This window comes from Arachis ipaensis, chromosome B3 (genome assembly GCF_059453495.1).
Source record: "Arachis ipaensis isolate K30076 ecotype BB chromosome B3, ASM5945349v1, whole genome shotgun sequence".
NCBI lineage: Eukaryota > Viridiplantae > Streptophyta > Magnoliopsida > Fabales > Fabaceae > Arachis > Arachis ipaensis.
This window is the reverse complement of record NC_142438.1, coordinates 100,724,697-100,796,785: the sequence shown is the minus strand read 5'-3', so window position 1 is coordinate 100,796,785 and position 72,089 is coordinate 100,724,697. Positions and strand designations below refer to the sequence as shown.

The window sequence follows — 72,089 nt, the reverse complement described above, 5'->3', positions numbered from 1 at the left end:
CCACATGTAGCCATGGGAGTTCTTTGAGTGCTCAGATATTGGGAAGCTATTATATTTACGAACTCGCCTAAGGCGGTCACGAAATTTAGCACACTCTTATTCATTCTTTCTTGCCTTTGAAGAATAACACAAAGTCTGTCATCCATTGGAGGTCGGGGTGGATATGAGGATTCATTGGTTGGGAGAGAGGGTTCATAATAGGAAGGTGGTTCATCTTGATAATGATATAGAAATGGTGAATATTGAGGTGGTGGTTCTGTGTATGGTTCATTTGGCTCATAAGGTGGTTGGTATGGTGGATACGGGTTAGGATCATATGAAGGTGAATGGTGAAAAGGGGCTTGTGAGTATGGTGGTCTAAAGTCATGTTGAAGAGAGGGTTTATAGGCATATGGTGGTGGTTGTTGATAGTTCATTGGAGGTGGTTGTTGCCATGAGGGTTGATCAGATCCTTGTGGCTCCTCCCATCTTTGATTGTTCCAACCTTGATGCCTGTTCTCATTGTAATTTTCTCTTCCTGCAATATAATTGTAATCAGACTCATAGCCAAAGGGGTGAGAGTTCATAGTAGCAAATAAAAATTGAAAACAAAAATAAAAACAAATTTAAATTAAAAGGTTATTGAAATTTAAATTTTGAATTTGAAAATTAAATTTTTGAAATTTGAAATTTGAAATTTTGAATTTTAAATTTTTGAAAATTGAATTTTGAAATTTGATTTTTTAAAATAAGATAAGATAAGATAAAAATTTTAAAATCAAAATCTGAATTTTTTTTATGGAAAATTTGAAAATTCAATAAAAATAAAGAGAAAAGATATTTTTGAATTAAATGAGGAAAGAGAAAAACAATAAAATGACACCAAACTTAAAATTTTTAGATCAAAACGAAGAAAACAACTAAGAACAACTTGAAGGTCAAGATGAACACGAAGAACAAATTTTTGAAAAAATTTTTTAATAACTAAATAAAAACTAATAATCTCTTAATTTATGAAAAAGCAAAAATAAAAACAAAAATAAAAACAAATAAACAAGCAAAAGAAAATATTTACAATAACCAATAATAAGGCACACGTTTGCAATTCCCCGGCAACGGCGCCATTTTGATAAGAGAACTTTTGCGTGGTCTAGAAATTTGCGGATAAATCCTCGTTGCAAGTATAGTTTCTAAACCTTCAAAAGTCCTTTCATACAAACGTTTTGGTTGTCACAAGTAACAAACCCCTTTTAAAATTGATAACCGAGTATTTAAACCTCGGGTCGTCTTCTCAAGGAATTGCAGGGAGGTATGTTCTTATTATTGGTTATGAGTTTGTAAATTGGGGGTTTTGAAAGTAAGGAAGCAGTATGTTGAACAAAAAGAATAAAATAAAATAGTAATAATAAAATAAACTCTTGGCAAGGTATTAGAAATTAGAGGTCCTATCCTAGCTATCCATATCAATGATGATGAAAATTGAATCTTAATTCCACTTTGTTAAACTTTACTAAGGCAAAGGAAGGTCAAGGGATTAATTGGTTTGATCTTCGGATCCTATTTATTTCCTAAGAAAAGATTGGGATTATTGAAGTTCAATTTAATTAACAAAGGTAACAATTATCAATCATGTTTGAGTTTGATAACTCCTGAGTTACTGATTTCTTAACCAAGACCAAAAAGGAGAAAAGTAAATCTACTGGAATAAAAATGTCTTCAGATGGGAATAACAATAATGTAAATAAAAGAAAGCAATAATAAAGTGAAATACCTCAATTAGCATTAATTCAAAGAGTAATCTGTAACATAGAAGAATTCATAAATAAAATTTGGAAAATAATAAAAAGAACATTGAACCTGGAATTGAGAGTCACTCCTAAAACGAAGAGAAATCCTAAATCCTAATCGTAAGAGAGAGTAGAGAACCTCTCTCTCTAAAAACTACATCTAAAACTATGAAAATTGAATATGAAAGCCTGTTCATGAATGGATGCATTCTCCCACTTTATAGCCTCTAATCTGTGTTTTCTGGGCTGCAAACTGGGTCAGAAATAGCCCAGAATTCGCTGGTTGTGAATTCAAACACGCTGCTTTTTCGTCACTGTGATGCGACCGCATGGAGCACGCGGTCGCATCGCCTAGCATCAGGGAAACTATGATATATTATATATCAAATCGAAGCCCCGGACGTTAGCTTTCCAACGCAACTGGAACCGCATCATTTGGACTTCTGTAGCTAAAGTTATAGCAGTTTGAGTGCGAAGAGGTCAGGCTGGACAGCTTAGCAATTTCTCCAACTTCTTATATTCCTTGCACTTTTGCATGCTTCCTTTCCATCCTCTGAGCCATTCCTGCCCTGTAATCTCTGAAATCACTTAACACACATATCAAGGCATCTAATGGTAATAAGGGAAAATTAATTTTTGGTAATTAAAAGGCTCGGGAAGCAAGTTTCCAATTATAGAATAAAGTTAGGAAGGAAATATAAAACCATGCAAATATTATGAATAAGTGGGTAAAGAGTTGATAAAATCCACTCAATTGAGCACAAGATAAACCATGAAATAGTGGTTTATCAGTGCATGATATGTAGAAGAGGAGAAACTTCAACCTTATTTGATAGTGAACCTGAGAGGACCTTCCTTAGATTAAGGAGGGAATCAAGAGGGAAAAAAGCTATTGGTGTAGAGGATGAAGAAGAGGACTTAGCTATAAATATGGAGGATGATATGGAGAACCATCATGAGGAAGAAGTGCATAATCGAGGCAGAGAGGGTGCAGCCAACCATGCTGGGCATGAGAGAAGGGTGCTAGGCTCCTATATTAACCCCAATCCTGAGAATTGTGGGAGCAGCATTCTCAAACCAAACATTCATGCCAATAACTTCGAGTTGATGCCACAGCTTATTACTCTCGTCCAAAACACTGCTCATTTGGAGGAAGTGCACAAGAGGATCCTAATCAACGTTTGACCACCTTTCTGAGAATTTGTGATACTGTAAAGTCAAATGATGTTCATCCAGACACTTAAAGATTACTTTTGTTCCCTTTCTCTCTAAAGGACAAGGCATCTAAGTGGTTAGAATCCTTTCCTATGGAAAGCTTGACAACATGGGAAGATATGGTAAACAAATTCTTGGCAAGATTCTATCCTCCACAAAGAGTTAACCGTTTGAGAGCTGAAGTGCAGAAATTTAAGCAATAAGATGGTGAAACTCTATATGAAGCATGGGAGAGATATAAAGAACTAACAAGGAAATGCCCTCCTGAAATGTTCAATGAGTGGGTGCAGCTACATATTTTCTATGAGGGTCTGTCACATGAGTCAAAGAAAGCATTAGATCACTCTTTTGGAGGCTCACTCAACAAGAAAAAGACAATTGAAGAGGCTATAGATGTCATTAAAATAGTGGTCAATAACGAATATTTCTATGCCTCTGACAGAAGCAACAACAGAGGAGTGATGGAGCTAAATCACATGGATGCAATACTAGCTCAAAACAAGATGATCACTAAGCAACTGGCAGACCTTACTAAACAAATGGAGAGGAATCAAGCTGTAGCAATCCATATTCAGCCACCAGCACAAGAAGAGTTGAATACAGAGGAAGGGAGTGATTGGGAACAAGCCAATTACATTGGAAATGCCTCAAGACAAGCACATGATCCATACTCCAATACCTATAACCCTGGCTGGAAGAACCACCCAAATTTTGGGTGGGGAAACCAAGAAAACCAGAGCCAAGATCATAGACCTCACAACTCCAACCATTACAACAACTTCACTTACCAACAACCCCATCAAAGATCATACCAAAACCTATACAAAACTTCTCACAAACCTTCATATCAACCACAAAACAACCATTCTCAACCCCCCAATTCCACCCAACCATCACCATCTGAGGACAGGTTATCTAGGATTGAAGCCATGCTTGAAAATCTTTGTAAGGAGTCTGAAGACATGAAAAATTTCAAGGAGGAGGTGAGATCTAACCTACAAAACCAAGATGCTGCCATTTAGAAACTTGAAGCACAAATTGGATACCTGTCCAAGCAAGCCCCTAGCCATAACCCCCGTAGTGCCACCAAGACAAACTCAAGGGAGGAATGTAAGGCCATCACACTTAGGAGTGGAAAGGAACTGAAAGAAGCCTCAAGGGAAACTCAAGAGAGGGAAGCAAATGGAAGCCTAAGCGACAAGGAAGAAGAACAAACACATGCTCCCAATCCACCAAAAGAAGTCCTAAGGCCATATGTCCCAAAAGCTCCTTACCCTCAACGATTAAGGAAGAATGAAAAAGACAGTTGATGGGAAAATTTGTGAAAAAATGAATTTCCAAAACACCTAAAACTCACCGGCAAGTATACCGGGTCACATCAAGTAGTAAAACTCACGTGAGTGAGGTCGATCCCACGAGGATTGATGGATCAAGCAACTTTAGTGGGTGATTAGTTTAGTCAAGCTAACATTGAAGTGAATTGTGTGAAATTGTAACCAACAGAAAGTAAAGGACAATGAATTTAAAGTTGCAGAATGTAAATTGGCAAGTAACTTAAAGAGCAAGAAATATAAATTGCAAGAATCTTAAATTGCAAGAAATGTAAATTGCATGAAATTAAAGGGGAGTGGGTGCTGGAAATTAAAAGAAAGCAGTAGATCAAGTAACTGGAAAGTTAAATTGCAAGAAGAATAAAGGAAATTGGGTACTGGGATTCATGAAATCAAACACGGAAGTGTAAATAACAATGAAACAGAGAAGTAAAAGATGCAGCAGGTTCACCAGATTTGGAAAATCACTTTAAAATCAAGAGCAGCTTGGCTCAATTTCAAAATCTCAATAAGAAATTGAAGATCTCAGGGGCTCAATGAGACTAGAAAACAAGTCTAGATCTCAAGTCCTTCCTTGATCCAATAAAGAACAATTTGCAAAAGAAATGAAGATGAAAGCAGTAAACAGAGTGTTGATTCAAATTCTTAATTCACTGAAATTTTGTAGAAGAAGAAATAGAGATGATTCTCAAGGTGAGAATGAAACAGAATTCCTTCAATTCTCAACCCAAGATTCAAAACAAAGAGAAAAACTAAAGAGAGAGAGTTCTCTATTCCTAATGCTCCCTCGTGGTTCCAGCCTTTAATGCTCTCTATTAGAGCCCACCTTTTTGAAATGAAATTAATGCCTTTATATAGGCTTTTACAAAATGAAAATGAAAAAAATGAAAATAATATTTACAAAATGAAATTCCTAATCTAGCTTATCTGTGTGCCTTTGAGTCATGTGGGCTTTGCTTGCTTTGGAGTAGAATTGGGTTGAAGATGGATCCGGATGGCATTGGTCTTGAGAAGAAATCCGCTTGCAATTTGGACTTTGGAACATTCACGTTTGAGTCAACGTTTGAGGCAAACGTTGACTCAAACGTCTTCATGAAGGCATTATGCAGAATGGCCATTTTGCTGTCACTCACGTTTGGGTTCATGTTTGAGGTCAAAAGTGAGCTCAAACGTGATATCCTCCAAGGCATTCTTTGGCCAACGTTTGACCTCACGTTTGAGGCAAACGTTGGCGCAAACGTGGGCTCCCCTCCAGGGCATCCATCTAGCAACATTTGGTCCTTAAAGATGCCTTTCACTCATGCCTCAATTTCGTGCTAAATATGCATTGCCATATATCGTTGGAAAGCTCTAAATGTCAGCTTTCTAACCCAACTAGAATCATCTTAATTGGACTTCTACAACTCAAGTTATGCTCCTTTGAAGAGGACAAGGTCGCTGGTGTTGCTGTCACTCACGTTTGACCCCACGTTTGAGGTCAAACGTGAACGCAAACGTTGGGAACATTGCCAGTTTTGGAGGCTCGAACGTGCTTTTCACCCCATACTATTATACATTGTTGGAAAGCTCTGAATGTCTACTTTCCAATGCCATTGGAAGTGCATCAATTGGAGTTCCACAGCTCGAGTTATACTCCGTCGAAGGTGCAGAGGTCAGTTGGCCTCACTGCAGGTTGCCACCATGTTCGTTTATGCACATTTTGGGGCAATTTTCTCCCTCAATTTTAGTGTCCACCATCCAGTGCTGTATATGCTTGGAAAGCTCTTGATTCCTACTTTCCATTGCTTTTTGAATCACCTCATTTGAAGCTCTGTAGCTCAAGTTATTCTTGTTGGAAGTATACCCCTTTAGGCTGTGGGGAGCAACATTTCCCAAGGTATTCCTTAGCCAACGTTTGACCTCACGTTTGAGGCAAACGTTGGCGCAAACGTTGAGCTCCTGGGTGGCTGTGCTGATGAAGCTTCCTTGATTTGGTCATGGGCCACACTTTTAAAAGCGTGGCCTAAGGCTCCAAAGTGTGCTCCAACTTCAAAGTGTGACCCAAAGCTCTTTTTTTCTCTTTTTTAGCTTATTTTGTGCTTCTTTGCTTCTTTTTCTTCTTATTTCCTACAAAGTTTATCAAATCAAAAGATCAAAGAAATATACCATTTAAGCACCAAAGAATGCAATATTTAAGCACTAATTATCAATTTCTTACATGAAAAAGCATAGAAAAACATGACATGGTAACATGTCATCACAACACCAAACATAAACCTTGCTTGTCCCCAAGCAAGAAAAGAATCATGCATTAAAGATTGACAATCCAAGGTAAGAAGAGTAGCAACTCAATTTTCATGGTAAGCTAGTTTTCTAAGCATGCTACAATCACAAAAGAGATGTAAATGATTGATGCTTCCATCTAGCTCAATTTATGAAATCTTTTTCTTATATTTCTTCCTTGAAACAAGCTTTTGATTTTCTTATTAGCTTCTCCTTTTGGGTGCTTTGCCCCATGAGTTAATAACAAAGCTACGATTCTAAATGCTTTGTTTTCAAGTATTACCACTTGATACATAAGCACCACAAGCATTTGAATTAAAGGACTTCATTAAGCTCATTTGTTTCTTTTCTTCACTCTCTAATCATTGATGCTCAGAACCTTGAGCTTTGAGGGAGTTCTTTTGCACTTGAGCCTAGCCTTGACTTCTAAGTGTTTTGTTTTCAAGCATTTGGCTTGATACATAAACACCACAAGTACTTAACAAATAAATTGCCATTGGTACTCAGAGCCTTCAGCTTTCTCATTCTTTCCCTTTTTCTTTTCTTGCCCTTTTTTGCTTTTTCTTTCAAGATTTTCATGATTTTTAAAAGATTTCACAAAACGTGCTAGATGAAAACTTCAATTAAATAAAATCTAATGCAATTAAGCAACAATCAAATATACTAGCTTTCCAATACTTTTATGCACATGCTAAGTTCTTCTTTAATGCCTTGTTTGTTTATGATCATGATGCTTTATTGCTTTTGAACTCACAAAAATCAAGTTGGTAGTCATAATGCCACAGCACCATGTTGCAATTTAGAAATCAAACTATGCCTTTTCATACACACATGCATACAGAGAGGGTAAAGACAATCATGCAGTTTATAGTGCTTGAAACAAATGAGAGGAAAAGGAACTTTACAACCTTGTAGTTCATCTTCTCTATTGTTGTCATTTTCCTCCCATTCTCCTCCTTCCCATACCAACTCAGAATGCTTGCTCATCCTCAAGCAACTATTAGAACCGTGGCTATGGGGCTAAGATGGATTATGAATGTCTTACACAATGAAATGTTAGTAACACATGTGTTTCAAGCAAGCAAAATTAAAGATATGAGGGCACAGAGAAACAGAGAAATTATTTTTGCAAATATAAGTTGGTGTGCATGATACATTGCATAAAAGTATAAGTGGCACACCAAACTTAGTGTGACACTTTCTCTTGGAATTGATGCAAGCATCCAGTAAAGATTGGAAGCAAATTTTTGTTGCATAGCAACACCAAACTTAGAATGCAACCATATGTCAATTTATTGAAATTTAAACAAAGCAAAGAAAGAAAACAAAGCAGAGAAAAAAATGTTACCTACGGTTGGGTTACCTCCCAACAAGTGCTCTTTTAGTGTCATTAGCTTGACATGTTATTCTTCACTTTCTTTCTCTTCTTCCAGTTTGTTAAGAGGAATGACTTTAAGGGGGGAGAAGATTCAGCTACTGTCCCATGTCTTGGCCTTTCCTCAGCAAGCTTCCTGTTGCAGATGACTTGATTGATCTTGCTTGCTGGATTAGGGACAGGATTGGTGCTCTTGCTAGTTGCCTTCACTTCTTTGATTTCAAGACATGATTGCTGTGTGATTATTGGAGTTTTATTTTCATCAAGAGTCTTTTGAATTGGTGGTTCCATGAACTCTTCCTTCATGTACTTCTCTGCCTCACTTGAGTGTAACTTTTCTAGAATGACTTCCTCACTTTCATGCTCCTCCACTCCTTTCTTTGCACCCAACATTTGACTTAATAGTTCTTTTATGGAGGAGGTTTGTTGTTCTTCCCAAGATTTCTTCATCTCTTCTTCATATTTTTCAATCACAGATTCAAGGGAAGTTTGTGAGGGTTGTGAATGTTCCTTTGTTACCTCAAGTGCAGTTTCATTTTCAACCACCTCATTCTTTATTGGAAGTTCACTTGATGCAGTAGCCTCCTCATCTTGCTCTTCCACTTTCTCCCTTGCACTTAACATTTGGTTTATCATCACTTTTATATCTTTGAATGAATTCTCTTGCTCGTTCCAGGATATTTGTGCCTCTCTCTCATATTTTTCACACATGGTCTCAAGCTTTGAGAGGCTTTGGTTCATAGAAGTTTGTGTGGGTGGTGAGTTTTGATAGGGGCTTTCTATTGAAGCATGGTCAAGTGATGGCATCTTTGGATGAATATCATATGGAGCATTAGAATTCTCTTCCCAGCCACCATTAGAATCATGACCAGCATCATTTTGTGGTGGAAGAAAATATCCCATATGGTTTTCTTGCTCATCTTGTGTCTCTGAAGCAAATCTCCATGGATTGGAGTGCTTAGAATTTGTATTTTCTTGGTGATATTCCCAGCCACCATTAGAGATTGGTGATGGTGGGTGATATCCCATAAAATTTTGTTTGACCATAAGATGAGTTGAACTCCATTTGTATTTTGTAAACATCAATGAAAATTGAAAATCATGTGACAGAGAAAGAACTTCTTAGTGACGCAATAGCTCAAACACCTTGCTATCAATTTAAAACGGAGAACAAAAACAAAGAAAATGCTTGATCTAGACTTCTCACCCACTTAATCATTGTTGATCTAAATCAATCCCCGGCAACAACGCCAAAAACTTGATGGGAAAATTTGTGGAAAAACGAATTTCCAAAACACCTAAAACTCACCGGCAAGTATACCGGGTCGCATCAAGTAGTAAAACTCACGTGAGTGAGGTCGATCCCACGAGGATTGATGGATCAAGCAACTTTAGTGGGTGATTAGTTTAGTCAAGCTAACATTGAAGTGAATTGTGTGAAATTGTAACCAACAGAAAGTAAAGGACAATGAATTTAAAGTTGCAGAATGTAAATTGGCAAGTAACTTAAAGAGAAAGAAATGTAAATTGCAAGAATCTTAAATTGCAAGAAATGTAAATTGCATGAAATTAAAGGGGAGTGGGTGCTGGAAATTAAAAGAAAGCAGTAGATCAAGTAACTAGAAAGTTAAATTGCAAGAAGAATAAAGGAAATTGGGTACTGGGATTCATGAAATCAAACACGGAAGTGTAAGTAACAATGAAACAGAGAAGTAAAAGATGCAGCAGGTTCACCAGATTTGGAAAATCACTTTAAAATCAAGAGCAGCATGGCTCAATTTCAAAATCTCAATGAGAAATTGAAGATCTCAGGGGCTCAATGAGACTAGAAAACAAGTCTAGATCTCAAGTCCTTCCTTGATCTAATAAAGAACAATTTGCAAAAGAAATGAAGATGAAAGCAGTAAACAGAGTGTTGATTCAAATCCTTAATTCACTGAAATTTTGTAGAAGAAGAAATAGAGATGATTCTCAAGGTGAGAATGAAACAGAATTCCTTCAATTCTCAACCCAAGATTCAAAACAAAGAGAAAAACTAAAGAGAGAGAGTTCTCTATTCCTAATGCTCCCTCGTGGTTCCAGCCTTTAATGCTCTCTATTAGAGCCTACCTTTTTGAAATGAAATTAATGCCTTTATATAGGCTTTTACAAAATGAAAATGAAAAAAATGAAAATAATATTTACAAAATGAAATTTCTAATCTAGCTTCTCTGTGTGCCTTTGAGTCATGTGGGCTTTGCTTGCTTTAGAGTGGAATTGGGTTGAAGATGGATCCGGATGGCATTGGTCTTGAGAAGAAATCCGCTTGCAATTTGGACTTTGGAACATTCACGTTTGAGTCAACGTTTGAGGCAAACGTTGACTCAAACGTCTTCGTGAAGGCATTATGCAAAATGGCCATTTTGCTGTCACTCACGTCTGGGTTCACGTTTGAGGTCAAACGTGAGCTCAAACGTGATCTCCTCCAAGGCATTCTTTGGCCAACATTTGACCTCACGTTTGAGGCAAACGTGGGCTCCCCTCCAGGGCATCCATCTAGCAACATTTGGTCCTTAAAGATGCCTTTCACTCATGCCTCAATTTCGTGCCAAATATGGATTGCAATATATCGTTGGAAAGCTCTAAATGTCAGCTTTCTAACCCAACTGGAATCATCTTAATTGGACATCTACAACTCAAGTTATGCTCCTTTGAAGGAGACAAGGTCGCTGGTGTTGCTGTCACTCACGTTTGACCCCACGTTTGAGGTCAAACGTGAACGCAAACGTTGGGAACATTGCCCGTTTTGGAGGCTCGAACGTGCTTTTCACCCCATACTATTATACATTGTTAGAAAGCTCTAAATGTATACTTTTCAATGCCATTAGAAGCGCATCAATTGGAGCTCCACAGCTCGAGTTATACTCCGTCGAAGGTGCAGAGGTCAGTTGGCCTCACTGCAGGTTGCCACCATGTTCGTTTATGCACATTTTGGGGCAGTTTTCTCCCTCAATTTTAGTGTCCACCATGCAGTGCCATATATGCTTGGAAAGCTCTTGATTCCTACTTTCCATTTTTTTTTGAATCACCTCATTTGAAGCTCTGTAGCTCAAGTTATTCTTGTTGGAAGTATACCCCTTCAGGCTGTGGGGAGCAACATTTCCCAAGGTATTCCTTAGCCAACGTTTGACCTCACGTTTGAGGCAAACGTTGGTGCAAACGTTGAGCTCCTGGGTGGCTGTGCTGATGAAGCTTCCTTGATTTGGTCATGGGCCACGCTTTTAAAAGCGTGGCCTAAGGCTCCAAAGTGTGCTCCAACTTCAAAGTGTGCCCCAAAGCTCTTTTTTTCTCTTTTTTAGCTTATTTTGTGCTTCTTTGCTTCTTTTTCTTCTTATTTTCTACAAAGTTTATCAAATCAAAAGATCAAAGAAATATACCATTTAAGCACCAAATAATGCAATATTTAAGCACTAATTATCAATTTCTTACATGAAAAAGCATAGAAAAACATGACATGGTGACATGTCATCAACAGTCAATTCTCCAGATTTTGTAGCTTTTCAAGAGACTGCAGATCAATATTTCCTTTGCTGAAGCATTAGAGCAAATGCCACTTTATTCTAACTTTCTAAAGGAGTTAATGACCAAGAAGAGAAGTTGGAGGAATGATGAAACTGTGGTATTAACTGAAGAATGTAGTGCCATCATCCAACATAAACTACCTCAGAAATTGAAGGACCCAGGGAGCTTCCAAATTCCTTGAATCATAGGAGAGATCACAATGGAGAAGGCCTTATGTGATTTGGGAGCTAGCATAAATTTGATGTCCCTGGTAATGATGGAAAGAATGAAGATTGAGGAAGCCAGACCAATAAGAATGGCTCTACAATTGGCAGACCGATCATTCAAATTCCCTCATGGAGTAGTAGAAGATTTGTTAGTGAAGGTGGGAGATTTCAGCTTCCCGGCTGACTGATAAACCCCAATTTTGTGGTTTATATTGTGTAGAATTTGTGGGGTTTTGTCAATATTTCTCACACTTATTCACAAGAATTGCATTGTTTTGTGTTCTCTTACTGATTTTGCTTCATGATGAAAAACATGCTTATTTTGCCTTAGAATTGCTATATTTTAATCCTCTTTTATTGCCATTCGATGCCGTGATGTATTTGTTGAGCGATTTCAGGAATTATAGGGCAAGAATGGCCTAGAAGAGAGAAAGAAAGGATGCATAAGAGGAAGGAACATGAAGATTTGGATTTTGGGAACTTCACAAAGGGCGCGCATGCGCACGCGTGCATGAGGATAGCTGGAAGCGGCACGCAAGGATGGACGCATCCGCGCGGATCAGAGAAATCCCATCGACGCGCACGTGTACATGGCCCGCACGCATGGATCACAAAAGCAATCGGACCGCACGCACGCATGGCGCGCACGCGCGGGAAGCTGCACGTGACCTCATTAAAAGAAATCATGCCTGGTGATTTTTGAGGCTCCTCAGGTCCAAATTCAAGTTGTTTCTGCATGGAAAAGACCCAAGGATGCTAGGGAGAAAGGGGAGATCAATCATTTTGCACTTAGACAATATTTTAGTTAGTTTTTAGTTCTTGTTCTTCTAGAGAGAGAAACCCTTGTTCCTCTCTAGATCTAGTTTTAATTTGATCTTCCCTTGTTGAATTCTGAATTGGATCTTGTTAATTACTAGTTTTGATTGTTTAATTTGAATTCCTTTGTATAATTTTGCTTAGATCTTGTGTTAGTTTTATGAATTCTTGTCAATTGTCACTTTATACCCATTGCATGAATGTTGTGAATCTTGGCTTGTTAATGTTACATTGATGATTTTCATGATTAATTGTGTTGTTTGAAGGATTGTATGTTGATAATTGTTAGTAGGTACTTGTTAGTTTCAATTTAATTGCAATTTGAACATGTCTTTTATTAATGCTTACCATGTGTTTGATGAATTGTTTACCTTGATTATGGAGTAGTTCTCTTTACTCTTGGCCTAGGCTAAGGGAATTGGGTAAACTTGAGTCATTGGGTCTAATGGATTTGATTATTTGGGAACCCTTAGTGGTCAATTTGATAACCATTGACACTAACCTACCACTAACTCAATTAGTAGTGAGGTTAGACCTTATGGGTTGATGTTGACCAAACCATTTAACGTACTTCAAGTATAGAAGTAGACTTAATGAATCTGGTTCCTCAAAATTGTCAAGATATGGTTATTAGACAAGGATAGTGACCCCAATTTCCATTTCTAGCCAAGGGTTGCTTTTATTATTCATATTTGAAAACCCAAATTCTAATTGTCTTGTCTTATTCATAGTTATTCTTTAGTTTTAGAGTAGAATTATATTGAATGTTATCTTGTTAGTTTGGAATTGCTTACATCTTGCTTAGTTATTTGAATAGTTTCTTGCATTTCAAGATTACTTGCTTGTTAAGATTCTTATTTTAATTTCTTGCTCATGACTTACAACCCCGGAATTCTAACCAATGTTGAAACACATGTTTGCCCATTCCTTGTGAGACGACCCAAGGTTTCAATACTTCGGTTATTTTTATTGGGGTTGAACTTGTGACAACCAAATCCCTTTCTAAATTTGATCTCGGGGATTATTGTTGGGTAGAGCTATACTACCAATGGGATTTTATTGAAACATTCTATTCCGACGTGATCCTTGAGCGACATCAAATTTTTGGCGCCGTTGCCGGGGAATGGTTGCAACATATGCCTTGATATTAATTATGTGAATATGTGAATATTGTAGATAGTTTACTTTCTTTCAATACTTAGCTTTAGTTTAGATTTCTTTTGTTTGTGTGCTACGACTCCCAAGTTTGATGACTCGGTCTCAACCGAATTCTAGCTTAGCCGAGTTTGACCCTGAGTTTGTTACACACTTGGCAAGCTAGACGGCGGTTGGACTATACGGCTAGTACTTTGGCCTCTCTTGAGGAACATACCGAATCACTAAGCGGTACCGAGAGTGACTTGGAGTCTGCTACTTCCTATTCTTTTGTTGGCACTACTAATGCATCTTTGCATCCTACAGGTGAACCATATATGGCGGAGCCACGACAGATCACTATGCATGAGCAAGGAGCTCTGGATATTATATTCCAACCTTTGCAAGCAAGGTATCCTAACCTTGATCCAAATTTTGAGTTGAAGAGTAGCTTGATACATCTACTTCCTAAATATCATGGGTTGCCGGGTCAAGACCCCATCCGACATCTAAGAGATTTTCAAGTTGCTTGTTCTACGGCTCGAAGGCATGGAGCCGATGAGTTGGCTATTATAGTTTTTGCCTTTCCTTTCTCTCTTGAAGGGCAAGCAAAGACATGGTTTTATTCGCTACTGGATGAAATTGTGACCAATTGGGATTTCTTGAGAAGAGAGTCTCTAGATAAGTTCTTCCCACTAGAGAAGACCGATTATGTCCAGAAGGAGATCTCGGGTATAATGCAAAGAGACCAAGAGAGTTTGTATGAGTATTGGACTCGGTTCAAGAGGCTATTGAAATCTTGTCCACATCATGGATTGAACACTCACTTGCTCATTAGCTACTTCACCGGAGGTCTTTGTGTGGAAGATAGAAGATTGCTCACCGCTTCTAGTGGTGGTTCTCTTTCAAAAAACAAGACGGAGGGAGAAGCTTGGAAGTTGATAAATGATGTTGCCGAGGCTACACAACATGTAAGGGTGAGAAGTAATCCTCTCAAGGGTGTGGTAGAACCATCCCCTTCCGAAAGCAAGCTTAACCAAAGCACTTGGGGATATGACCACCATCCTCACGCAAATACAAAAAGGATCAAAAAGAATACTACTCTATCTAAGCCATCCAATACCCACCTCCAGTTGCTCAACTTGAAGGCCCTCCTAGGATTTGTGGTTTGTGCTCTAGCACCACACATTACACCGATCAATGGCATCAAATTCAAGAGGAGCATGCCCTTGTTGTAGCCAATGTGAATTACAACAACCGTCCACCCTATCCTTCTCAAAGCCAAAACAACTACTCTCATGGTAGTAAGCAAAATCAAGGGTGGAGGGATAATGCACAAGGGAGCAATCAAAACCAAAGATGGAACAACTCTTCTTCTCATTACAATAACAACCAATCTTCATCTCAATACCAACACAACAACAACAACCACCAAGCCAACCAAAATCACCACAACCAAAACTAAAACAACTACACCAAGTACCAAGCACCACACCATAGACAACAATCCAACCAAACCTCTCCATCTTCCAACAATCAAGTTGATGAGCTTAGAGCCGCCATGGAGAAACAGGACAAGAGCAACAAGGCTCAATTTGATGCCTTGGACGCTCAATTGGCTAACCTCACCAACATGCTTTCAAAAATGGCCATGTCAAACCAACCCTCAACCTCTAACAACAACACCAACCAACCCTTAAACTCTTCTAATCTTCCATCCCAACCCCAACCCAATCCCAAGGGCGGTCTCAACTCCATCACTCTACGGTCGGGGACTACATTGGAGGAGATACCTCCAAGGGTCATGGAACACATTCATGAGGAAGAAGTGGTTGTTGAAGCTCCACATGAAGAAGAGGAGGTAGACAAAAGGCATGAGGAAGAAGGAGTAAGCCTCAAGGAACCCAAGAGGAAAGCTATAGTGGATGAGTCTATTCCTATTCCATTCCCATCCATGGTGAAGAAAGCAAAGTAAACGCCGGAATTTGATTTGAACATGCTTCAAGTGTTCAAGAAGGTTGAGGTAACCATACCACTTCTTGATGCTATTCAACAAATTCCAAAGTATACAAAATTTTTGAAAGACCTGTGTACACATGGTATGAAAAATCGTGATCGTTCATTCCTTGGTAACAACGTCAAAAACTTAATACACACGTTCATAATCTTAGTTCTTTGTCACAACTTCGCACAACTAACCAGCAAGTGCACTGGGTCATCCAAGTAATAAACCTTAGGTGAGTAAGGGTCGATCCCACGGAGATTGTTGGCTTGAAGCAAGCTATGGTCACCTTGTAAATCTCAGTCAGGTGGATTCAAATGGTTATGGATATTTGATAATTAAAATATAATTAAAATATAAAACAGGATAGAGACACTTATGTAATTCATTGGTGAGAATTTCAGATAACCATATAGAGATGCTTTTGTTCCTTCTGAATCTCTGCTTTCCTGCTGTCTTCATCCAATCATTCCTACTCCTTTCCATGGCAAGCTATGTGTTGGGCATCACCGTTGTCAATGGCTACATCCCGTCCTCTCAATGAAAATGGTCCAAAATGCACTGTCACCGCACGGCTAATCATCTGTCAGTCCTCGATCATACTGGAATAGGATTCAGTAATCCTTTTGCGCCTGTCACTACGCCTAGCACTCGTGAGTTTGAAGCTCGTCACAGCCATCCCTTCCCAGATCCTACTCGGAATACCACAGACAAGGTTTAGACTTTTTGGATCTCAAGAATGGTGATGCCAAGGCATTTTGGCAAGTTTCACTGACCTTTTCTTTACTATTTTAGGGTAGTTTCATGCATTTTCTTAGGAAATAAGCAAGTTTTGGGTAGAATTACACTTACATCTTGATTCAAGCAAACATTGTGAATTTTATATGATTTCATGAGAATTATGCATGAATTTAATGACAAATTGGATGATGCATGACTCATAACTTGGATTAGAGCTTTGATGCACTTTATTTGCTTGATTTCAGGACAAAGGAAGCAAGGAAAGGCCACGTTAGTAGCCACGTTAGTCTAACTAACATGACCACTAACGTGGAATGGGAGCTAGCTTGCAACGTTAATGAGAAAAGTAATCGCCAATAACGTCTTCGAAGCCATCATAGTCCACATTAATTACCACGTTAACTACATTAACGTGGTAGTTAACGTGGAAGAAAAGGAAGCTCCAAGCGTTAGTGGTAAAAGTTAGTGCCACTAACGCTCCAAAAGGGCAATTGGCCGCGTTAAGAGTCACGTTAACTCAGTTAACGTGAACTCTAACGTGGAAGAGGAAGATAATTCCAACGTTAGTGATACTCACCTTTGTCACTAACGTTGGACTAAGCCTATATTGGCTATGTTAAGAGCCACGTTAACTTAGTTAACGTGAACTCTAACCTGGAAGGAGCAAGGAATCGCCAACGTTAGTGACACTCACTTTTGTCACTAACATTGGACTAAGCCACTATGAGCCACGTTAGTTACCACGTTAAGTGCATTAACGTGGAAGCTAACGTAGAGGAAAGAATTGATGAGCCAACGTTAGTGACACTCACCTTTGTCACTAACATTGGAGATGGCAATCACCACCACGTTAAGACAATTAAAGTGGGGCACTAACATGAGAAGGGGCGTTTGGAGCGTTAGTGACAAAGGTAAGTGTTCATACCCTGGATCGAGCTACTCGACCTGGGATGATTGGCGATAAAGCGACCAATCTCTTCAGGTCAGGCTACCCGACCTCTTCTCAAAGAGGTCAGCCAAATCAACAAAAGAGCCTAGTAAAGGGCCCAGATAGAGGAACGCGACCCAAATCCAAAGGCAATCCAAGCCTATAGAGATAAAGGCGGTTCCCTTGAAGATAAGCTGACTTCACCCAAAATAAAGATAAGATAAGATAAGATAACTAACTTATCTTATCAGAAAGGTCAGCACCATCTACTATAAATACACTGGAGCACCCAGGTATAACTCATACTCTGATTCTACATAAAACCTGTTTAATACCCATGCTAACTTAAGCATCGGAGTCTCTTGCAGGTACCCCTCACCTTCCGGTGGCCAAGGATCAGCAGTGTTGTAAGTCCAACAAGTCGGATACAACAGCTCCGGCCACCATCAGACGGCCGGACAGGCTATCTCCGACCAGTACAGAAGATCTCGTCCGAGATCGACCACCAATTTCAGGTAACCCTCGAAACATTGGCGCCATTGCCGGGGAACCTGGAAGTCATCCCAACACCATGGCGGACGGCCATGACAACGACCACGATTCAGATCTAGAAAACAGAATGCCGCACAAGAACGCAGACACTACATTGAAGGATGCTCCGAAATCCAACAGGGGATAAAAACTCATCAAATCCCGGGGCAATAGAAGTACTTCAAGACCGCTTAAAGCAACTTGAAAAAGAAACCCAACAACAACGAGAGGTCGGAAAGGATCTACAAAGAGAGGTACGGCGGCGTCGAGAATTGGAAGATAAACTACTGCAACTAGAAGCCGATCTCAAATCAAAAGCTCCTCGGACCGCTCCTGAGGAAAATTCACGCAAAGAACAAGATCCATTCACCAGGGAAATCATGAAAACCAAAATTCCAAAAGACTTCAAACTCCCGGATATGATTTTGTATGATGGCACCACAGATCCCAACCATCATCTCAGCAATTTCAGAAGCAGAATGTACCTCACCGACGCCTCAGATGCTGTTCGCTGTAAAGCCTTTCCAACAACTCTCACGAAGACAACAATCAGATGGTTTGACAACCTACCTCCCAAGTCCATCTCAAACTTTGACGACCTGGCCAAAAAGTTCCTGGCTAGATTTTCCATCCAGAAAGACAAGGCCAAGCACGCTCCCAGTTTACTAGGGATCAAGCAAGGAGATCGGGAGAACCTCCGCAACTACATGGAAAGATTCAACAAAACATGCATGGACATACAAAGCTTACCAACAGAGGCCGCCATCATGGGACTCCTCAACGGCCTACGAGAGGGACCTTTTAGCCAATCTATATCAAAGAAGTACCCTACCTCCTTAGACGAAGTCCAAGAGCGAGCAGAAAAATATATCAACATGGAAGAAAATGCTCGGTTGGGAGAAACCTCAAAATCTGGGACCCCTACCGAGATAAAGACAAGGAATCCAAAAGGAAAGAAGATCGATAAGGGGAGAAAATCAAAAAATACCATAATTACACTCCTCTCAGGGCATCCCTGGTCGACGTATATAAAGAAGTCTGCCATATAGAGAAAATCCCCCCAGCGCGGCCACTCAAAGGCAAAAGGGGAGAAGGAAACCGGAAGGAATACTATGAATACCATCGAGTCCGAGGGCACTCCACCAACGAGTGCTTCGACTTAAAAAATATCATAGAAAAATTGGTGAGAGAAGGAAAATTAGATCGATTTCTGGCCACCCGAGATGATGATCAAAGAAAGAGACGAAGGGATGAAGATGCCGAACGAACTGAACGATCACCTCAGACACCAGAAAGACATGTCCACATGATACACGGTAGATTCGCTGGAGGTGGGATCTCTAAATCATCTCGCAAGAGATATCTCAAAGAAGTATATCATGTCGAGGGAAAGGAGGAAGCACCCGACATCCACGCAATAACGTTCACTAAAGAAAACGCATCCGACATCATCTCAGGACATGATGATCCCATGGTCATCACTATCATATTGGCAAACGCCAATCTACACCGCACATTAATAGACCAAGGGAGTTCTGCCGACATCTTATTCAAAATAGCCTTCGACAAACTCAGCTTAGAAGAAAAGGAACTTAAAGCATATCCGAACAGTCTGTTTGGACTAGGAGATACCCCGGTTCAACCACTGGGATACGTATCACTACATACAACTTTCAAAAAAGGAAACCAATCCAGGACCCTCAAAATATACTACATCGTGGTCAATGTAAGTTCAGCCTACAATGCTCTCAAAGGTCGGACAACACTCAATCAACTCGGTGCAATAGTCTCGACCCCACATCTATGCATGAAATTTCCAACCACAGAAGGGATAGCTACAAAAAAAGCGGATCAAAAGATGGCGCGCCGCTGTTATAACGAAAGTCTAAACTTCAGAGGCAGAGGAGAAGAGTTTCATACAATTGAGCTTGGCAGAGTTCAGCGACGAGAAGAACTCCGTCCGCAGCCAGAAGGCGAGATAGAGAAGGTTCAGATCGGAGACACCTCGGACAAAACAACTAATATCGGAACGATCCTAAGAGGAGACTCAAAAGAATTACTGATACAATTCTTACGCGATAATGTCGATCTCTTCGCATGGAAAGCCGCAGACATGCTAAGCATAGACCCCAAGCTAATGTGCCACAAGTTGGAGGTCTATCCAGGATCTCGGCCGGTGCAGCAGAGACGAAGAAAACTTGGGCCAGAGCGATCCCAAGCTGTGGAAGAGCAGGTACAGGCACTACTGGAGGCAGGATTCATAAGAGAAGTCAAGTACCCACTATGGCTAGCCAACGTCGTCTTGGTGAAAAAATCAAATGGGAAGTGGCGAATGTGTACCGATTACACCGATCTCAACAAAGCCTGCCAAAAAGATCCTTACCCACTCCCAAGTATCGACGCTCTGGTAGATGCTTCCTCCGAGTATAGATACCTCTCGTTTATGGACGCATACTCGGGATACAACCAAATCCCCATGTATCCACCAGATCAAGAAAAAACCTCGTTTTTAACGCCGAAAGCAAATTACTGCTACATCGTGATGCCCTTCGGTCTCAAGAACGCGGGAGCTACTTATCAAAGGCTGATGAATAAAGTCTTCTCAGACCACATTGGAAAAATCATGAAAGTCTATGTAGACGACATGTTGATAAAGACACAGAGCGAAGATACATTATTGTCTGACCTGGCTCAAGTGTTCGACACTATAAGGAAGCACGACATGCGACTCAATCCTACAAAATGCACCTTTGCGGTAGAAGCAGGCAGATTCCTAGGTTTCATGCTCACACATAGAGGAATTGAAGGAAACCCAGATAAATGCCAAGCCATACTCAACATGAAGAGCCCCACCTGTGTCAAAGAAGTGCAGCAACTCAACGGGAGATTGGCCGCCCTATCCAGATTTTTAGCAGGGGTAGCGATAAGATCTCTCCCCTTCTATGCTACTTTAAGGAAGGGAAAGCAGTTCGAATGGACGACAGAATGTGAACAAGCCTTCCAAGACTTCAAGGAGTTCTTAGGACGGCCGCCTATCTTATCTCGACCACGAGAAGGAGAACCACTCATATTATATCTCGCAGTAGGAAGCCAGGCAATAGCCTCAGCACTAGTCAGAGAAGACGAAAGTGGGCAACAACCCGTCTACTTCATTAGTAAAGCACTACAGGAATCCGAGTTGAACTACCAGAAAATAGAAAAATTTGCCGTACTTCCAGGCTCATACCATTAGGGTTCGAAACAACCAGCCCATAAAATAAATATTACAGAAAACAGATCTGGCAAGCAGAATTTTACAATGGGCAGTCGAGCTATCCGAGTTCGACCTCCAATATGAAGCTCGGACGGCCATCAAATCACAATATCTGGCCGACTTCATCGCAGAATTCACAGATGCCCTGGAAATTCCCACAGAATGGAATCTCTATGTGGACGGTTCTTCAAATAAGACTGGAAGTGGCGCAGGTGTGATAATAGAAAGCAACCAAGGAACCCAAGTTGAGCTCTCCCTCAAGTTCGGGTTTTCGGCTTCAAACAACCAGGCGGAATATGAAGCGTTATTAGCTGGTTTGAAGCTGGCTAAAGAGGTTGGAGCTCAAAAACTCAACATCTACAGTGATTCACAAGTAGTCACCTCACAGATAACGGGGAGCTATCAAGCTAAATATCCCACCATGAAAAAGTATTTGGATAAAACCAAGGCACAGCTCGGACAACTCGGGGAATATAAGATCTGCCACATACCCCGCGAGCAAAATGCCTGAGCTGACGCACTCTCGAAACTAGCCAGCACCAAACCAGGGGGCAACAATAGAAGCCTCATCCAGGAAATGTTACAGAACCCGTCAATCTCGGAAGAGGGAAAAGTCCTAGCCATAACAAGCCAGGACCAAGGATGGATGACCCCCATAATCAACTACCTCAAAGCAGGAGCACTCCCCACGGACAAAAAAGAGGCGAAGAGGTTAAAACGGGAGGCTCAGTACTACACCATCATAAACAATACCCTATATAAAAGAGGGATCTCAATACCACTACTAAAATGTGTGCCGACCTCCAACACAAGGGAAGTTTTAGAAGAAGTACACAGTGGTATTTGTGGCAATCATCTGGGGCAGAAGCTCTCACCAAAAAGGTACTGCGGGTGGGATTCTACTGGCCAACCCTACAGAAAGAGGCTACAGAATTTGTAAAGACATGTCCACCATGTCAGAAACATGCCAACTTCCACATCACACCGCCAGAAGAGCTCATCAGTGTAACCTCGCCTTGGCCATTTGCAAAATGGGGACTTGATCTTCTCGGACCCTTTCCCCAGGGATCAGGACAAGTGAAATTCCTCATAGTCGGAGTAGACTATTTTACAAAATGGATTGAGGTAGAGCCCCTAGCCAATGCCACCGCTCAAAGAAGCCAAAAATTCCTATACAGGAACATTGTCACGAGGTTTGGGGTTCTATACTCCATCACCACAGACAATGGCACTCAATTCACAGACGCAGGCTTCAGGAGACTAGCAGCCGACTTGAATATAAAGCACCAGTTCACCTCCGTCGAACACCCTCAAGCCAATGGACAGGCAGAAGCCGCCAACAAAGTCATATTGGCTGGGTTGAAATGGAGACTACAAGATGCAAAGGGAGCTTGGGCCGAAGAACTTCCACAAGTCCTATGGGCATATCGAACAACGCCACACTCCACCACAAATGAATCACCCTTTCGACTAGCATATGGAGTGAAGGCAATGATCCCAGTAGAGATCGAGGAAGGGTCATCCAGAGTAGTCCACTACAATGAGGAAGCAAACTCCCAACTTCAAAGGGAAGAGCTCGACCTACTACCTGAAATCCAAGAAAGAGCTCGGATCAGGGAAGAAGCACTAAAGCGTCGAATGGCTTCCAGATATAATCAAAGGGTAGTGCCGGGAGGTTTCACGGAGAATGATCTCATACTAATCCGAAATGATATTGGAACAACTCGACCAGGAGAAGAAAAGTTGGCAGCAAACTGGAAAGGACCCTACCGAGTTGTAAAAGTACTTGGGAAGGGCTACTACAGACTGTCCGAACTCGATGGACGAGAGCTTCCCAGATCATGGCACGCCTGCAACCTAAGAAGGTACTACAGCTAGAAAAAGTAAAAATTCTCACTATAGGATGCACTCTTTTTCCTGAAAAGGTTTTTTAATGAGGCACCAAGTTGAGACTCAAACACTATTCAACATAAAGGGATGAGAAATTCCCACATATTTGCACTTTCCTTTGAATAAAATATATATTAGATATTCTACAAGTTTTTAAGATGCATTAATCTGAAGCATTCATCGTCCGATTATAAAGCAACAGATCGGCAGAAAGTGAATAACAATTTCACTGCACGATCACGATAAAGACAATCGTCCGATAAAGGTGAAAACACGATTCACCCAAAAGACGATCTAAAGATAGCAACCACTTTCTACAAATCGGCAAAGATGAACACAGAATAATATAAGAAGTTATCGAAAGTGATCCGAAAAAGAACCTGACGAGGTCTTATGGATTGCTAAATAATAACTTAAAGACTGGCCGACGTTAAGAAGTCAGACCAAGTCAACCCAAGTTATAAGTAAACCCTGGAAAGAGGTCTAGCCAACCCTATTAAAGAGGATTACTTTAACTTAGAAGGGCCCGACATAACAAAGTCAGCCCAAACTGAAACAAGTTATAAAAGTAATCCCTGAAAGAGACCTGACAAAGGTCCAAGAAAGAGAATTACAAAAATAACTTAGAAGAGATCGACCTAACGAAGTCGGTCTCCTACAAAAACAAAAGTTATAGAAGTAATCCCTGAAAGAGACCTGACAAAGGTCCAAGAAAGAGGATTACAAAAATAGCTTAGAAAGAACCGACATGATGAAGTCGGCCCAACCAAGCTACAAAGTTACAAAAAGTAATCCATAAAAGAGACCCACCAAGGTCCAACTAAAGAATGGATTACTAAAGATAACTGAGAAAAATCGACATGATGATGTCGGCCAATTACAAAATAATTTGGAAAAAGACGACGTAAAGAAGTCGGTTATGGACTAAGGATCCACGCATATACAAAACAGTTCAAAGAGACTGAGCAGCAAGGAGTTAAGACAGATGCAAACAAGCGTGACACAAAATAAACAAACTTCAGGGTCAAACCCAAAAGCTTAGGAGCTACTCGTTGTGTTTTGTTTTAATGGGTTGCTAAAAGCAACCAAAAAGAGTGTCATCAAAAGATACCAACCACAAAATAAAGAGTTAAAAGCCCACAAGCCGGGCCAACTACACAGATATCTAAAAACTAAAGATCAGAAGACCTTTTAATAGCATCAGTCCGAGGAAAAGGAGGGCGAGCCTGGAGAGGAATAGCATCCACAGTACCATTGTCCCGGTTTAAGATCTGGCAGTCAGGATCAGAAGCAGGAGGTCCGACCTCAGCAGGAGGAACAGTAGGAGTTGACACCTTGGTAGAAGGAACAGGGAGAGGTTCAACATCATCATCATCCTCATCATCAAGGACAACCTTACCATCCCTGACGACATTCTCCAGGCTGAAGAGAGTGAGGTCAGCCTCGGGAGCAATAATATGAACCTGCTCCTTCAGGTTCTCATAAGCAGCAGTCACACTGCCAACGAGATGACCTTGGAGCTCAGAGTAGTCAGCTCGGGCATTCTCCAACTCCTCCCTCAGGCGGAACACCTCCCGATAAGATGTCACACAACTGTCCTTATGTCTCATAGCCGTATCCTCGGCCAGCCTCACCGAAGCCGCCAGAGAGAAGGAACTCGCCTTCTCATTCTCCAGATCCTTCTCCAACTTGGCTACCTTTACCTCAAGCTCCTCCTTCAGGCCCTTCATCTGGTCGAACTCCTGTTTAGCCTCCTCCATAAATTCCTTAGTGGCATGGAGTGGAAGATTCTGAGCAGTTCGGTACGAGGCAGCCCCCACGTATGCCATCTTAACACTGTTTCGGGTCATAAAATCCAGATGGCGAAGGATTGACACATCATCCATGGGGAGGGTACCATAGGGACCGATCTGCTGATCTACAAATTCGATTGCATTAAAATCAGGGGCGTCAAGGTTGAAGACCTCAGTTGTTTTTTGTTTCTTATTGAGAGGAGCACCAGAAGTAGCAGCTGAAGACTGTGGAGGCTCGACCAGACGAACCCGAGGAGTCGGGATCACTTTCCTCGGCCCAGGAGAACTCAACACGGGCGGCTTCACTTGCACTTGGGAAGATCCCTCCCCGGCCGCCTTGGCCGAGATGTTTTGAGCAGCAGCAGCCTTCTTCGCCTTCTTGTAGGCCTTCATGGAATCATTATTTTTCGACATCTCTGAAGATACAGAATTAACCACAAAAGACAAGTTACAACATAGGAGAAGATAAGCTCAGAAGCAAATATAAAAACAAATCAGATAGTACCCAAAGCAGTTCGAACCAAAGATGGATCACTAAAAAATCTCTTCGTATCCAGATGGGGTGGTTTCCCCCACAAATCTTCAAGAACAACTACAAAGGCCCGTTCAACCTCATTAAGCATCTCCCATGTATAACGTGGCACTCTCACATTCTTTTGCCACTCTAGAGGAAAAGCAGGCTCATCATTTTCATCAAGAAAAAAGGGGTGGACCCCCTCAACAGCACGGACTCGGAAGAAATAGTTCTTAAAATCTTTAAACGACTCATCATACATGGCAAAAACTTTATGCCCCTGGGCCGATCTGAAAGAAACCCAGGAAGCTTTCTTTTTCGAGGAACCTCCGGGTTTGGCCGAGACAAAAAGATAAAGGAAAAGAGTTTCAAAAGGTGTTATGCCTAACTCTTGGCAAAGCAGTTGAAATATTTTGATAAAACCCCAGGAATTCGAATGAAGCTGGGATGGAGCAATGTTACATGACCACAACAGGTCGGTTTCAAAAGCGGTAAAAGGAAAAGTAACGTCTAACTGACTGAAGAAGTATTCGTAAGCATAGAAGAAGGGACAGTCCCCCTCGACGAAAGTAGAAAAGCAAGCCCTCTCATCAGAATCAGGAGCTACAAGTTCATAATCCCTCTCCCGGGCACTGCTACTACAAATCCTATAACGCCTCCTCAGTTCTACACAAAATTCAGCATCTACGACAGAGACACACATTAGGACAAGGGAGTCCAGCCAATCAGACATCCCCTCGGAAACTTTGGAAGACACCTCTACAATGTTATTGCGAGAAGACATGACGCCGACTAATCCTACAAATAAGAAAAGAAGATTGGATTACTAAAAAAACATCTCGGACGAGGGGCAAAACAACTCGACAAAAATGACACAGGTAAACACATAGGAAAGGAAAACCCCAAGACTCAAACCAAAGTCCTGGGGCATCCTTTAGAGGCAGAAATAAGGCAAGGTTTCAGGAAATCCCTACAACTTACGTCCCAGCATTCATCAAAAGAAGGTCTCAAATAACGCAAAAGAAGCAAAAAACACAAAAGTCACTATCTTTCTACAGTTTTACCAACAAAAAGGGCATAGCAAACACCAAAAAGCCGAAAGCAGGAAAATCGTCAAAGATACAACCTTTTTTCAGAATCAAGCAAAAACCATAATCAAAGGCGCAAGCAGAAACAACAACAATATGCAAAAGCCCTAAAAAAGATTCAAGCAACAAGAAAAGCAAAAAGATTCGTACAAAAAATGAAGAAATTCCAGAGCACGCAACAATCAGGCATGGTAAAAGCAGAAAGATCCAAACTTTCTCTTAGCAAAAATCAAACTTTCTAAAACCAGACATATAAAGAAACAGAGGAAGAAAAATCGAACCTGAAAAATAGAAGAAAACCTCGAAAAAAAGCTGAAGAGCAGAAGCAACAAAGCCACCCCTCAAAGTGGAAGCTGCGAAGATGGAAGGAGAAATCTGGAAATCACCCCTCTTCTACAAAATGCAGTAGCAGAACAGACGTTGCGGGAAGGAACTACGAACTCCAGGCAAGAAACAGAAAATGAGAGAGTAAAGGGAGAAATTACGAAGAAAGAGCGAAGAAGAGAAACCGTTTTTGATTGAGAAATTCAAAATAAAAAGCCAAGAGAAAACGGGGCAATTAATACCAATTAATGAAGGTATTAAACCCTCTCGCGTTCCCAAGAATAAAGCGCTGATATAAAAGCGCGCGCTTTTAGAGGAAAACGTTCTACATTCAAAAGATTCTACAAAAGGAAGAAATGGACAAAATACTTGAGTTTGGCTTCGTCAGAGAAGGACCGAAGTCAAAGACTCGACCTCAACAAAAAGACCGAACTCAAGCAGGGGCACTGTTCATACCCTGGGTCGAGCTACCCGACCTGGGATGATTGGCGATAAAGCGACCGACCTCTTCAGGTCAGGCTACCTGACCTCTTCTCAAAGAGGTCGGCCAAATCAACAAAAGAGCCCAGTAAAGGGCCCAAATAGAGGAACGCGACCCAAATCCAAAGGCAATCCAAGCCTATAGAGATAAAGGCGGTTCCCTTGAAGATAAGCTGACTTCACCCAAAATAAAGATAAGATAAGATAAGATAACTAACTTATCTTATCAGAAAGGTCAGCACCATCTACTATAAATACACTGGAGCACCCAGGTATAACTCATACTCTGATTCTACATAAAACCTGTTTAATACCCATGCTAACTTAAGCATCAGAGTCTCTTGCAGGTACCCCCCACCTTCCGGTGGCCAAGGATCAGTAGTGCTGTAAGTCCAATAAGTCAGATACAACAGCTCCGGCCGTCATCAGTCGGCTGGACACGCTATCTCCGACCAGTACAGAAGATCTCGTCCGAGATCGACCACCAGTTTCAGGTAACCCTCGGAACAGTAAGTGTCACTAACGCTCTCGAGGCTAAGGCATGCCCACGTTACGAGCCACGTTAGTTATACTAACGTGGACTCTAACGTGAGAAAAAGGGGCTAAGGGCAAATTATTGGCAAAGGTAAATGCCAGTAACGCTCGAGATGGACCAAGAGGCAATGTTAGTGGTCACGTTAGTGCCACTAACATTGAAGTTAACGTAACTCATCTTGGGCTAGGAACGTTAGTGCAAAAGGTGATCGTCACTAACGTTCTCGAACCCACATTTTCACTTAACGTTAATGCCACTAACGTCCTAGCCAAAGTCCATGCCTACTTCACACTTTCTTTGCAAGAAAAGCTGAGCCCACTGAAGATTCCAAACTGCTTCAACTCAAGATCCAAAGGCCCATATCCAAGACTTGAAGAGCCAACTGGAGGATCAGAAGAGTAGTATATATAGGAGTAGTTTTGAACTAGAGAGAAGCTTTTGGGATTGAGAGGACTACTCTCTGTATAATTTTACTTTCTCTGCAACTTCTAGTTTTACTTTCAGAATGCATTCTCCATCTTTGTTTTCCATTCCCAGAGCCATGAACAACTAAACCCCTTTCATTGGGTTAGGGAGCTCTATTGTAATTTGATGGATCAATAATAGTTTTCATTATTCTTCTTCTTTCTTTTCTCTTGATTTTACTAGAAAGCTTTCAATCTTTATCCAATTGGGTAGTTGTCTTGGAAAAGAAGCTATTCATACTTGGATCTCTTCGGAACCTTGAAAGAGGAATGAAGGAATCATGCTAGAAATGCTTTCTCATGTTGGACCAAATTGGGGGTTGGGAGGATATGGTGACATATAATTCTCCCAATACTTTGATTTGGAAATATATATGGTACAATCAGTGACCATACTTCATCTCTTCTCATGAGCAATTAGACCAAAGAATTGGCTATTGATCAAGATTTGAGAGATTGAATTACCAAGAAATTGGAATTCAATCACTTAAGATTGCCAAGGAGATCAATGAATGCATTGATTGAGGAAGAGATGAAAATGAACTTGATCCGGAGAATGCAACATCTCCTAAGCCCAATGAATCCCCCATTTCTGATCTTACCCATTCTCTTTAATTTCTGCAATTTACTTTCATGCTAAATTCCCCATTCCCCTTTTAAGATTCTGCACTTTACTTTCCGTCATTTATATTCAGCTCTTTATTTCCAGCATTTACATTTTCTACCATTTACTTTCCCGCTATTTAACTTTCTACAATTCTCAAATCAATTTCTGCTTAGCTCAACTAGAATGTTCTTCTAATTAAAGTTGATTGACCAATCAATCCCTGTGGGATTTGACCTCACTCTATTGTGAGTTTTTACTTGACGACAATTCGGTGTACTTGCCGAGGGAAATTGTTGAGAGACAAGTTTTCGTGCATCAAGTTTATGGCGCCGTTGCCGGGGATTGATTTTGTATCAACAATGATTAAATTGGTGGATAACTAGATTGAGCATTTTTTTATTTTGTCTGATTTCATTTGAGTAATTCACTTTCAGTTTAGTTGTTTTCTTCCTTTCCCCCTACCCCTTTCTTAGTTGTTTACTATTTAGTTCACTGACCCACTAACTGTTTGATATATTGCATCACTCACACTAACGGCATTTCTACAAAGAATACTGTCTGCATCTATCTTTATTGCTTCTGATTTGTGGGTTGTATGACAGGTTGAAGAAGCAGTGCTTCAACTTCCTTTGATTCTGAACCTGAGAGGACCTTTCTTAGATTAAGGAGGAAAGAAAAAGGAAAGAGAGTAGTTGGTACGGAGGAAGAAAAGGAGTATTTTGAACCAGACATGGATGAGAATATGGAGAACCATCATGAAGAAGAGGCTCACAACCACGGCAGAGAAGGCCCAGTGCATCATGCTGGGCAAGAGAGAAGAGTTCTGGGATCCTACATCAATCCAAACCCAGGAAACTGTGGAAGTAGCATCCAAAAGCCAACCATACATGCCAACAACTTTGAACTAAAGCCACAGCTCATCACCCTTGTTCAGAACAACTGTTCATTCAGAGGAAGTATTCAAGAAGATCCCAATCAGCATCTAACCACCTTCCTGAGGATATGTGACACTGTGAAGTCTAATGATGTTCATCCTGACACCTACAGACTACTTCTATTCTCCTTCTCACTCAAGGACAAGGCATCTAAATGGCTGGAATCCTTCCCGAAGGAAAGCTTAACAACCTGGGAAGATGTGGTGAACAAATTCTTAGTAAGATTCTATCCTCCTCAAAGAATCAACAGGTTGAGAGCTGTGGTTCAAACTTTCAGGCAACAAGATGGTGAGACTCTCTACGAAGCATGGGAGAGGTTTAAGGATCTGACAAGAAGGTGCCCGCCAGATATGTTCAATGAATGGGTACAGCTACACATTTTCTATGAAGGTCTTTCTTATGAATCAAAGAAGGCAGTAGACCACTCATCCGGGGGATCTCTGAACAAGAAGAAGACCATTGAAGAAGCCATAGATGTCATTGAGACTGTAGCTGAGAATGACTACTTCTACACTTCTGAAAGAGGCAACACTAGAGGAGTGATAGAGCTGAACAATGTGGATGCACTGCTAGCTCAAAACAAGATGATTACCAAGCAGTTGGCTGACCTTACCAAGAAGATGGAGAGGAATCAAGTAGCAACAATCACCACTTCAGCAGCAACTCAAGAAGGAGTGAATGAAGAGGTAGAGGGTAGTCAGGAGCAAGCCAACTACATTGGAAATTCACCTAGGCAGAACCATGACCCATACTCCAAAACGTATAATCCTGGTTGGAGGAACCACCCAAACTTTGGGTGGGGAAACCAACAAGACCAAGGCCAAGATCAGAGACGTCACAACCCTAACAACCATGCGGCTCACCAACATTCCACACAGAGATCATATCAGCATCCACTTAACAACACACCTCAACATCCATACCAAAGCCAAAATGGCCCTTCTCATCCCTCCAATCTCAACTCACCATCATCGAAAGAAAGACTATCAAGGATTGAAACTCTACTTGAAGGCATATGTAAGGAAATCCAAGATAACAAGGTGTTCAAAGAGGAGGTGCGAGCTAATCTCAAAAACCAGGGAGACACCATTCAGAGGCTAGAATTTCAAGTGGAATACCTCTCTGAGAAGATTCCCAAACCTACTGATAGCTTCCCAAGTGACACAGAGAAAAACCCGAGAGGTGAAGCAAAGAAGGTCAGATGGGAAGATTTCAAGATGGTCACTATAAGTGATGAGGGGACTGAGGAAGAGCCGAACAAACTATTAGAACAACCTGGAGATACATCAGTAGAGAAATAGGAAGAGGATCACCAAGAAACCAAAATTTCACAGAAGGAGCTGCTGAGACTCTATGCACCTTTTCCCCAAAAACTCAAGGGTGGTGTAGAAAAGAGAATATACTCAAGGTTCCTTGACATGTTTGCATCTCTCCATGTAAACATACCATTCATCAAGGCCCTCCAACAAATGCCCTCATACATTAAGTATATGAAGGAGCTGCAGACCAGGAAAAGCTCACTCAAAGGAGGGCAAACAATAGTGATGAATAAGGAGTGCAATGCTCTCATTCAACCAGAGTTGCCTACAAAAAGGAAGGACCTAGGGAGTTTTCACATCCCCTGTGCCATAGGAGAAACAATGTTTGACAAAGGACTCTGTGATCTGGGAGCAAGCATCAACTTAATGCCTTTATCCCTTATGAAGAAGCTGCAGATCAATGAGCTAATACCCACAGACGTAGTCATCAGGCTGGCTGACAAAACTCAAAAATAAGCAGTAGGAGTGGTGGAAAATGTGTTGGTAAAGGTTGGGAACTACTTCCTTCCTACAGACTTTGTCATATTGGAAATGGAAGAGAGTCACCTTCACCCAATCATATTGGGAAGACCATTCCTAGCTACAGCCAGAGCGCTCATAGATGTGGAGCGAGGAGAGCTAATATTGAGGATACATGACGAACAACTTACATTCAATGTCTTCAAACCCTCACAAGAAACAAATCAGGAAAGCAAGGAACTAAGGAAAGAGCACGACAAAGCACTGGTGGAAGAAACAAGTATTGAAGCACAGGGAATTCCTTTGGTTGATGAACAAGATAATCAGCAGCTGTCACAGCCCAAGGAAGATCAGGAAGAACCTAAACCACCAGAATCATATGAGACCATCAACAAAATCTCCCTAGGAAAAGAGACCACAAAGAGCAGGGCAACAGCAAAAGAAACAAAGAAGAAGGCACCAAAGAGATGGAGGAACAAGAAGATCCCTACAGAGGATTTCTCTGCAGGGGATAAAGTGATCTCAGCTTACTTCATGGATATCCCACCTCATCTCCCCACCATCCCATCTCAGCTACCTAAGGTTTTCACCATCAACAAAGTTCTCTCCCTAGAACATGTAGAGGTCCTTGATGAAGCCAATGGAGATAGGTTTACTGCAAGAGGGGAAGATCTGAAGCATTACCAACCACCCTGACAAAGGGCAGAACATCAAGCTAGTGACACTAAAAGAGTGCTTCGCTGGGAGGCAACCCAACCTAAGGTAGTTTCCTTTTCATGATCATCTCAATAAAGGATATAAGCAGTTTCCCTCGTATTGTGAGGAGCCAAGTTTGGTGTTGCACACCAAACCAATCCAAGAGTGAATATGTAATTCTAAGTTTGGTGTTCCACCAAAGATTTCAGTTAGAATCATATTACACCTCTTCAATGGCAAGTTGCTAGCCCCAACCAATCAGGGAAACCGCTTAACAATAGTTTAGTTTCTAATTCATAGTTGTTTTATCAATAAAAGCACATGAGGTTCTGCATTAGGCAATGAACTAAGTTTGGTTTTCGCACACCAAATTAAGTCCAGAAATTTACAAGCATACATGCAAGCTAACTATTCCTCAAGTGCTTGGGGAACAAGCAACTTCCAATAACTTTGCAGGAATTCAATCAACCTTTTAGAAAAACAGTGCACCACCATCTAAGGAGGCGAAGAAGGACGCAGAAGCTATGGATGATGACAACAAAGAGATAACAAGAAGGCACCACCAAAAGGTTGTATTGCTTCTTGATCCCATATGCTTGGAGATGTTAAAAAAAATTGGAAGTCTGAATGTGCCCTTGATTAATAGTTACTCTTTAGCTTAAATCACTAGAATTTAATATTTGCTTTCATTGCCTTTGTCATATGTGTGTTGGTTCAAGTTACCTGTCTTCATTTTCACCTTGCTTAGTTGTATTTTTGTCCCTTAAGTCAAATAAAAAGAGATGTTATGAAAGACCAGAGTGATGATCAATTGTGGAGTAGGTTCTTAAGCTTGTGGTGTAGTAATCACTTAGCTAAGTTGGTTCACCAACAAGGTAGGAAGGCAACTATCTGTCCTGAAGTCATATGCTTGAAACACACCCCATGAGACTAGCTAAATAACAAGATCCTAATAAGAAAAAGAAAAAGAACAATAAGAGTTGAAAAAGAAAGAAAAGTAATAAAGAATAAGGCTAGGCACCAAGGGCTTGAATCTTGAGGGATGTGTCTGTGGTGCTCTTGCACCAAGGATCTGCTTGGATTAATAAGTTCTTAGGAGTTCTTTATCACTTGGTAACTTGGGTTAACTAACCCGGGATTATCAACTGAAAATCCACTATCAAGAGCAACCTTGCTACAGAACATTTAGTAACCCAAAGAGGTGCTGGACACCAAGGCCTCAAGGAAAGAAAATAACAAACCATGTGCCTCTGGTGTGCATGTATGGGGGAGAGAGAGACTTGAGGGAGTAAGTCCTTAGGGGTGTCTCAACACCTAGCACCTTGAACCAACTGGTTCGGGAGTGTTGGCTGAAAGCTTATTTTAAAGAGTCGCCCCCTCACAGAGCACTTAGCCTAAGGATGCAATAAACCTTGAAAAGACAAAGGGGTCAACAAATAAAAGTCTAAAAGGGTGCAATCAAGTAAGTACTCCAGGGCATGATAAAGGTCTGAAAGCCAGTAAAGGAATGAACCTAAGTTGCTATGCATGAAACCCCATAAAACCAAGGACATGACTTCCACAATAATGATTCATTTCTCTTGTCATTTCATTCATCATTCTCTTGTTCCAGTACTTGCTTAGGGACAAGCAAGCTTTAAGTTTGGTGTTGTGATGCCAGGGCATTTTGGCCAGTTTCACTGACCTGTTCTTTACTGTTTTAGGGTAGTTTCATGCATTTTCTTAGGAAATAAGCAAGTTTTGGGTAGAATTACACTTACATCTTGATTCAAGCAAACATTGTGAATTTTATATGATTTCATGAGAATTATGCATGAATTTAATGACAAATTGGATGATGCATGACTCATAACTTGGATTAGAGCTTTGATGCACTTTATTTGCTTGATTTCAGGACAAAAAAAGCAAGGAAAGGCCATGTTGGTAGCCACGTTAGTCTAACTAACGTGACCACTAACGTGGAATGGGAGCTAGCTTGCAACGTTAATGAGAAAAGTAATCGCCAATAACGTCTTCGAAGCCATCATAGCCCACGTTAATTACCACGTTAACTACATTAACGTGGTAGTTAACGTGGAAGAAAAGGAAGCTCCAAGCGTTAGTGGTAAAAGTAAGTGCCACTAACGCTCCAAAAAGGCAATTGGCCACGTTAAGAGTCACGTTAACTCAGTTAACATGAACTCTAACGTGGAAGAGGAAGATAATGCCAACGTTAGTGACACTCACCTTTGTCACTAACGTTGGACTAAGCCCATATTGGCTACGTTAAGAGCCACGTTAACTTGGTTAACGTGAACTTTAACGTGGAAGGAGCAAGGAATCGCCAACGTTAGTGACACTCACTTTTGTCACTAACGTTGGACTAAGCCACTATGAGCCACGTTAGTTACCACGTTAAGTGCATTAACGTGGAAGCTAACGTGGAGGAAAGAATTGATGAGCCAACGTTAGTGACACTCACCTTTATCACTAACGTTGGAGATGGCAATCACCACCACGTTAGTGGCCACGTTAAGATAATTAACGTGGGGCACTAACGTGAGAAGGGGCGTTTGGAGCGTTAGTGACAAAGGTAAGTGTCACTAACGCTCTCGAGGCTAAGGCATGCCCACGTTAAGAGCCACGTTAGTAACAAAGGTAAGTGTCACTAACGCTCGAGATGAAACAAGAGGCAATGTTAGTGGTCACGTTAGTGCCACTAACATTGAAGTTAACGTAACTCATCTTGGGCTAGGAACGTTAGTGCAAAAGGTGATCGTCACTAACGTTCTCAAACCACATTTTCACTTAACATTAACGCCACTAACGTCCTAGCCAAAGTCCATGCCTACTTCACACTTTCTCTGCAAGTAAAGCTGAGCCCACTGAAGATTCCAAACTGCTTCAACTTAAGATCCAAAGGCCCATATCCAAGACTTGAAGAGCCAACTGGAAGATCAGAAGAGTAGTATATATAGGAGTAGTTTTGAACTAGAGAGAAGCTTTTGGTATTGAGAGGACTACTCTCTATATAATTTTACTTTCTCTGCAACTTCTAGTTTTACTTTCAGAATGCATTCTCCATCTTTGTTTTCCATTCCCAGAGCCATGAACAACTAAACCCCTTTCATTGGGTTAGGGTGCTCTGTTGTAATTTGATGGATCAATAATAGTTTTCATTATTCTTCTTCTTTCTTTTCTCTTGATTTTACTAGAAAGCTTTCAATCTTCATCCAATTGGGTAGTTGTCTTGGAAAAGAAGCTATTCATACTTGGATCTCTTCGGAACCTTAGAAGAGGAATGAAGGGATCATGCTAGAAATGCTTTCTCATGTTGGACCAAATTAGGGGGTTGGGCGGATACGGTGACATATAATTCTCCCAATACTTTGATTTGGAAATACATGTGGTACAATCAGTGACCATACTTCATCTCTTCTCATGAGCAATTAGACAAAGGAATTGGCTATTGATCAAGATTTGAGAGATTGAATTACCAAGGAATTGGAATTCAATCTCTTAAGATTGCCAAAGAGATCAATGAATGCATTGATTGAGGAAGAGATGAAAATGAACTTGATCCGGAGAATGCAACATCTCCTAATCCCAATGAATCCCCCATTTCTGATATTACCCATTCTCTTTAATTTCTGCAATTTACTTTCATGCTAAATTCTCCATTCCCCATTTAAGATTCTGCACTTTACTTTCCGTCATTTATATTCAGCTCTTTATTTCCAGCATTTACATTTTCTGTCATTTACTTTCCCGCTATTTAACTTCCTGCAATTCTCAAATCAATTTCTGCTTAGCTCAACTAGAATGTTCCTCTAATTAAAGTTGATTGACCAATCAATCCCTGTGGGATTCGACCTCACTCTATTGTGAGTTTTTACTTGACAACAATTCGGTATACTTGCCGAGGGAAATTGTTGAGATACAAGTTTTCGTGCATCAAATGGCCGCCACTAATTCTAGCCTATACCACGAAGACTCTCATCGTAGATAAGGAGGCTAAGAGATATGCATTCAAGCTTGTTTAAATGTAGAACGGAAGTGTTTGTTAGGCACGCGTTCATAAGTGAGAGTGATGATGAGCGTCACATAATCATCACATTCATCATGTTCTTGTGTGTGAATGAATATCTTAGAGAAGAAATAGGCTTGAATTTAATAGAAAAACAATAGTACTTTGCATTAATTCATGAGGAACAGCAGAGCTCCACACCTTAATCTATGGTGTGTAGAAACTCTACCGTTGAAAATACATAAGAACAAGGTCCAGGAATGGCCGAATGGCCAGCCCCCTAAAGAGGGTTCAATCCTCAAAACATGATTAAAAGATCCATAGATGGATAATAGTAAAAAGTTCTATTTATACTAAACTAGTTACTAGGTTTACAGAAATAAGTAAATGATGTAGAAATCCACTTTCGGGCCCACTTGGTGTGTTCTTGGGCTGAGCATTGAAGCTTTCACGTGTAGAGGTCTTCTTTGGAGTTAAACGTCAGTTTGTAACCTGTTTCTGGCGTTTAACTCTGCTTTGCAACCTATTTCTGGCGTTTAACTCCAGAATAGGCCAGAGAGCTGGCGTTGAACGCCAGTTTTCGTCATCTAAAATCGGGCAAAGTATGGACTATTATATATTGCTGGAAAGCCCTGGATGTCTACTTTCCAACGCAATTAAGAGCGCGCCATTTGGAGTTCTATAGCTCCAGAAAATCAACTTTGTGTGCAGGGAGGTCAGAATCCAACAGCATCTGCAGTCCTTCTTCAACCTCTGAATCTGATTTTTGCTCAAGTCCCTCAATTTCAGCTAGAAAATATCTGAAATCAGAGAAAAACACACAAACTCATAGTAAAGTCCAGAAATGTGATTTTTGTTTAAAAACTAATAAAATTATACTAGAAACGAACTAAATCATACTAAAAACTATGTAAAAACAATGCCAAAAAGCGTATAAATTATCCGCTCATCACAACACCAAACTTAAATTTTTGCTTGTCCCCAAGCAACTGAAAATCAAATAGGATAAAAAGAAGAGAACATACTATAAATTCCAAAATATCAATGAAACTTAGCTCCAATCAGATGAGCGGGACTAGTAGCTTTTTGCCTCTTGAATTGTTTTGGCATCTCACTTTATCCCTTGAAGTTCAGAATGATTGGCATCTATAGGAACTCAGAATTCAGATAGTGTTATTGATTCTCCTAGTTCAGTATGTTGATTCTTGAACACAGCTACTTTATGAGTCTTGGTCGTGGCCCTAAGCACTTTGTTTTCCAGTATTACCACCGGATACATAAATGCCACAGACACATAACTGGGTGAACCTTTTCAGATTGTGACTTAGATTTGCTAAAGTTTCCAATTAGAGGTGTCCAGGATTCTTAAGCACACTCTTTTTTTCGCTTTGGACCTTGACTTTAACCGCTCAGTCTCAAGTTTTCACTTGACACCTTCATGCCACAAGCACATGGTTAGGGACAGCTTGGTTTAGCCGCTTAGGCCAGGATTTTATTCCTTTAGGCCCTCCTATCCACTGATGCTCAAAGCCTTGGATCCTTTTTATTACCCTTGCCTTTTGGTTTTAAGGGCTATTGGCTTTTTGCTCTTGCCTTTTGGTTTAAAGAGCTTTTGGCTTTTTCTGCTTGCTTTTTCTTTTTCTTTCTCTTTTTTTTTTCGCCATTTTTCTTTTCTTTCTTTTTTTTTTCACAAGCTTTTGTATTCACTGCTTTTTCTTGCTTCAAGAATCAATTTTATGATTTTTCAAATTATCAATAGCATGTCTCCTTTTTCATCATTCTTTCAAGAGCCAACATATTTAACATTCATAAACAACAATTTCAAAAGACATATGCACTGTTCAAGCATTCATTCAGAAAACAAAAAGTATTGTCACCACATCAAAATAATTAAACTAATTTCAAGGATGAATTCGAAACCATGTACTTCTTGTTCTTTTGTAATTAAAGCATTTTTCATTTAAGAGAGGTGATGGATTCATAGGACATTCATAACTTTAAGGCATAGACACTTAAATACTAATGATCATGTAATAAGACACAAACATAAACATAAAGCATAGTAAACAAAAAGCAGGAAAATAAGAACAAGGAGATTAAGGAACGGGTCCACCTTAGTGAGGGTGACGTCTTCCTCTTCTTGAAGAACCAATGGTGCTCTTGAGCTCCTCTATGTCTCTTCCTTGTCTTTGTTGCTCCTCCCTTATAGCTCTTTGATCTTCTCTAATCTCATGGAGGATGATGGAGTGCTCTTGGTGCTCCATCCTTAGTTGTCCTATGTTAGAGCTTAATTCTCCTAGGGAAGTGTTGATTTGCTTCCAATAGTTTTGTAGAGGGAAGTGCATCCCTTGAGGCATCTCAGGGATTTCATGGTGATGAATTTCCTCATGCTCTTGTTGAGGTCCATGCTCTCTTGTTTGCTCCATCCTCTTCTTAGTGATGGGCTTGTCCTCTTCAATGAGGATGTCTCTCTATGTCAATTCCAGCCGAATTGTAGAGGTGACAAATGAGGTGAGGAAAGGCTAACCTTGCCAAAGTGGAGGATTTGTCAGCCACCTTGTAGAGTTCTTGAGGTATAATCTCATGAACTTCTACTTCCTCCCCAATCATGATACTATGGATCATGATGGCCCAGTCTATAGTAACTTCAGACCGGTTGCTAGTAGGAGTGATTGAGCGTTGAATAAACTCCAACCATCCTCTAGCCACAAGCTTAAGGTCCAGTCTTCTCAATTAAATCGGCTTGCCTCTTGAGTCAACTTTCCATTGAGCTCCTTCCACACATATGTCCATTAGGACTTGGTCCAACCTTTGATCAAAGTTGACCCTTCTAGTGTAGGGGCGTGCGTTTTCTTCCATCATTGGCAAGTTAAACGCCAGCCTTACATTTTTCAGACTGAAATCTAAGTATTTCCCCCAAACCATGGTAAGCCAATGCTTTAGATTCGGGTTCACACTTTGATCATGGTTCCTAGTGATCCATGCGTTTGCATTGAACTCTTGAACCATTAAGATCCCGACTTATTGAATAGGATTAGAGAGAACTTCCCATCCTCTTCTTCTAATCTCTAGTCGGATCTCTGGATATTCGCTCTTTTTGAGCTTGAAAGGAACCTTAGGGATCACTTTATTCTTGGCCACAACTTCATTGAAGTGGTCTTGATGGACCTTTGAGATGAATCTCTCCATCTCCCATGACTCAGAGGTAGAAGCAATTGCCTTCCCTTTCCTCTTTCTTGAGGTTTCTCTGGCCTTAGGTGCCATTAATAGTTATGGAAAAACAAAAAGCTATGCTTTTACTACACCAAACTTAAAATGTTTGTTCGTCCCCGAGCAAAAGAAGAAAGAAAGAAGGAGAAGAAGAAGAAAATGGAGGAGATGGAGGGAGAAGGTATATTCGGCCAAGGGGGAGAAGAGAGTGTTGTGTTGTGTGAAAATGAAGAAGGAGTGAGGGGTTTATATAGGAGTGGGGGAGGGTTCAGTGTTCGACCATTAAGGTTGGGTTTGGGAGGGAAAAGATTTTGAATTTTGGAGGTGGGTGGGGATTTTGGGGAAGAGAAGATGGATGTGAGGGGTGAAGGGTATTTATGGAAGAGAGTTATGAAATGGTGTGAAGAGAAGAGAAGAAAATGTGGGGATCCTATGGGGTCAAGGACTTAGCATCCCTGCTCCAATTAGGCGTGTAAAACACCCTTAGCATGCATGTCTGGCGTTAAACGCCACCTTGCTGCTTGTTTTTGGCGTTAAACGCCCAAATGTAGCCTGTTTCTGGCGTTTAACGCCACTTCCATGCTCTGTTCTGGCGGTAAACGCCAGTCTGGTGCTTGTTTCTGGCATTTAACACCAGCTTGATGCTTCTTTTTGGCGTTAAACGCCAGTTTGATGCTTCTTACTGGCGTTTAAATGCCAGTAAGTTCTTCCTCCAGGGTGAGCTATTTTTAAAGCTGTTTTCATTCTGTTTTTGATTTTTCAGTAGTTTTTGTGACTCCACATGATCATCAACCTAAAAAAAAACATAAAATAACAATAAAATAAAATAGATATAATTAAATAACATTGGGTTGCCTCCCAACAAGCGCTTCTTTAATGTCAATAGCTTGACAGTGAGCTCTCATGGAGCCTCACAGATGTTCAGAGCATTGTTAGGACCTCCCAACACCAAACTTAGAGTTTGAATGTGGGGGTTCAACACCAAACTTAGAGTTTGGTTGTGGCCTCCCAACACCAAACTTAGAGTTTGACTGTGGGGGCTTTGGTTGACTCTGCAGTGAGAGAAGCTTTTTATGCTTACTCTCCATGGTTACAGAAGGAGATCCTTGAGTTTTAAACACAAGGTTGTCCTCATTCAGTTGAAGGACCAATTCTCCTCTGTCCACATCAATCACAGCTCTTGCTATTGCTAGGAAGGGTCTTCCAATGATGATGGATTCATCCTCATCCTTTCCAGTGTCTAGGACTATGAAATCAGCAGGAATGTAAAGGCCTTCAACCTTTACTAGCACGTCCTCTACTAGTTCATAAGTGTATTTTCTTGAGTTGTCTGCCATCTCTAATGAGATTCTGGCAGCTTGCACCTCAAAGATCCCTAGTTTCTCCATTACAGAGAGTGGCATTAAGTTTATTCCTGACCCCAGGTCACACAGAGCCTTCTCAAAGGTCATGGTACCTATGTTACAGGGAATTAGGAATTTACCATGATCCTGTTTCTTTTGAGGTAGAGTTTGCTGAACCAAGGCATTTAGTTCCTTGATGAGCAATGGAGGTTCATCCTCCCAAGTCTCATTACCAAATAATTTGGCATTCAGCTTCATGATTGCTCCTAAATATTGAGCAACTTGCTCTTCAGCAATGTCTTCATCTTCTTTAGAAGATGAATAATCATTAGAGCTCATGAATGGTAAAAGGAGGTTCAATGGAATCTCTATGTTCTCTAGATGAGCCTCAGATTCCTTTGGTTCCTCAAAGGGAAACTCCTTATTGGTCACTGAATGTCCCAGGAGGTCTTTCTCACTAGGATTCACGTCCTCCTCCTCCTCTTTGGGTTCGGCCGCACCAAGTAAGGTAATGGCCTTGCACTCTCTTTTTGGATTCTCTTCTATATTGCTTGGGAGAGTACTAGGAGGGGTTTCAGTAACTCTTTTACTCAGCTGGCCCACTTGTGCCTCCAAATTTCTAATGGAGGACCTTGTTTCATTCATGAAACTTAAAGTGGCCTTAGATATATCAGAGACTGTATTTGCTAAGCTAGATGGATTCTGCTCAAAATTCTCTGTCTGTTGCTGAGTGGATGATGGAAAAGGCTTGTTATTACTAAACCTGTTTCTTCCACCATTATTAAAGCCTTGTTGAGGCTTTTGTTGATCCTTCCATGAGAAATTTGGATGATTTATCCTTGAGGGATTATAGGTGTTTCCATAGGGTTCTCCCATGTAATTCACCTCTACTATTGCAGGGTTCTCAGGAGCATAAGCTTCTTCTTCAGAAGATGCCTCTTTAGTACTGTTGGATGCAGCTTCCAATCCATTCAGACTCTGAGAAATCATGTTGACTTGCTGAGTCAATATTTTGTTCTGAGCCAATATGGCATTCAGAGCATCAATTTCAAGAACTCCCTTCCTCCGAGGCGTCCCATTACTCACAGGATTCCTTTCAGAAGTGTACATGAACTGGTTATTTACAACCATGTCAATGAGTTCTTGAGCTTCTGCAGGCATTTTCTTTAGGTGAATGGATCCACCTGCAGAATGGTCCAATGACATCTTTGATAATTCAGACAGACCATCATAAAATATATCCAGGATGGTCCATTCTGAAAGCATGTTAGAAGGACACTTTTTGGTCAGTTGCTTATATCTCTCCCAAGCTTCATAGAGGGATTCACCTTCTTTTTATTTAAAAGTTTGAACATCCACTCTAAGCTTGCTAAGCTTTTGAGGAGGAAAGAACTTGGCTAAAAAAGCCGTGACCAGCTTATCCCAAGAGTTCAGGCTATCTTTAGGTTGAGAGTCCAACCATATTCTAGCTCTGTCTCTTACAGCAAACGGGAAAAGCATAAGCCTGTAGACCTCAGAGTCAACCCCATTGGTCTTAACAGTATCACAGATCTGCAAGAATTCAGTTAAGAACTGAAAAGGATCTTCTGATGGAAGTCCATGAAACTTGCTGTTCTGTTGCATCAGAGAAACTAATTGAGGCTTTAGCTCAAAATTGTTTGCTCCAATGGCAGGGATTGAGATGCTTCTTCCATGTAAATTGGAATTGCGTGCAGTAAAGTCACCAAGCATCTTCCTTGCATTGTTATTATTTTCGGCCATGTCTCCTTCTTTTTTGAAAATTTCTGTTAGATTTTCTCCAAAGAGTTGTGCTTTAGCTTCCCTTAGCTTCCTCTTTAGAGTCCTTTCAGGTTCAGGATCAGCCTCAACAAGAATGTTCTTATCCTTGTTCCTGCTCATATGAAAAAGAAGAAAACATAAAAGAAAATATGGAATCCTCTATGTCACAGTATAGAGATTCCTTTATGCGAGTAGAAGAAAGAAAGAAATTCGAACACAGAAAGAGGGAGGGGTTCGAATTTTTAAGAAAGAGAAGTGTTAGTAGATAAATAAATAGTTAGAAGGAGGTGAGAGAGAAGAATTTTTGAAAATAATTGAAAAGAAAAGAAAAATATTTTTTTAAATTAAAGTTAAAATTCAAAAATTAAGAAAGGAAAATAAAACTAAATCAAATTAAAATTTAAAACAAATAGTTAATTAAAAAGAAATTTTGGAAAAGAGGAAGGTGATTTTCGAAAATTTAAATAGAGAATTAGTTAGGTAGTTTTGAAAAAGATATGATTGAAACAAACAGATAGGATTAGTTTGAAAAAAGATTTGAAAATCAAATTTAAAAAGATAAGTGGTTAGAAAAGATTTGAAAAAGAAATTTAAAAAGATTTGATTTTGAAAATTAAAGTTGGTTACTTGACTAACAAGAAACAAAAAGATATAATTTAAAATTTAAAGATTGAACCTTTCTTAAGGGACAAGTAACAAACTTTAAAATTTTTGAATCAATCACATTAATTGTTAGTAAAGATTTTGAAATTATGAAAAAAAAAATATTTTTGAAAATCAATTTGAAATTTTTGAAAATATGAAAGAAAAAATAAGAAATATTTGATTTTTGAAAAAGATTTGAAAAAGATAGGATTTTTAAATTAAAAATTTGATTTCACTCATAAGAAACAACTAGATTTTAAAAATTTTTGAAAAATTCAACTCAAATTTTCGAATTTTATGAGATGAAAAAGGGAAAGATATTTTTTTTTATTTTTGAATTTTTAATGAAGAAAGAGAAAAACACAAAAAAGACACAAGACATAAAAATTATGAATCAAAACACACAATGCATGCAAGAACACTTTGAATGTCAAGATGAACACCAAGAACACTTTGAATGTCAAGATGAACACCAAGAACTTTATTTTTAAAAACTTTTAAGAAAAGAGAAATATGCAAGACACTAAACTTAGAAATTGACAATGTTTAGGCACTAACAAATTGAAAATGCATATGGAAAACAAGAAAAGATACAAAACATGAAAAACTAAAGATCAAACAAAGACAATCATCAAGAACAACTTGAAGATCATGAAGAACATCATGCATGAGTTTTCGAAAAATGCAAGAAAGAGATAAACATGCAATTGACACCAAACTTAAAAACTGACACAAGACTCAAACAAGAAACATCAAATTATTTTTGGTTTTATGATTTTATTAAATTTTTTTTGGTATTTTTTTCGAAAATTAATTGGAAAAAAAATTAAGGATTTCAAAATTTTTAATACGAATTCCAGGAATCATGCAATGTTAGTCTAAAGCTTCGGTCCAGGAATTGACATGGCTTATTAGCCAGCCAAGCTTTCAGTGAAAGCTTTGGTCCAAAACACTAGACATGGCCAATGGCCAGCCAAGCTTTAGCAATTCATTACATACAACAGCTAAATTTCTGGGGAAGATAAAGAAGCTCTTCTCTTAAGGATAAGTGAAACCTCGGTCCAAAGGATTAGACATGGCTTAACAGCCAGCCAGGATTCAACATATCTCTTGAAACTCTAGAATTCATTCTTAAAAATTCTGAAGAACATAGAATAATATAAAATTTTTTTTATTATATTATTTTTTTTTGAAAATTTTTCGAAAATAAAAGAATAAAAACAAAAAGCTTAAAATTAAAATAAAATTACCTAATCTGAGCAACAAGATGAACCGTCAGTTGTCCAAACTTGAACGATCCCCGGCAATGGCGCCAAAAACTTCGTATGCAAAATCGTGATCGTTCATTCCTTGGCAACGGCATCAAAAACTTAATACGCACGTTCATAATCTTAGTTCTTTGTCACAACTTCGCACAGCTAACCAGCAAGTGCACTAGGTCGTCCAAGTAATAAACCTTATGTGAGTAAGGGTCGATCCCACGGAGATTGTCGGCTTGAAGCAAGCTATGGTCACCTTGTAAATCTCAGTCAGGCGGATTCAAATGGTTATGGATATTTGATAATTAAAATATAATTAAAATATAACACAGGATAGAGATACTTATGTAATTCATTGGTGAGAATTTTAGATAACTGTATAGAGATGCTTTTGTTCCTTCTGAATATTTGCTTTCCTACTGTCTTCATCCAATCATTCCTACTCCTTTCCATGGCAAGCTGTGTGTTGGGCATCACCGTTGTCAATGGCTACATCCCATCCTCTCAGTGAAAATGGTCCAAAATGTGCTGTCACCGCACGGCTAATCATCTGTCGGTCCTCGATCATACTGGAATAGGATTCAGTAATCATTTTGCGTCTGTCACTACGCCCAGCACTCACAAGTTTGAAGCTCTTCACAGCCATCCCTTCCCAGATCCTACTCGGAATACCACAGACAAGGTTTAGACTTTCTGGATCTCAAGAATGGCCGCCAATAATTCTAGCCTATACCACGAAGACTCTGATCGTAGATCAAGAGGCTAAGAGATATGCATTCAAGCTTGTTTGCATGTAGAACGGAAATGTTTGTCAAGGACGCGTTCATAAGTGAGAGTGATGATGAGCGTCACATAATCATCATATTCATCATGTTCTTATGTGCGAACGAATATCTTAGAGAAGAAATAGGCTTGAATTGAATAGAAAAACAATAGTACTTTGCATTAATTCATAAGGAACAGCAGAGCTCCACACCTTAATCTATGGTGTGTAGAAACTCTACCGTTGAAAATACATAAGAACAAGGTCCAGGCATGGCCGCATGGCCAGCCTCCCAAAGAAGGTTCAATCCTCAAAACATGATTAAAAGATCCATAGATGGATAATAGTAAAAAGTTCTATTTATACTAAACTAGTTACTAGGTTTACAGAAATAAGTAAATGATGCAGAAATCCACTTTCGGACCCACTTGGTGTGTGCTTGGGCTGAGCATTGAAGCTTTCACGTGTAGAGGTCTTCCTTGGAGTTAAACACCAGTTTGTAACCTGTTTCTGGCGTTTAACTCTGCTTTGCAACCTGTTTCTGGCATTTAACTCCAGAATAGGGCAGAGAGCTGGCGTTGAACGCCAGTTTGTGCCATCTAAACTCGAGAAAAGTATGGACTATTATATATTTCTGGAAAGCCCTGGATGTCTACTTTACAACGCAATTGATAACGCGCCATTTGGATTCCTGTAGCTCCCGAAAATTTACTTTGAGTGCAGGGAGGTCAGAATCCAACAGCATCTGCAGTCCTTCTTCAGCCACTGAATCTGATTTTTGCTCAAGTCCCTCAATTTCAGTCAGAAAATACCTGAAATCATAAAAAAATACACAAACTCATAGTAAAGTCCAGAAATGTGATTTTTATTTAAAAACTAATCAAAATATACTAAAAACTAACTAATTCATACTGAAAACTATGTAAAAACAATGCCAAAAAGCATATAAATTATCCGCTCATCAACACACAAGGATAGGATAGGAGAATTGGAGACATTATCCTTGGGTAGTTCAATTTCTTCCTTGATGGAGCCAATTCCAAAGAAATGTGGTGACCCTGGCCCTTGTTTGGTGTCTTGATGTATTGGTGGGCGCACTTTTCATGATTGTATGTGTGATCTAGGAGCTTGTGTAAGCATCATGCCACTATCCATTTTTGCGCGGTTGAATTTAGCTCCGTTAAAGAAGTCGGTGGCGAAGTTTACCTTAGCCGATAAAAGTGTGATCACGGTGATAGGAATTGCCGAAGATGTACTTGTGGCGATCGAGGATTTGGTTTTTCCGGTTGACTTTTACATCCTTGAAATGCCTCCAACAGAAAATAGAAGCTCATCCTCCGTTCTACTTGGTAGACCTTCCTTAAGACCTCTAAATTGAAGTTAGATTCCTTCACCAGCACATATTCCTTTGAGGTTGGAGACAAGACTATCAAGTTCAATTTGGATGAAGCCATGAACACTACAAGAAAAAAGGCCTATGGCCACGCTTTTTTTTTGCTACGCTTTAAAAGCGTGGCCAAAAGTGGTCCATGGCCACACTTATGTGAGGGTGGCGTTTGAATAGAGATTTGGCCACATTTTTTTTGCTACGCTTTAAAAGCGTGGCAAAAAGGGTCAATGGCCACGCTTTTATGAGGGTGGCAGTTGATGCGAGATTTAGCCACGTTTTTTCTGCCACGCTTATAAAGCGTAGCCATAGATAGATTTCGGCACGTTTTTAAAGCGTGGCAACAGAAATTTGTTATTGTGGCGTTTCAGAAGCGTGGCCGTTTCTTACAAGCCTTTTGGCACGCTTGAAAAGCGTGGCCAAAAGGTTCCCCCAGAAAAAAAAATTAAAGAAGCTCGAATAAAACAAAAACGCCTGCCCTAGCCCCTTCGTGATTCAAAGACTTAAGAAAAAAAGCCCTAGCTAACTCCTTTTTTGTGCCCTGCCCTGACTCCTCCTTCGAAAGCCCCAATGGCGACCACCAATCTCCGTTGTGCCTCACCGCTGCCCCCTTCGAAAGCCCTAGCTAACCCTTCTTCATTGTGCTCGCCTTAACCCTTCTTCAAAAGCCCTAACCCCTGCCCTCACCGCGACGACAACACTCCAACGAAGAACGACGAAGCCCTCCCTTTCGCGCTGCCGCTCGCTTCCTGCTTCCTCACTTCCGTGAAGAACGACGAAGCCTTTCCTTCCGCGCTGCCGTTCGCTTCCTGCTTCTTCGCTTCCGTGAAGAACGACAAAGCTGTAACATCTGACGAGGTGGAAAAGCGCTAGTTCCAGCTTCGAAGAAGGCTGTAGGTTTCTCCTCTTTTTGTTTTTCTGCATTCAGATTCATGAGGATGACTCTAAGTTATTCATTGTTTTTATTATAATTTCTGACCTTGGATCTGGGGCTTTCAGCGAGAGTTGTATACCATCAGATCCAATTGTTGCGTCTGGAACTAAAACACGTCGAATAACTACAGATTCTTCACCCGATTCTAAAGTCAGAGTGGCTATTCTTATGGGGTTTGGTTTACACTGCAGGCTTTGGGGATTCTTAGTTTGTGTGTAGCTGATGATTGGTGTTCTGGTTTTTGTACTTTTTCAATTGGTAAGTTTTTCTTTTTGGTGCTGCTTTTGCAATTTTGGTTGCATTTATTTATCTTTTTTGAAAATTTGAATCTTTGAATTGAAAGCTTCGGGTTCTGCTGTGTGTGCGTGTGTGTTTTTTTTTTTTGTTTTTTTTGGGGGGGGGGGCTGCTCAACCCTGCTAATGTTTGCAATCTCCCCTGACGCGCTTTTTCTGTGCAAAAGCATGTCTAGTCCAAATGTTAGTAAGAATTAGGGCTTTTTGTGTGTAGTTATTAGATTGTGATTCCCCTTGCTTCAAAGGACATTTTTGTACCGTCCAAATTTTAGGCTTGTTCCATAACTTGAAAGTGTATGTTTACTTTCTTCACCATGGGGTTGCTGTTTATTTGGTTGTTTAACTTGTATTAGTTTCACTGTTTCAGCGTATACTTTCCTTATGCTAATATATATGTCTGGTAACCTCTTTTTTAATTTTGGATCCATATCAGCAATTGTTCAGAGCTGAGTAGAAAGTATCATTTTTTGGTGCATTGGATTTCAAGGCTGTATTATTGGATATAAGTTTGGAAACTCTAGTAGAGTTTGAAAGTTTAAAAGATCAGGGGAATATTAATGCTCAATCTACCTGTTACATAGAGCTTGTGAACTGCTTTGAGAATATTTGGAACATCAGTCAAGCCTGGCTCTGAGGAATAAGCATTTTTATACCTTATCTGGAGTTGATTTTAGAATAAGCAGACTGCTACAATAGATATTGTTTGCTGTGCTCTTTCTAGATAGAGTTGCTTTTAGATGGTTCTGATGGAAATTTTGCACACACTGAAATCAAAATTCATATTTTTTCTTTAATTATTATTATTATTATTATTATTATTATTATTATTATTATTATTATTATTATTATTTGAAACTGTTGCATTAAAATATCATTAGAATGGTTAAAGTGCCCATATCCAACTTTTTCTGGAACTACAAGGTTAAATAGGGATTTCATGTCTTATCAGTGTATATACCCTTTTTCCAATGTCAAGAAATGGTTTCAGTGGATGGTACACAATGGTGCTGTGTAGGAAAATTTTGTGTGTTGTTTTTGTTCTTTTTTTTTCCTCCCTTAATGGAAGCATCAAAATTTGCTAACTCCTTTACTTTTAAACAGTGGTCCCAGGGCTGTTTCTGTTGTTAATTCTTCCTCGGAAAGACTAGGAGGAGCAAAAGTTGTCGCTACTGCTGTGGCTCCAGATGATGTGGCAAAAATTCAGGAGTTTCTAAAAAGATGGAGTGATGTTGAACATGTGGATCTTATACTTACCCTTGGTACATTTCTACACACATCAGTTTCGCTATTGAAGTCCAACAATTCTAGTTTTGTTGAATTGATTTCCCATTTTATTTTCCTTTCCAATCAAGGTGGGACCGGCTTTACCTCACGAGATGTAACACCAGAAGCTACAAAACAGTTGATTGAGAAGGAAACCCCTGGTCTTTTGTATGTAATGACGCAAGAAAGTTTAAAGGTATGAAACTCTTGCATTTTCTGGTTTTTCAGTTTGATTAAATGATTAAATTTTATGCATGCTTAAATATGTAGACGTCATGTGCATTCTTGGTCTACTTCACTGGTGGGTTGAAGCCAACATTTGTCAATTTCTCATTTGAATTGTATAGTTGGTATTGCCTTGGGACTGTGGCTTTCTAATCGTTAGATAATTATGGTTGTATCATACTTAGTTTAGGGAAGTTTCATATTAATTAATTGCTTCGAATGGTTCTCCAGGGATTCATTGTATTGTTTTATAGATTTGATTAATTTGTTAAGTCATGGTCTTTGATTTGTTGATATTCAGATCATTAACATGCCCGGAAACCCAAAGAAAACTGCTGAGTGTATGGAGGCCTTATTGCCTTCACTTATGGTTGTAGAGCTGAGTTATATTTTATTTCTGCAGGGGAAGCTATCTTGTTCCTAATTTTGTTTATTTTTCTATTTTATGTCAGTAGAAGAGTTAGAATGAGTGCGAAAATGGTGTTTCTTGTGAATGATTGAGCTTCTTTTATTTCCCCAGTTGTTAAGACAAGAAGTTAAAATAAATGAACATGAAAATTTAGTTTCCCAGTTTATTTGCTTTTAGTTTTCAGATGTTTACTACCCTTGTTTTTTGGTAGTTTTTCTTGTTTCTCACTCTGGTCTCATTTGTTTCAGTTTCACCCAAGGCACCTAAACTAAAGCCAATAGCTATTATTATTTCAGTTTATTTGCTTTTACGATGTTTCAGTTTCTCACTCTGGTCTCATTTCTTTTAATATTGAATTTTGTGAATTGGTGCATTTGGTTTGCTTGGTTTATGCTATTTGTTATTATCAGTATTAATGCACGCCAAGTGCTCTCTTATATGCCTCTTTGATATTCCTCTCTGGTTTATGCATGTTCACAATTCTGAATTCTTGTTTCTCTATCCAAGTTCATATTTCTATTTTATATACATTACAATATAAGAAGCTAAGGAATAAGAGATCTAGTTTGCTTATTGTTTAAGATTGCTAAATCATAGTGGCAAAGAATCTTAATTCACCAGTGTTTATCATCAATGTCATTGAAAAAACACACCTTCCTCACACACAATATTGTTAATAATAAGTCTTAAACAAAAGTGAAGAAATGTTGCTTTTATTTGGAAAATTGGAAGGTTTATTATTAAGCTAATAAAAAACAGTTCATCCAAAATTTCATAAGATTGTTACTTTTGGTGGAACTAAAATTTTTATTGAATAGAAAAAATAATTTTCAATTTAAGCAATCATACATATTGATATAAGATTGATATTTAAACACAATGAATGGTAAAATTTAATGCATATTTGGATCCAGCACGCAATAACATCACAACTTGGACTCCTTTATGAATGAGCTATACAAGAACAGAGAAAAAAATGAATTAGATCATTTTATCTTAACAAGGCTTGAATCTCTGACGGCCACACCTCTGGTTTATAGTTCTGGGCCGTATTTTTTACAAAGTTTGGAACGAGCTTGCTTGCTTTTTAGTCATTTAGTTTGTTTCTATAAATGGAATTCTGTATTTGATTGAAGTTTAATTTAAGTAGCAAGTCTGTAATCAAACCAGTGCATATATATGAGTTGGTTATGGCTGTGTTGTGTTGAATGTGTTAGTTGAATTGATTTATCTTTTTTGTTAATATTATTTTTGGGTGCTATGGAATTATAGAATAGAATAGAACTGATGTTATTAAACTCTGAATTGATTTACTTTTGTGTTGTGTTGAATTGAAAAGCTGCATTCCTCTTGAAAGTTGAAACCAAGTTAATACTATTGTTTTAACTCTTTCCTAGCAGTCAATAGGCATTTGGTTTAAATATGCATGTAAGTTGTTACAAAGAATTTGATACTTGATACTTAGCTAGCCTAAAATATGTTTTGTTTTGTTACTTAAGTTCACAACTATAACAGGTTTTGGGATCACGTTTCTGTGTCTGAAATGTGAAAATCCTTGGTTTTTCAGCTGTGCCTCTGCTTTTCTTTATTTTTTTAAGCTGTCCTTTTTCTTTCTTTTTCACTAATGTATGTGTTTTTTAAAGCCTCACAAACTTTAATTTCAAGTTTCAGGCTTTTTTTCCTTTAGGGAGAGGAGACAGAGGTGAGGAGAGGAGAGCTTGTTTAGACTAGAATTGATACCCCTTCTTATTTCTTTCTTTTTCATTTAAAAAAAATGTTTTTGAAGTACTTGGTATTAAATATGCTGCCTTTTTAAATTAGTTTCTTTTTAGCTTCTTTTATAAAGTAAGGATTGTTGGGACTTTTTAGTTCTACAGTTTTTAAAAAAGCTCACTGCCTTACACTTGCTGAGTTATCTTATAAATGAAGTGAATGCATTTACTGAGTTATCTTTACAACTTTTTATATTAAATATATTGCATTAATGAAGTACTGTATCTATCAAGTAGCTGTGCAAGGAAAAATGGTCACTAGAGTACATTTATGGGTCCATATAGTATTTAATGTGAACTAATAATCTTCTTGTGTCAGTGTGTTTTGAAGAGAATTGAACGAAATTAAATGGAACTTTTGCTATTGAATAATATTGAAGTATATTGAATGTCAATGTTTATATAGCCTCTGGATTATTAAAATTTGAATTGTTGTGTTATATTTGAATTGTTGTTGTATATTTTATAATTGCATAAACTTCTAGCAATTTTGGTGCAGGAAATATCAGCTTTCTCTCTAATTAATAAGTTCTGCTGTTTCTGTGGTACTATTTTGCTGTTGCTTTGGTACTAATTATCTACTGCTGAACTGCCACTCGCTGCTGCTGCTACCTCTCTAATTCTGCTTCTGCTACGCTACTACTTTGGTGCTGTTGCATAAACTACTAATTATACTACTTTGGTGCTTTTGCTGAAAATAATTTCTCTCACAATGATGATCAGTAATCATGAAGTTTTGTATTTTGTAATGAAGTGTAAATGAAGTAGATAATGTAACCCATGTTGGAATTGTAATTCATGTATTAGGAAATTGCTAGTGGATGAGACTTTGATTTTTGGTATTTTGTTACAGTATATCATGTGATCAAACACTTTTTTTCTATGACAAGTTTATGAAACAAGGATTAGTTGATTTAAAGTTAGTAGTCATCTTTTAAATTTTAAAATTATCCATGATTAAGGTTTATAAAAAAAAAAAAAGAGTGCTAATATAGGTACTGAACTTACAGCCACGCTTTAAAAGAGTGGCCATATTGTACAGCAGTAATTAACAGCCACGCTTTATAAGCGTAGCTCTATCTCACAGCTATTGGCACGTTTTAAAAGCGTAGCCATATGTCTTGCTATTGGCATGCCTCAAAAGCGTAGCTATATCTCCACTTGTTGCCATGCTTTGAACGTGTGGCCATAATATTACAGTATGCATCAACAGCCACACTTTAAAAGCGTAGCTGTATCTCAAGGCTATTGTCACGCTTTAAAAGCGTAGCAATAGGTCTTACTATTGGCACGCTTTAAAAGCGTAGCCATATCTACCTATTGGGTCGCTTTCAAAGCGTAGCCATATGTCATACATATGGCCACGTTTTTAAAGCGTGGCGATTTTTAAAAGCGTGGCAAAAACAAAAGCGTGGCGATAGGTCACCAAAAGCGTGGCGATAGAGCAACCGGCACCCTTGCAGTTGTGACCCTTTAAAGCGTGGCAAAAAGCTATCGCTACACTTTTTTGGACTTTTCGCCACGCTTTAAAAGCGTAGCAAAAAGCTTGTTTTCTTGTAGTGGAAGCATCCTCCCAAAGAGCATTCCGTTCTCCGATGTGATGTAATCGATGAAGTAGTAGTGGAAGTGCAAGAAGAAGACCACCACAAGCTATGCTACCCTATTATTGAAGAGACGAATGACCAAGAGGATGAACATGGGAAAATTGTTGAGAATGAACTCCGTGAGCTTGATGAAAAGGAACCTCAGCTTGAGGCAAAGAGTGAACTGAAACCTCTTCCATCTCATTTGAAGTATGCTTTCTTAGAGGACAACCAATAGTTTCCGGTCATTATTGCTAGTGAGCTTTCGAGTGAAGAAGAAGATAAGCTCCTAGACGTTCTATGAAGGTACAAGAAGGCAATTGGTTGGAGCCTAGCTGATATTGTAGGGATTGACCCTCGCAAGTGCATGCATCGTATATTTCTCCAAGAGGGAGCTAGGCCGGTTAGGCAACAGCAAAAAAGGCTCAACCCGACCATCCTTGATGTGGTAAAGAAGGAGGTCACTAGGCTACTTAATGCGGGTATCATCTACCCAATTTCTGACAGTGAATGGGTAAGCCCGGTCCAGGTTGTTCCCAAGAAATCGGGCATCACTGCGGTTAAAAAGGATGATGGAGGAGTGGTCACCAAGAGAGTACAAAATGCGTGGCGCGTGTGCATCGACTATAGAAGATTGAACGCCGCTACAAGAAAGGACCACTACCCTTTGTCCTTTATCGATCAGATGTTGGACCATTTGGCGGGTAAATCCCATTATTGCTTTCTTGATGGATTTACTGGTTACTTCCAGATTCACATTGCTCCTGAAGATTAGGAAAAGACCACATTCACTTGCCCTTTTGGCACCTTTGCCTACAAAAGGATGCCATTTGGACTATGTAATGCACCTGCTACTTTTCAGCGGTGTATGACGAGTGTTTTTTTCGATCTAATGGAGAATTGTCTAGAAGTCTTTATGGATGACTTCAGTGTTTATGGAACTTTATTTGATTGTTTCTTAGAGAACTTTGCCAAAGTCTTAGCTAGATGTGTTGACACCAACCTTGTCTTGAATTTTGAAAAGTGTCACTTTATGGTAAGACAAGGTATAGTGTTGGGACATGTAGTTTCTCATGAAGGTATTTCTGTAGACCCGGCCAAGGTCGATGTTATCACCACTTTACCTCACCCCTCATCTGTGAGGGAGGTCCGCTCGTTTTTATGACATGCAGGATTCTACAGGCGCTTTATCAAAGATTTCAGCAAGATTGCTTTGCCATTGTCACGCCTACTCCAAAAAGATGTAGACTTTGAGTTTGACAGTGAATGTGTGAAAGCGTTTGAAGAGCTAAGGAGAGTTCTTACCAAAGTACCGATTGTGCGAGGCCCCAATTGGACGTTTCCATTCGAGATAATGTGCGATGCGTCAAACCATGCTGTAGGTGCCGCGCTTACACAGCGCGATGGTAAACTCCCTTATGTCATTGCTTACTCTTCTAAAACACTGGATGCAGCACAATCCAACTATACCACTACTGAAAAGGAACTCCTAGCTATTGTTCATGCTTTAGATAAATTCAGATCTTATTATCTAGGATCAAAGATAGTGGTATACATGGATCATGCAGCTTTAAAGTACATTACTGACAAAGAATGAGCCAAAGCCTAGACTTATACGTTGGATCTTGCTTTTGTAAGAATTCGAGATTGAGATTTGGGACCGGAGTGGGTCTCAAAACCTGGTTGCAGATCATTTAAGCTGCATTGAGAATTTAAAATTTGACCCATTTCCGATCAATGATTCATTCCCATTAGATAGTTTGCATGCTGTGTCAGATAGCTTTCCTTGGTTTGCCCCAATGGCGAACTACTTGGTTGCAAAACTCTTCCCTCCTAACTTTTCTAAACACCGAAGGGATAAGTTGAGGAGTGATTCCAAATACTACATTTAGGATGACCCTTACTTGTGGAAGAGGAGCATAGACCAAGTAATCGAAGATGTGTGCCGAAATCTGAAATTCAACCCATTCTTGAAGCTTGCCATTTGTCCAAATGTGGCGGCCACTTTGGCCCACAAAAGACCGCTGAAAATTGGATTGTGGATTCTGGTGGCCAACCTGATTCAAGGATGCTAACGGGTTCTGTGTGTCTTGCCATCAGTGTTAGAAGTCGGGAAACACATCCCAAAGGGATGAGATGCCTCAGCAACCTATGTTGTTCTATAAGATATTTGTTGTATGGGGCATTGACTTTATGGGACCGTTTCCCAACTCAAGTGGGTATTTATATATTCTGTTAGTGGTTGACTACGTGTCAAAGTGGGTAGAAGCAATACCTACCCGCCTTGACGATGCCAATACCGTTGTTTCTTTTATTAGAAATCACATTGTATGCCGTTATGGGTCGCCACGAGCAATCGTGAGCAACCAAGGATCCCACTTTTGTAACAGGAAAGTAGAGGCACTGCTTAAGCGCTATAGAGTGTCGCATAAGGTTGCTACTGCTTATCACCCACAGACCAATGGGCAAGCGGAAGTGTCCAACCGGGAGATTAAGAGAATCTTGGAGAAAGTGGTCAATCCACAAAGGAAGGATTGGAGCCTCCGGTTAGGAGATGCACTATGGGCGTATAGAATGGCCTACAAGACTCCGTTAGGGATGAGCCCCTTACGGATCGTCTATGGTAAGGCGTGCCACCTTCCGGTAGAGATTGAGCATAGAGCCTATTGGGCGGTAAAGCAATGCAACATGGATTTAGCCAAGGCGGGTGAAGCCAGGAAGTTATAGCTAGAGGAGCTCGAGTGTTTGAGGAACGAATCATATGAGAATGCCTGGATCTACAAGGAAAAGACTAAAGCATTTCATGACCATCACATCCGGAAAAAAGATTTCCAAGAAGGTGATGAGGTCCTCCTCTACAACTTGAGGCTTAGATTCATGCCTAGCAAGCTCTGTTCTAGATGGGAAGGACCTTTCAAGGTGAAGGAAATAAAGCCCTATGGAGTGGTGGAGTTGTTTGATCCTAAAAGTGAAGCAACCTTCAAGGTGAATGGACATAGAGTGAAGAAGTATCATTGCTACAAGCTCCCAAAAGATCTAGAGGTGTTCCTATTGGCAGATGCACCTAAGGAAGGAGAAGCTTGAGCGACTGACCGTCCAACTTAAGGACGTTAAAGAAAAGTGCTTGATGGGAGGCACCCCACCGTGGTAAGATCTTCCTTATGTATACCATCTAGTTTGTAGCTTTAAATTCTTGTGAATTTTGTGATTTCTTGATGTTGTTGATTGCATAGAATTGCTAGCCTTATTGTTCTTGTTGGATAGATAGGATGTTCATATAGTCTTCATCATTTTAGTATGGATGAATTATTGAAGTTAGAGAAAATACTTTGTCTTGAATGGTGCATGAATTTATAAGTGTTTTCTTGCCCACTAGCTTAACCACCTGCCAGAAATGTGTTAGAATAGCTCTTTATATATTGTGAGAAAAAAAAGGAAAAAGGTAAAAAGGGCATCGACGCGCCAGCGCACCGTGCGCGCGCGCGCCGGTGGTGCATTTCTAACTCCTGGGCTAAAAACCCGAGAGTTATTCCCACTTTATGCCCATCTCGTGCCAGACACCCACGCATCTGCGTGCTTGCCTCCTGCGCGCCCTTTGTAATTTAGCCGATGGTGCTACATAAACTCCTTGGTACAAAAACCAAAGACTTGTGCCACACTTGTGCCTAGCCTGTGTCCACACCGACGCATCCGTGCATTGCGCGCATCTGTGCCAGTCGCCAATCCACTCAAGCACGCATCCGCACACTGTGCGCGTCCGCGCGCCTGTGCTGCATGCCAACTCTGGTACAAATTACCCGAGACTTGGGCCAACTTTGTGCTACTCCTATGCTAGGGGCACAACCAACTTCGCGCGTGCGTGCCAATGACGTGCTTGTGTCCCTCGCTCCACCCTCACCGACGCGCCAGCGCACTGTGCACGCGCGCGCCGGTCGCGCTAACCAGTTTTAAAGCTGCGCACTCTGCCTCTCTACCCCATTTCTTTCTTATTTCTCTCTTCCCCCTTCTTCATCACCTCTCATCTCTTCTTCTTCTTCTTCCACAATCTACCACCACAGTCTCCCGCTACTCACCGGCGACCACCACCACTTCCAGTAGCCCTACATCTCTTCTCTCCTTCTCATTCTCACAAGAAGAGAACTTCACTTCCTTCTTTTCTCCTTCTCAAGGTTCTACTTCTTCCATAACTCACTTATTGCTTTCTTTTCATAATATCTTCTTCTAGTTAGATTTTTCTTGTTGATTGGTATGCGAAATTGTTACTCTGAGGTTGTAAAATTTGGTGTTCGTTCTCTCCCTGTCAATGGCGCTAATAACTGGTGCACAGAACTATGGTCCAAACATAACTTCACAACTTCGCACAACTAACCAGCAAGTGCACTGGGTCGTCCAAGTAATAAAACCTTACTTGAGTAAGGGTCGATCCCACGGAGATTGTTGGTATGAAGCAAGCTATGGTCACCTTGTAAATCTCAGTCAGGCGGATATCAAATGGTTATGGAGTTTTCGAAAATTAATAATAAATAAACAGAAAATAAAGATAGAAATACTTATGTAATTCATTGGTGAGAATTTCAGATAAGTATATAGAGATGCTTTCGTTCCTCTGAACCTTTGCTTTCCTGCTGTCTTCATCCAATCCTCCCTACTCCTTTCCATGGCAAGCTTTCTGTAAGGGCATCACTGTTGTCAATGGCTACATCCCATCCTCTTGTGAAAAAGGTCCAAATGCTCTGTCACGACACAGCTAATCATCTGAGGTTTTTGATCATACTGGAATAGGATTCACCCTCCTTTTGCGTCTGTCACTACGCCCAACACTCGCGAGTTTGAAGTTCGTCACAGCCATCCCTTTCCAGATCCTACTCGGAATACCACAGACAAGGTTTAGACTTTCCGGATCTCAGGAATGGCCATCCATGGGTTCTAACTTATACCACGAAGATACTAATAACTCGGACTCGGTCCCCTGTATTAGATATCTAAGAGATACTCATTCTAGCTTGGTTGCATGTAGAACGGAAGTGTTTGTCAGGCACGCGTTCATAAGTGAGAATGATGATGAGCATCACATAATCATCACATTCATCATGTTCTTGGGTGCGAATGGATATCTTAGAAGCAGAATAAGTTGAATTGAATAGAAAACAGTAGTACTTTTCATTAATTCATGAGGAACAGTAGAGCTCCACACCTTAATCTATGAAGTGTAGAAACTCTACCGTTGAAAATACATAAGTGAAAGGTTCAGGCATGGCCGAGAGGCCAGCCCCCATGATCTAAGAACAAAACGTCCCAGGATGATCCGAAGATGTCTAATACAATAGTAAAAAGTCCTATTTATACTAAACTAATTACTAGGGTTTACAGAAGTAAGTAATTGATGCATAAATCCACTTCTGGGGCCCACTTGGTGTGTGCTTGGGCTGAGCTTAATGTTTACACGTGCAGGGCTTCTTTTGGAGCTGAACGCCAAGTTGTAACATGTTTTTTGGCGTTCAACTCTGGTTTGTAACGTGTTTCTGGCGTTTAACTCCAGACTACAGCATAGAACTGGAGTTCAACGCCCTTTTGCGTTGTCTAAACGCGGCCAAAGTATGGACTATTATATATTGATGGAACGCCCTGGATGTCTACTTTCTAACGCAATTGAAGGCGCGCCATTTTGAGTTCTGTAGCTCCAGAAAATCTACTTTGAGTGCAGGGAGGTCAGAATCCAACAACATCAGCAGTCCTTCTTCAACCTCTGAATCTGATTTTTGCTCAAGTCCCTCAATTTCAGCCAGAAAATACCTGAAATCACAGAAAAACACACAAACTGATAGTAAAGTCCAGAAATATGAATTTAACATAAAAACTAATGAAAACATCCCTAAAAGTAACTAGATCCTACTAAAAATATACTAAAAACAATGCCAAAAAGCGTATAAATTATCCGCTCATCACAACACCAAACTTAAATTGTTGCTTGTCCCCAAGCAACTGAAAATCAAATAGGATAAAAAGAAGAGAATATACTATAAATTCCAAACTATCAATGAAACATAGCTCCAATCAGATGAGCGGGACTTGTAGCTTTTCGCCTCTTGAATAGTTTTGGCATCTCACTTTATCCATTGAGGTTCAGAATGATTGGCATCTATAGGAACTCAGAGTTCAGATAGTGTTATTGATTCTCCTAGTTCAGTATGTTGATTCTTGAACACAGCTACTTTATGAGTCTTGGCCGTGGCCCTAAGCACTTTGTTTTCTAGTATTACCACCGGATACATAAATGCCACAGACACATAATTGGGTGAACCTTTTCAGATTGTGACTCAGCTTTGCTAAAGTCCCCAATTAGAGGTGTCCAGGGTTCTTAAGCACACTCTTCTTTTGCTTTGGACCTTGACTTTAACCGCTCAGTCTCAAGTTTTCACTTGACACCTTCACGCCACAAGCACATGGTTAGGGACAGCTTGGTTTAGCCGCTTAGGCCAGGATTTTATTCCTTTAGGCCCTCCTATCCACTGATTCTCAAAGCCTTGAGATCCTTTTTATTACCCTTGCCTTTTGGTTTTAAGGGTTATTGGCTTTTTGCTCTTGCCTTTTGGTTTTAAGAGCTTTTGGCTTTTTCTGCTTGCTTTTTCTATTTCTATTTTTTTTCGCCATTTTTTTTTCTGCAAGCTTTGTATTCACTGCTTTTTCTTGCTTCAAGAATCATTTTTATGATTTTTCAGATTATCAAATAACATGTCTCCTTGTCATCATTCTTTCAAGAGCCAACATATTTAACATTCTTAAATAACAACTTCAAAAGACATATGCACTGTTCAAGCATTCATTCAGAAAACAAAAAGTATTGTCACCACATCAATATAATTAAACTAAGTTCAAGGATAAATTCGAAACTCATGTACTTCTTGTTCTTTTGAATTAAAAACATTTTTCATTTAAGAGAGGTGATGGATTCATAGGACATTCATAACTTTAAGACAAAGTTATTAAATACTAATGATCATGTAATAAGACACAAACATGGATAAGCACTTAACATAAAGAAAACGAAAAACAGAGAATACAAGAACAAGGAATGAGTCCACCTTAGTGATGGTGGCGTTTTCTCCTTGAGGAACCAATGATGTCCTTGAGCTCTTCTATGTCTCTTCCTTGTCTTTGTTGCTCCTCCCTCATTGCTTTTTGATCTTCTCTAATTTCATGAAGGATAATGGAGTGTTCTTGATGTTCCACCCTTAATTGTCCCATGTTGGAACTTAATTCTCCTAGGGAGGTGTTGATTTGCTCCCAAAAATTATGTGGAGGAAAGTGCATCCCTTGAGGTATCACAGGGATTTTTTGATGATGAGCTTCCTCATGTGTTTCTTGAGCTCCATGAGTGGGCTCTCTTGTTTGCTCCATCCTTTTCTTAGTGATGGGCTTCTCTTCCTCAATGGCAATGTCTCCTTCTATGAAAGCTCCAGCTGAGTAACATAGATGGCAAATAAGATGAGGAAAAGCTAGCCTTGCCAAGGGAGATGACTTTTCGGCTATTTTGTAGAGTTCAAGAGAGATGACATCATGAACTTCTACTTCCTCTCCAATCATGATGCTATGAATCATGATGGCCCGATCCACAGTAACTTCAGATCGGTTGCTAGTGGGGATGATGGAGCGTTGGATGAACTCCAACCATCCTCTAGCCACAAGCTTAAGGTCCAGTCTTCTAAGTTGAACCGGTTTGCCTTTTGAGTCAATCTTCCATTGAGCTCCTTCCACACATATGTCCATGAGGACTTGGTTCAACCTTTGATCAAAGTTGACCCTTCTAGTGTAGGGGCGTGCATCTCCTTACATCATAGGCAAGTCAAACACCAACCTCACATTTTCCGGACTAAAATCTAAGTATTTCCCCCGAACCATGGTGAGATAATTCTTTGGGTTTGGGTTTTTACTTTGATCATGGTTCCTAGTGATCCATGCATTGGCATAGAACTCTTGAACCATTAGGGTGCCGACTTGTTGGATGGGGTTTGTTAGAACTTCCCAACCTCTTCTTTGGATTTTATGTCGGATCTCCGGATACTCATTTCTCTTGAGCTTGAAAGGAACCTCGGGGATCACCTTCTTCTTCGCCACAACATCATAGAAGTGGTCTTGATGAGCTTTGGAGATGAATCTTTCCATCTCCCATGACTCGGAGGTGGAAGCTTTTGTCTTCCCTTTCCCTTTTCTAGAGGATTTTCCGGTCTTGGGTGCCATCAATGGTAATGGAAAAACAAAAAGCTTATGCTTTTACCACACCAAACTTAGAATATTGCTCGCCCTCGAGCAAAAGAAGAAAGAATAGATGAAGAAGAAGAAGAAATGGAGAAGAGGTAGAGAGAGATATGTTTCGGCCAAGAAGGGGAAGAGAGGGTTGTGTTGTGTGAAAATGAAGAAGAATGGAGGGCTTTATATAGGGAGAGTGATGCGGGGAAAACTTGTCTCTCAACAAATCTTCCTTAGGCAAGTGTACCGAAGTTGTCGTCAAGTAAAAACTCACAATAGAGTGAGGTCGAATCCCATAGGGATTGATTGATCAAGCAACTTTAATTAGAAGAATGTTCTAGTTGAGCGAATCCAGAAATTGGGTTGAGAGTTGCAGAAAATAAAATGGCGGGAATGTAAATAACAGAAAAGTAAATGCTAGAATTAAAGGACTGGAAGTAAATGACTGAAAATAAATTGCAGAATTATAAATGGGAATGGGGGATTTGCTCATAAAAGTAAATCGCAGAAATTAAAGAGAATGGGTAAGATTAGAGATGGGGAGTTCATTGGGCTTAGGAGATGTTGTAATTCTCCGGATCAAGTTCATTTTCATCTCTTCCTCAATCAATGCACTCATTTATCTCCTTGGCAATCTTAAGTGATTGAATTGCAATTCCTTGCAATTCAATCTCTCAAATCTTGATCAATAGCCAATTCCTTGGTCAATTGCTCATGAGAAGAGATGAAGTATGGTCACTGATTATACCACATGCATTTCCCAAACCAAGTATTGAGAGGGTTACAGTCACATACCCATCCAAACCCAATTTGGTCCAGCATGAGAAAGCATTTCTAGCTTGATCTCTGCATTCCTCTTCCAAGGTTCAAAAGAGATCCAAGTTTGAATAGCTTCTCTTCCAAGATAACTACTCAATTGGATGAAGATCAAAAGCTTTCAAGTAAAATCAAGAGGAAAGATAGAAGAAGAACAATGAAAATTAGTATTGATCCATCAAATTACAACAGAGCTCCCTAACCCAATGAAAGGGGTTTAGTTGTTCATAGCTCTTGAAAATGAAAACAAAGATGGAGAATACATCCTCAAACTAGAAATTGCAAAGAAAGTAAAATACAGAGAGTGGTTCTTCAGCCTCCAGAACTCCTTTACAATTCAAAGCTACTCCTATATATACTACTCTTCTCAGCTTCTAGTTCACTCTTCAAGTCTTGGGCCTTTGGATCTTGAGTTTGAAGCAGTTCCTTTCTTTATTTGGGCTTGGCTTTACTTGCAGAGAGAAAGTGCGGAGTGGGCAGAGACTTAAGCTCAGGGCGTAAGGAGTGTTAATCATTTAGTGAAAGTCCAAGTTCGGGAACGTTAGTGACACTTAACATTGTCACTAACATTCCAATGCACCCCTTTTGCCTCACGTTAAAACCCACGTTAACTAGGTTAACGTGGCTTTTAACATTGCCTTGTCAACCTTCGAGAATGTTAGTGACACTCAACATTGTCACTAACGTTCCAGTGTGCCCCTTCTTGCTTCACGTTAAAGCTCACGTTAACTAGGTTAACGTGGCTTCTAACGTGGCCTTTGCCATCCTTCAAGAACATTAGTGACATTCAACATTGTCACTAACTTTCCAATGTGCCCCTAGGTCTCACGTTGAAGTCCACGTTAACTAGGTTAACGTGGCTTCTAACGTGGCCATTTTTTAGCCATCCCAACGTTAGTGACAATGTTGAGTGTCACTAACGTTGGCTCATCCTTCATTTCTCATCGTTAGCTTCCACGTTAACCAGGTTAACATGGAAGTTAATGTGACTCTTGGGGGTTGTGTGGTTGCTTCAACGTTAGTGACAATGTTGAGTGTCACAAACGTTGTCGACAACTCTTCATCCTCTACGTTAGTTCCCACGTTAACCAAGTTAACGTGGGAGTTAACGTGGTACTTTGCACCATAGGCCAACGTTAGTGACAATGTTGAGTGTCACTAACGTTGGCTTCTCTTCCCCCCTTTAACGTTAGAGGCCACGTTAACTAGGTTAACGTGGCTTCTAACGTGGCTACTTATGAGTGATTGCCAGCGTTAGTGACAATGTTGAGTGTCACTAACGTTGGCTCAACTTCTCTTCTCCACGTTAGAGTTCACGTTAACTTGGTTAACGTGACTCTCTAACGTGGGCATTGATGGCTTTTTTTGAGAGTGTTATTGGCAATCACTTTTCTCATTAATCTTGCAAGTTACCTCCCCTTTTCTTGCTTCTTTTTGGTCCTGAAATCAAGCAACAAAATGCATCAAAGCTCTAGTCCAAGTCATGAGTAATGCAACATAATATTTGTCACTAAAATTATGCAAAATCCTCATGAAATCATGTGAAATGCACAATGTATGCATGAGTCAAGGCATAAGTGAATATTTACCCAAAACTAGCTTATTTCCTAAAGAAATGCATGAAACTAACCTAAAAACAGTAAAGAAAAGGTCAGTGAAACTGGCCAAGATGCCCTGGCATCACAACACCAAACTTAAAGCTTGCTTGTCCCTAAGCAAGTACTGGAACAAGAAAATGATAAATGGAATATCCAGATGAATGAGTCATTCTTGTGGAAGTCATATTACTGATTTTATGGTGGTTTCATGCATAGCAACTTAGGTTCATTCCATTACTGGCTTTCAGACCTTTATCATGTCCCTAAACACTTACTTTGTTCATATCCCATGAGACTTTTATTCATTGATCCTTTTATTGTTATTTCAAGGGTTATTTGTGTTATTTAGGCTAAGTGCTCTGTAAGGGGGCAACTCTTTAAAATAAGCTTTCAGCCAACACTCCCAAACCAGTTGGTTCAAGGTGCTAGGTGTTGAAGCACCCTTAAGGACTTACTCCCTCAAGTCTCTCCCCCATACATACACACTACAGGCATTTAGTTTATTTATTTTCTTTTCTTGAGACCTTGGTGTCCAGCACCTCTTTGGGTTACTAAGTGTTCTGTAGTGAAGGTTACTCTTGATAGTGGACTTTCAGCTGATAATCCCGAGTTAGTTAACCCAAGTTACCAAGTGATAAGGCACCCCTAAGAGCTTATTCATCCAAGTAGATCCCTCACACAGGAGCACCACAGACACTTGCCTCAAGATTAAAACCATTGATGCCTAGCCTTATTGCTTACTCTTTTTCTTTTGTTTTTCACTTCCATTGTTCTTTCCCTTTTCTCTTATTAGGATCTTGTTATTAACTTAGTCTCATGAGTGTATCCAAAGCAAAGTATTCAGGTCAGATGGTTGTCCTCCTAGCCTTGTGGTTGAACCAACTTAGCTAACTTATGACTACCCCAAAGATTCATGAATGCACTTCCACAATATGAACTCTACCCTGGTCTTTTAAAAACATAAACATTCTCTTCTTTATTTGATAAAAAGGGACAAGCTTACAAGTAAATAAGGGAGTGATGTAGTGACATAAAGACCAGTGCACATAGACTCTCTTCAATACCAAAAACTAAAAATAACATGATTTGAAAAAGGTTTAAACATAACATGGAAGCAAGTTCTATTTCATACAAGATCTTCCTTATTTAAAACACAAAGAAAGATGGAACAAAGAAGGAACTCCACCACCTTTTACTGTTGTGGGTGTCCACGCTCTTTTCCTTGCTTGTCCTCCCTGTTTCATCTTGTATTTCCTCGCATCCGTGCCAATCTTGCTTGCTTCCAATCCTCGAGTGCCTTCCTCACTGACTCATGACTCTCTTCCACCCTTTGTCTTTCCTTTCATGCTAATTCATCCTTCATCTCATCATACTTGGCTATTCCTGGATGCGATATTGGCAGCTGTCCCACTAAGTAGCCGAGCCTGGCTTGAGTATTTATCTGATGTCCTGTTTGACTGATGTAAACTCCTTCTGCGAATGCCCTTTGCTCGTTCAATAGTTCTGCCTGTTCTATTTGTCTTCGATGCATCTCATGTATGTGTGCCCCTTGATGTGCTTGGATGTTGATTAGCCTCTGGGTGGATTCTTGTTGCTCGTTTTGCCTTTGTTCCATCCTGTTGAATGCTTCTCCCCATTGTTGTCCTTGGCTTAGTTGCTGTTCCATCATTTGCCTTTGCCACTCATCTTGCTGCCCCATCATCTGTAGTTGAAGCTCTTTCTGTGCTCCTTGGCTTTCCAAATATTGTCTAGATAAGCCATCAATGGCTTCCTGTAATTGGTGCATGTCCAAGGTCTGTGGTGCTTGTCCCTCTAAGACTTGTCCTTCAACTACTGGAGGGGCTGTCCTCTTTCTTTGCTTCCGTTGAGGTAGGGGGAGTGCTGCAGCATTCATCCTAATGAACGTTATTAGAATATCTTCCTTTATCCAAACGGGGTCCTCATCTTCAAAAACCACCCTAGCTTTCTTGCATATTCGGTAAATAGTGCTGGGGTAACCTAATGTTCCTCTTGAGTCGCTTTTCTCTGCCATCTTTCTAATTCCTTGAGCTATGATCTCATGAACTTTGATTTCTCCTCCCTTGAGTATACAATGCAACATTGTTGCTCTCTCGAGATTCACCTCCGAGTTGTTTGCAGCCGGGAGAATAGACCTCCTCACTAGCTCGAACCACCCCTTAGCTTCAGGAGTGAGATCTGTTCTCTTAATGAACTTTGGTTTATTTCCTGCACCCCTTTTCCAGTCAGCTCCTGGTACACACAGGTCTAGTAAAATCTGGTCATAATTGGGGTTGTTGTCCAATCTTGAGTGGTAAGTTTCTTCTTCAAATGGTATAGACCGTAGCTTCAATGCCCTCATTACATTCATGGGACCAAAATCCACCATTGTTCCTCTCACAAAGCTTGTATATGACTCATCTTTCTTATCATACCTGACTGCATTTGCATAAAATTCTCTTACGAGATTTGCATTCACCTTAGTGACCGGGTCAGTGAGGAGCTCCCATCTTCTCCTTTCTACCTTCTCTGTGATTTCGGGGCATTCAGTCTTCTTAACTTGAAATCCCAGCTCATAAATGATTTCCTTATCAACCATCCACCCGTATTGCAATGCATGATGCAAGCTTCTAAATCTCTTCTCATCATATGGGTGTTCTTCCATGGGTTCCTTCCCCTCCCTTCTCTTAGAACTTGAAGATGCCATGAATGATGATTTAATATGTGAAGGTGGTAAGGTTGTGGAGACTTTTGGTTGTTTAGGGTTTTATGGCAATGAGGAGAGTGAGGGGAGGAATGTTTATAATTGGATAGGGGGTGTATTGTACCGAAATGAAGAGTGGTGAAGGTGTGTGATGACAATGAAGGGTGGTATGGACAAGGGTTGTTTATATAGAGAAGTTTTGAGAAAATGGAGGGTGTAGATTGATGAAGTGGTCACTTGATGGACGGTTGGGGTTATGCATGGCTAGAAGACAAGGATCATCACTTTATGATGGGGATTGCTCGGTCTTCTAGGGGTCCCATTTTTTCAATGTTGCATGGCAACATTTTCCAACGTATTCCCTCTTTAGAACAAGTGTGTAGCCCCTCTTCTTTAAGTGGTGAAATTTCCCCTATTTAAGTGTCCAATCAATCCCTTTTTATGCTTCTTTTCCTTTCCTATAAAGATTTGAAATAAGGGAATTAATATATAAGAAAATTAAAACTCTATGGCTAGAATAAATTGAAAGAAAGGATTTCATTGTTTGTTTATGAAATTCAACTAACTAACTAACTATTGGTGGTTCCTTATATGCATTTTGGTGGCACCATGGGGTGACACCAAACTTAGTTTGAAGCATTGTGATGAAAGTTTTGTGTTCAAAGCTCCCAAGACTAGCATGCAACTTGGTTTGCTTTGAACACCAAACTTGTTCCTCACTATATTCTGCATAAGAAGATTTTCACCAATTGTTTGTTAAGTTTGGATTGAAGCTCATAAAGATTGCCTTATTCATTATCATTTGAAAGCATATAAAACATGGGTTGCCTCCCATGAAGCGCTTCTTTAGCGTCACTAGCTTGACGTTTTTCTTTCATCACGGTGGTTGATAGTGCTTAAAGTCCTCCCCTCTTGCTGTGGACTTGTATCCATTGGTTGGATCAATGATCTCCACATGTTCCAGGGAAAGAACTCTGTTGATAGTGAAGACCTTGGGTAATTGAGATGGCACATTAGGGAGATTAGGGGGAATATCTGGGAAGTAGGCTGAGACAACTCTATCCCCTGGAGAGAAGTCTTCTGTAGGGATCTTCTTGTTCCTCCATCTCCTTGGTACCTTCTTCTTTGTTTCTTTTGAGGTTGCCTTCCCCTTGGTGACCTCTTTTCTCCAAGGAGTTGTGATGTTGTCTTCACCTGCCTCTAGAGGTTTGGGTTCCTCCAACGTTTCCTTGAGCTGTGGCAATTGCTGTTTTCCTTGTTTGTCAGTTAAGGGGGTCTCAGAACGAACTGGCTGTGCTTCAGTGCTTGTTTCCTCCTTCAGTGTCTCATTATCATTTGTGCTTACTTCCTTGTCCTCTTGATCTGTTTCTTGTGAGAGTTTGAAAACATTGAAGCTGAGTCATTCATCATGGATTCTCAATATTAGCTCCCCTTTCTCTACATCGATAAGTGCTCTGGCCGTAGCTAGAAATGGTCTTCCCAATAAGATTGGGTGAGTGTGACTTTCTTCCATGTCAAGAATGACAAAGTCTGTTGGGAGAAAGTACTTCCCAACCTTTAGCAACACATTTTCCACCACTCCTATTGCTTGCTTTTGAGTTTTGTCAGCCAGTTTGATAATGACATCTGTAGGCATTATCTCATTGATCTGCAGCCTCTTCACCAGGGAAAAGGGCAGTAAGTTGATGCTGGCCCCTAAATCGCATAGTGCTCTGTCGAACATATTTTCACCTATGGCACAAGGGATATGAAAACTTCCTGGGTCTCTTCTTTTTGTAGGCAACTCAGGTTGAATAAGGGCACTACATTCCTTGTTCATCACTATAGTCTGCCCTCCCTTGAGTGAGCTTTTCCTGGGAAGAAGTTCCTTCATATATTTGATGAATGCAGGCATTTGTTGAATTGCCTTGATGAATGGTATGTTCACATGCAGAGATGCAAACAAGTCTAGGAACCTTGAGTATATTCTTTTTCCCACAGCACCATTGAGCAGTTGAGGGAATGGTGCATAGAGCTTCAGCAGCTCTTGTTGTGAGATTTCTGGTTCTTTGTGATCTCTATCCTCCTCCTTTGTTGAGTTGTATTCAGGTTGTTTGCACATTTTGCCTTGCTTGTCTTCAATCTCTTGATCACTTGTAGTGACCATTTTGCAATCTTCCCATCTTACTTTCTTTGCTTCTCCCTTGGGGTTTTTCTCAGTGTCACTTGGGAAGCTATCAGTAGGTTTGGGAATCTTCTCAGCTAAATATCCCACCTGGAATTCCATCTTCCTAATGGTTTCTCCCTGGTTCTTAATATTGGCTCGCACCTCCTCTTTGAACACCTTATTTTCTTGAATCTCTTGGCATATTCCTTCAAGTAAAGCTTCAATCTTAGAGAGCCTGTCATCAATTGATGAGTGGTTCGGAGCAGATGTGCTGTTTTGGTTTTGATAAGTATGTGGAGAAGTGTTGTTGTGGGGGTGTTGAGATGTCCTCTGGGTGAATTGTTGGTGAGCTGCATTGTTGTTGGAGTTGTAACGTCTCTGGTCTTGGTTTTGATCTTGCTCACTTCCCCACCCAAAGTTCGGGTGATTTCTCCATCCAGGGTTGTAAGTCTTGGAGTATGGATCATAGTTTTTCCTTGGTGAATTCCCAATGTAGTTGGCTTGCTCCTGACTCCCTTCTGCTTCTTGGTTTACTCCTTCTTGTGTTGTTGATGAAGTGGAGATTGCTGCTACTTGGTTCATCTCCATCTTCTTGGTGAGGTCAGCCAGCTGCTGGGTGATGCGCATAAACGTGTTATGCTACGATTTAGGAAATTGCACGATCGGCAAAATTCCTTCCGGCAAGTGCACCGGTTATCGTCGTCAAGTAAAAACTCACAATAGAGTGAGGTCGAATCCCACAAGGATTGGTTGAGTGAGCAATTCGGATTAGAAGTGTGTTCTAGTTGAGCGGAATCAAGATTTGAGATGAGAATTGCGGAATGTAAAATTGGCGGGAAAAGTAAATGACAAGAAAATTAAATGGCTGAATCTTAAATTGCATGAATTAAAGAGCAGAATGTAAATTGCTGAAATTAAATGGGAATGGGGATGATTGCAAGAATTGAATTGCAGAATGTAAAGAGAAAGTGGAAATCAGAAATGGGGAATTCATTGGGTTTAGGAGATATTGAAATCTCCGAATCAAAACATGTAAATCTCTTCCTCAACCAATGCATTCATTGAATTTTGCTTGGCAATCTTATATGATTGGATCCCAATTCCTTGGCTCACCAATGCTCTCTAAAAACAAACAAATTCCCAATCCCTTGGTTTAAATGTTCATAAGAAGAGATGATGCTTGATCACTAATTATACCACACAATTTCATGAACCACAATTTGGTAGGATTACATGTCACAATATCCATCCAAACCCCAATCCAATCCACTGTGAGAAAGCTTCTCTAGCATGAATCCTCCATTCCTTTCCCAAGGCTCCGAAGGATTCCAAGTATGAGTAGTTTCTTTCCCAAGACAACTACTCAATGGAATTAGATCGAGAAGCTTTCTAACAAAATTCAAGAGAAAAGATTGAAGAAGAAGATAAACTATTATTGATTCATTGAATTACAATAGAGCTCCCTAACCCAATGAAAGGGGGTTTAGTGAGTCATAGCTCTGAATTCAATTACAAGAAAGGAAAACTGGCTAAAAGTGAAAGTCCCCTCTAACTTAACTTCTATCCTATTTATACACTTTCTATATTGAGCTTCAGTTGTGCTTCTTGGGCTTTGAGGCCTCTCCTTGCTTTCCTTTTGCCTTGGGTTTATGATCCATAATCTTGATGAGGTTGTTGATCCAGATCCTGTAACATTTATTGAGCCAACTTAGTGATAATCAAATAATGACACATGACTCAATAAATTGAGATTTCAAACTCATCAATCCTTCAGGCCCAATCCCATAAACCATGATATTCAATTGGGTTTCATACCAAAGTAAGTTTAAGTGAATAATTGTGCTCAAAGACTAACTTAAATCACAATATTTTTGGCCCAGAAACCCTTTTCAAGAGTGGCGTTTAAGTTGTAGTTTAAGCTTAAACTGCAACTTAAACGCCAGACACTTCCAGTGAGGCCATTTGTAGAAGCACGTTTAAGCTTCAGTTAAGGTTAAACTGAAGCTTAAACGTGGAAATGGAAGAAGGTAGCCCTGGAGAGTCATGTAGTCGAACACGTTTAAGCTTCAGTTTAAGGTTAAACTGAAGCTTAAACGTGGAGATAGGAAGGGCAGCCCTGGAGGTCGAACACGTTTAACCTCCAGTTTGAGGTCAAACTGGAGGTTAAACGTGGAAGCTTGGAATGGTGGCCCTGGAGGTGTCGAACACGTTTAACCTCCAGTTTGAGGTCAAACTGGAGGTTAAACGTGGAAGCTTGGAATGGTGGCCCTGGAGGTGTCGAACACGTTTAACCTCCAGTTTGGGGTCAAACTGGAGGTTAAACGTGGAGATGGAGAGAGCAACCCTGGAGTGAAAAAACTATCGAACACGTTTAAGCTCCAGTTTGAGTCAAACTGGAGCTTAAACGTGGAATGGCCCCTGGTACTCTTCCTGGTTCTGGCGTTTAACCTCCAGTTTGAGGTCAAACTGGAGGTTAAACGTGGAACTCCTCCCTGGGTGGCATACTCATTCTGGCGTTTAACCTCCAGTTTGAGGTCAAACTGGAGGTTAAACGTGGAATGCTCCTTAAGTGAGGCTTTTCATTCTGGCGTTTAACCTCCAGTTTGAGGTCAAACTGGAGGTTAAACTTCAATCCCAGCATTTCTTATCCTTCATGATTTTGGCGTTTAAGCTCCAGTTTAGGCTTAAACTGGAACTTAAACTCCACATGTGATATTCAAGCTTCCTTTATTGATTTTGTTGCTTCCTTGCTTAGCCTCTTCTTCCCTGAAATCATCCAAACAATTGCATCAAAGTCTTGCAAAATTTCATGAGAAATCTTTCATTCATAGCATTTAAGTAATACAACTAAAACTCATGGAATTTGCATCAAAATCATATTGTTTGGATGGTTCATTACTTTGTTCTTCATTTAACCATTTTTGGTTACTTTAAGCTCAAGAAAATGCATAAAACAACTAAAACTAACAGAAAAATGCTAGTGAAACTAGCCTATGATGCCTTGGCATCACAACACCAAACTTAATACTTGCTTGTCCCTAAGCAAGTCCTGAGTTATTTGAGAAGAAAGTATGAACAGAAAGTAATTACATTGGCTATATTAGCAAGCATTTGAAGTTCATCAGAAGGGTTTTATGCAGAAAGTTGCAGCATCACTTTTTCATACTTATCAGGTAGGATTATCACTTTTTCATTGCATCCATCAAAAATTGCTATGGACTCCTGTTATTCTTATGTCTTTGGCACTTTTCTCTTTTTTGTTTTTCTTTTCTTTTTCTTGGAGCTTCTTTTGCTCCTTGTTTGCTTAGTGTCATGTGTTGCACAAGCCTTTGGCATTTTCTTTTTCTTAACAGTGCACTACACATATCCACTTTAGGCATTTTAGTTCACATTTCTTCTTGAGACATTGGTGCCCAGCACCTCTTTGTGTGACTAAATGTTTTGTATTTAGGTTGCTCTTGATAATGGACTTTTGGTTGATAAT

At 40.1% G+C, this 72,089-nt stretch overlaps 1 long non-coding RNA gene and 2 other non-coding genes across 3 annotated transcripts; 2 read left to right on the top strand and 1 right to left on the bottom strand.

Moving 5' to 3' along the window:
• Positions 1–3,146: 3,146 nt before the first annotated feature.
• Positions 3,147–3,255, bottom strand: LOC148571782 (small nucleolar RNA R71). Its single transcript, XR_015880509.1, has one exon. It is a non-coding gene; the product is annotated as a small nucleolar RNA R71 (small nucleolar RNA).
• Positions 3,256–42,044: 38,789 nt separating this feature from the next.
• On the top strand, positions 42,045–42,152 carry LOC148571781 (small nucleolar RNA R71). Its single transcript, XR_015908084.1, has one exon. It is a non-coding gene; the product is annotated as a small nucleolar RNA R71 (small nucleolar RNA).
• Positions 42,153–47,107: 4,955 nt separating this feature from the next.
• LOC110269488 (uncharacterized) lies at positions 47,108–52,433 on the top strand. Its single transcript, XR_015906924.1, has 5 exons — positions 47,108–47,510; positions 47,617–47,809; positions 48,947–49,104; positions 49,198–49,304; positions 52,014–52,433. It is a non-coding gene; the product is annotated as an uncharacterized LOC110269488 (long non-coding RNA).
• The last annotated feature ends 19,656 nt before the right edge of the window (positions 52,434–72,089 follow it).